This window comes from Thunnus albacares, chromosome 1, assembly GCF_914725855.1.
Source record: "Thunnus albacares chromosome 1, fThuAlb1.1, whole genome shotgun sequence".
In the NCBI taxonomy this organism is placed as follows: Eukaryota; Metazoa; Chordata; class Actinopteri; order Scombriformes; family Scombridae; genus Thunnus; species Thunnus albacares.
In genome coordinates this window covers 7,754,721-7,826,809 of record NC_058106.1, presented here as the reverse complement: position 1 = coordinate 7,826,809, position 72,089 = coordinate 7,754,721, and the positions used below count along the sequence as shown (strand labels likewise).

Sequence of the window (72,089 nt, the reverse complement as noted above, 5' to 3'; positions counted from 1 at the left end):
TGAGAAAAAGCTTGTTACTGGACTTTTAAATTGAGGTTATTATACAAAACAGGTGTGAACAGTCATGTTGAGGTGTAGTTAACAGAGCCCTGTTTTGCTGGTGAAGTCAGAAAGAATGCAAGGTGTCTCATTTGCAAAATGAGTTTGCTGCATCCTCCCTGTCCTTCAAAGTCCCAAAACAGTGAGTCTGGATTAATGTCATAAAGTGTAACCAAAATTGAGATAAACCAGCATAGTTTTGACTTTAATAAACTAGAGGTACACTCAGCACCTAGTGACCAAGACTTGACCTGTGTATCAAAGACAATAAATAAAATAAATACATACATAATTTTGCAGTAAAATGTTGTATCCCACTTGGGTTTTGTCAGAACAGGACTTGAAAAAACACAAAATGCCTGAGAATCTCTGAACTCATAATCCAGCACAGTAATGTCTACTGAAATGATGTGTATGTTTTGTTTGAATTACCTGCCATTGCAAATACAGTAACTGTTGCTCAAGGCAAAGCAGTGTCTTTTGCAAGCTGTTGGCAGCTGGAGAGATTTTCAGCACCGTTAATGGACTGTTAATATGTTGATCTGTTCATATCCACAAGGCATTTTCCTGCCAGAACAAATAGGCATCAAACACCGAGACTGATAGAACCCTCAGTTGACAAACCCTCTGACTAAATTTTTAGCTGTAGCCACTTATTCTCAAAACAAAACAAATAAGAGGGTTTTAATGCTGAAAAGCCCAAAATAAGATGAAACCAACATTATGCACAATGCAGTTAAAACTATTCTTTCTCTCTTCTTGTCTTCACCTTGCTCCCTGTTTCCTCCATGCTACCAGGGAATAAAACATATCAGAGTGTCAATGAAGCTTGTCATGAAAATGTAAATTGGATTTGGGAATTTCATTTCCATTTATAAATTATCTGATGCTTCTAAATAATACTGAATGCTACTGAGAATTAAAGTCAGAAAAAAAAACAAACAGGCAATCGCTGAAGCCAGTATCATACATTATGTAGGGTATTCAGCCCTGAGTGCACATCTGGTGTCAGTAGAGGGGTACCCAACCCATTTTAGCTTCTCTAAATTCAGGGTGTTTCAACACAAGTTGGTGTGCTCTGACACTCCAGGGAACAAAGACAATGAAAATTCATCTTAATCTGAAGAATTCTTGCTGGCAGCTTCCCCACTCCCAGCCCCATGGGGGACAATAATTAATCAAGCTAGCATTAAGTAGGTGGGGTGCAGGGGTAATAGATCAATTGACAAGCTGATGATAAGAATCGATGGAAGAGATAACCTTGGCTGAGGTGCAGAGTCTGGAAGATGGGAGGAGAATGTGGAGGAATAGGAGGGAGAGAGAGAACTGACATGTGATGATTTGGCTCGCACTTATAATTGTTGAAAAACAGAATGTGTTAGCCTTACCCTTTTCTTAAGATAAAACCACTGCCCAGACGAGGAAGAACCGACCTCACTCACACACATACAGGCAAACTCACGCACATTTACTTAAACATGCTCTGAATTAAGTTGCAGAAATGTGATTTTTAGCCACACTAGTGGCATGGCAATATCAGTCAGTTGGTCCACTGCTTTGGTAGATATATCTCAACAACTGCTGGATGGATGGACAAGAAATTTCCTATATATTGTAGGAGAATGAGAGCCAGGTCACTATGACCTGGAGTGAGAGCCAGATCATCATGACCTGTACTGATGCTGAACATGTTAGCCCACCAAACAAACAGGAAACATCTGGAATATTGGGAAAGGGGCGAAGTACACCACACACACACATAGTGCAGAGATGCCCACTCACATTTGGTCAAAGTTTAAGATAAGTGAAATTGAGAAATGCCCCCCCCCCCCCCCCCCCCCCCCCCCCCTTTAGGATTTGTCCCGCCCTTCTTTTAGCCAAAGAGTCTGGTAAACAGGATGAAACCTATCCAGCCAACACGCACACACACACACACACACAGCCTGTCTTCAGTATAAAAAGGGATGTCACATTCTGTAACGTTGGAAGATATCTCTGACTACGTTGTTAGTAGGGCCGCTGTGAATAAAGAGATTCCCCATCTGACACCTGTGTCTTGACCAACTGATTCCTCTTTTATCCACCTCTTTCTGCCACAACTATATCTTGACTTTTTATCTGGGAATGCCAGTGGGTCAAAGTTCTTACTTATTATACCCTATATATATATACACACAGTACCAGTCAAAAGTTTGGACACACCTGTACCTGTGCTGCCCTTAGCGACTTTGTGTCTAATTGTGCCTTTACACCTTCCCATTGATATTGTATGCAATCATGCTGCCTCTAAAATTAGTCTTGCATTCTACTTACATTTAATCTAGATGCTTAATAATCAACAGATGCCGTAAGTTGGTTAGATACCATTGTCTTGTTAGCTTAGGATATCAGTGGGCTAAGGGAGTAAATGCCTCCAGAACTCCTACATCTAGTGTGGAATCCCAGAGGCAGTTGACCTGTGTATTCTTCTAGAAGTCCCCACATCCTGGCTCATTTCCATTCGTCTCGCCTATCTATCATTAAGTTTGCTTGCGCAAGTCACATCTTCAGGGCATCGTTATCAAGGAATCAAAGTCTTGTGGGGGGATTTATACTCAAAGACAGACACATACTCACTGTAACTTTTGTACTAATGCAGCAACCAGAATTAGTCATCTCCCTGAGTGACTGAGAAACCCTTTTGTGGATGTTTCTGCCCAGCACAGTGTCCAAGGAATTATATCCCTAATGGACAATTCTGCACCTGCCAGTTTACAATGCCAACGTTCAGTGCCAAATCAGGAAAACGCGTGCCCTATATGTAGTGAGGAGTACTAAAGTAAGGATATTGAAGTCAGTGAAGTAGACGCTTGTGTACCCGAAAAGGTGCCCTATCTATGGCCTGCTTCAATTGTCTCATGATCACTGACATCCATGTTTAATTTAACCCCCATCCTAACATACAAGGACTACTGACTGGGGTCCCTGGGGACCCCAAGAATAAACTACTGTAAGAAACAACCATCATAGCAAAATGTAACGTATTTCTAATCAAAGCATTATTAGTATTGTGGTTAATGTCATCTGAAAAAAAAAAAACCCAAAAAACCAAACAGATTATTATTAGTTTAAGAAAGTTACAATTAATTTGCATATTGCATAAAATGAAAATATATTTTTCTTCAATGCAAATTGCAGCTTTTATCCCAAGTACAATCTTTCCACAAAACCTTCAAAACGACTTCCTGTTTACGGTGAGAAAATGTATAAAAGGTATAGAAGTTTAACTTTGCAACAGTACATGACACTCGTATGCCAAAAAAGAAAAGGATTCTAAGCAGGTTTGGGATCATTATGCTGCAAATGTTGGCCTTGGGTCAGGTCTTTCTTTCATAACGGACAAAAAACACTAGAGCTAGAAAATTCTTGTTATCCTTTTGTCATCATTCCTCATCTTCCAACTTTGTTTTTCTGACTACATAGTCTATAATTCTAACACTGTTTGGCAGCTTATTTTCTTTTGATTCACTCCAAACATGATCACAAATACTTGAGTTTGTCAGCTCAGTCCTAATAGTGACCGTAGGTCAAACTGGAGACAAAGTGAAGTTGGCAACTGACCATCTAAAAAGATACCCTATATGATAATGATTTGTAACCCTTCTGATCTTCTACTCCTACTCCTATTGATGTACATCTACTGATCTTTCATCTAAAACCAAGATACAGAAAAGAAATGGAATAGAAAATACAAAAAGTAAACATGTTTAAAGTCAACATAGCAGCTTACATTTCACTTATTGTCAAATAAGCTCTTTATGTGCTTGTAGCTTTTCTGTCAGTTCAAAGAGTTTGCAAGCACTATTCTGGCTCTGCTGTTTATCAGAGATTATTTATTTCACACACATTGTGAGAGCATAATAAAAAGGGAGCAATATTTACATATAAGTGTGTGTTGCTCCTCTTAGTACAATACGTCTTTGTTTACACTGAGAAGTCAAGCTGTAAAAGAGAAATAGAAGTGAAATGGATGTGGACCCAGAGACAAGGTTCTTTTTGCCTTTATTAGGATATTGCTGTCTCCCCAGACTTTTGCTTGCTGATGTAAAGGGACTGACCATCCTTGTGAACAGCATACTGGTAACCTGAGGCATAGTGTATCTCCATCAAACCCCAGTAGGATTGCAAAATTATATTTGTGTTTGGTCTGCGCCTACTCTATTTGTCACATAAATTCTGTAATGCTATTTTTATGACTGTTGTCTCAACCAGTGCTGCCTCTCCCTCACCATCCCACTTCTTGTTGTTTGTCAAGAGGCCTACTAAAATGGAACTCTGGATGTCAAGTACAATCCACTTTTTATGACTCAACAATGTTACAAAGATGATGTACTTGCATTTCTGGGTCATTTCAGTTGGTCGCCAGTTTAGTCCAGACTGAAATATCTCAACAATTTATGGATGGATTGCCATGAGTGTTGGAGTGAAATGGAGTGAAATGTCTTGACAAATAATAGATTGATTGTGATGTTTGTTATAGATATGGATATGCCTCTTAGGATGAATTATAATAACTTTTGTGATCCATTAGCTTTCCATATAGTGCCACTATCAGGTCATTACTTTTCCAATACTTTGGTTTGTGACCAAATACCGGCTAAACTAATGACATTCTCATCAGCCTCAGCTCCACTTTCTGTTTAGTGCTAATTAGCAATTAGAGTGCTAACATGCTAAACTAAGATGGTGAAGATGGTACACATTATAACTGCTAAAAATACTGAAGTTTGCATTGTCATTGTTAGCATGTTGGCATGCTGATGTTTGCATTTGACTCAAACCTTGTCGGTGCCCCATGATTTACACATACAAGATCAATGATCAGCAACAACCACTGCTGGGACCACAAGGAAATATAAGAAGGAAGCTAAGGAGGGTCAGAAAGATGCCTCAGATGAAGAAAAATGGGAAATGCTCCATGTGCTAGGAGGACAGTGATGGACTTTATAAGCTGCATGACAAACTGCATCAATTTTGGGTTGACTCATGCAACTCCTACAAACATGCTTTTTAAAGTACTATTAAATAAACATAAACAAGCCCTCAGGGATCAAAATATAAGCATGCAGGAATGTACAGACAGAGCTGACAAGGAAAATGTTGGAGGGTACAGCACTAAGACAGAGAGTAACATACAACAGAATGACTTGGTGGAAGAATGAAGTGGGATGAGTAGTGCACTCAAGTGAGAGATGGGCTGATAAGGCTGATACACTGGACCTATTCTTCATTGAATTTGACACTCATACCTCCTTGTCCTACCCTAACCAAGCTCCAACACGTCAGATGGATCTAAGCAGCTGCCTTCCCTTGCACCTTGCCTTCTGCTCACCAATCACTGGTCCACAGGGCCTATTTACACCTGGATGAAACTGATAGGAATCATGGTTTTGACTCCACATTTGACTTTAAAACCATCCAACCCCTCTCGCTAGGGTACTAGAGTTGTGTCTGACCTGTTCATACTAAACACTGATCATTTGCACATTTTGGTATGCACAATATTTGAATGTGAAAGGTAGGAGCCCATGGTCACTACACAGTTAAAACCTATATCTCTTTGCACATTCTTGTACCCATAGAAATGAGAAATTAGAAACATTACCGATGTAAACAATCTTAGAGTAATCTTAGTAACTTAGATTTAGTTGTTGTCAAGTATATGTGTATGTCTTAAAGGAGTTGTCAATAAATGTGGGAGTAATACTATATTCCAATTCTGTATTTTGAATATTGGTGAATTTTGGTAATGGAACCACCTTTTCAAATAACAATTTGTCCAAATGCATGCAGGGAGATGATCTTAATTCTAATCCAGTTTGAGTAATTTAATATCAAAGTATGATATAATCAGTTTGTAATATACAGCATACACCCCCTCAGCGTGTTTACTGTATAATGACCACTAAGCACAAATTGTATCTAAAGTGTACTTTGTACTCCCATGGGGACAAACAGACCACTTTATATCTATTAGACTGTTATTCACTGTCTGCTGGAGCCAAAAACAGAACTCAGCCTCATGGATCTGTGTAGCAGGTGTTTTCTTGGCCAAGAGTTACTTTATTATAGCAGCAATGCCAGTTTTGGTTTCTTCAAAGCTATCGATGCAGAAATTAAATTGATGCAAACTGTTTATACTGTTATAATGCAGAATAAGTATCTTCCCAAATATATCACAGACAATGATGCACAAGCTAGAGCAGAGTAAGTAGATTAAATAACTTTTACTAGCTCATGAAAGGTAACTCGACCCAAGGTTGTCACTGCATTAACAAGATGCAGCTGTGGTGTCTCGTGTTAAAAGTCACAGAGCTCTAAAGGAGACACAGAGCTGTAGAAAACTATTGGCCTTCAAACACATCTCCTTCACCCATGTTGTAGGATCAGCATACCTGTCAACCCTACCATTTTACCTAAGATTCTCCCGTATTTTACCCTTCTGTCCCACTGGCTTTCTGTTTAAATATTTTACTGTAAATCTCCTGTTTTAACCTTTATAAAAAAATAAAAATAAAAAAAAGGTTGGTTTTAACATTGACGGTAGGCTTAACCACCAGGCGTTTGCTACATTTGCTACATTCCCCTCCGGTAAAGCAGGTGACAGTATTTAGAACATTAGCTGTAACATCTAGTGATGAGAAGTCATTCAATCAAACGGTACCCGCCAATAAAAGAAGACAAAGAAGAAGAAGAAGAAGAAGAAGAATGGATTCAAGGATGGATGAACGTGAGAGGGATGTAGTACGTGCCAAAAAAGCTAAAAGTTAGTGCAAATGTTTCACCAAATGGGAGGAGACTTACTTGTACTTAATGAAGAGCAACGTCAGTCAAAGTCATGCTTTTTGTAAAATATACCACATGGATTTTAGTGTATCACACAGAGGGAAAAGCAATGTGAGCCAGCATGACAAATCTGCCAAGCATAAGCGCACCCCAGAGGCGCACAAACATGCCCTGCCAATGACTGCATATATAACTACAAATCTTTCTGAGGCAGATCAAGTGAAAGCTGAGCTGAAAATGTCAATGCTTTGCGCCAAAAGTAATGTGGCCTTCAGCTTATGCAATGATTTCAACTGTAGTGCAGCAGACATGTTCCCTGACTCTGCCATCGCTTGGAAGTACTCAACGGGAAAAATGAAAGTCACTCATCAAAGGTAAGATATGGCTATGTTAAGGCTAGCCACATAGCTACTTACATATTTTTGTATAGTTAAACAGGAACAAAATGTATTTGAATCTACTTAATATATTCTAACATTTGAGAATTGAGATAATTATGATGATTTGAATAAATTTGATCTTAAAGCTATATAGAGGGGATTTTCCAAGCTTCAGTATTTGGTGGTATGTGTTAGACAATAGACTGTGTTGCTTCAAAATAAATAGGATAATCTAATTGAATCCTTGCTAATATTCCCATGTTGTAGCCTAAAGTTACTTTTGCTTAACAGGTGTCATTGCTGTGGAGCTTGATGAGGATGTAGCAAGTATATGTAAATCTCAGCCTTTTTCATTGTTGTGTGATGAATCGAACAACAGAAAAACCGACAAAGAATTTGGGTAATACTGAAAACTTGTATGAAAAGTAGTCTGTAGCATTGAGGTGAGGGAACTGCACTGTGTCGACCTGGTTTGCATTTAATTGTAACAGCTAGCACATTTTCATTTCAGTTTCATTTGATCAAAATTTACATAGCAGCTTTTGTCAGAGAGATTATTTTGTAATTGTGGACATATTTTTTGTTTTCCTGTTTCCAATAGCAAAAGAGGCATTCCATAGGAGAACTTCACTGCCCTCAACTCTGATATAATGCAAGTGTAATGAAAGGCAGACACAATGCATTTGCCACTTTTTCCAGCTTGCCACTGGTTCTGATATTAAAGCAACCAAACTTCCAGTGGAGAACATTTTGGTTGGGATATACTACATCCACTTTGACAATAGATAAATGTATTATAATATAATAACATACCATTTCTCTCTTGCCTACCCCATCTCTCTCTCCCTCTCTCTCATTTATGCTCTCACACACACACACACACTCTCTCTTTCTCCCTCACACACACCCTCATAACTAATCTCATAATTACACCATGAGCAATCTGAGACCACTTACAAAACTCAAAATTATTCTCTTGTTTTCAGTGCAAAGAGATGTGAGCTCTTCAAGGAATTTGTAGAGTTCACAGACTCTGACAACCTGAAGCTGCTGAGGTACTGCAGTACCAGATGGCTGAGTCTGCTTACATGCATACAAAGAGAACTGAGCCAGCGGGATGCTCTACAGATAGGACTGTAATAGTAAACTCCACTTAGCACATATCGCCATGTTTCCCTCGCATTTTTTCACCATATATTGCCCTTAAGCCTTTACTGAATTTAATGTTGCCTTTCAGGTGGGTGTCATGACTTCTTGGGATAACGTGAGGATAATATATTAATAGTCACATATGATAATGTTTATTAGTTCACTATTATTTTGTTATGACTACCAGTACTGTCTATAGTCAGGGGGAGTACAGATTCACAGGCTTGAAGAGATGTGCAGACTGATCAGGTGATTCTTGGGCTAGCTCATACCAGCCAGGGCAATAATGGATGTGCCTCTCAGGGAGGTGGACTATGGAGAGGGACATCAGTTGGCAGATGAAGACCTCTTCATTGGAACAGAAACAAAGGTATTCATCAGAACAAAGGTATTCATCCTTGTTTCAACCAAGAAATCTTTCAGTTAGTATATTACTCTGTAGTTCAATATAATTCTGATCATCATCTTTTGACAACCTGAGAAAGGTCTTATAGTGTGCCTGAAATGTTTGCTACTATCTAATGCAAATTGTTGCTTTTTTTTTTTTTTTTTTTTTTACAATTACTCTGTTGTAGAACTGTGAGAACCTTCTATGAAGCAGTTCTGCGAAAGGTGTTCACCTCCTTTCCACTCCCAACCCCTGAATGACCTGAAAGTGCTGGACCCTGCATCTTGGCTTGGCATCACTCCAGGGACAGGTAGAGATTAGGGAGAGTTTCCAATTGATGACAACAAAAACAGTTTGCAAGATATACTTCAAGTGTTATGAAGTATGGCTTGGTTTAGATAAATCAACAATGTTCAGTTGGCAACACTGTTTTATTTTACAGTTGGAAAGCTAGGGGCCCTGTTTCCTCAGTTGAGCTTGAGTGAGGAACTCATTGACTACCAGGTAACTGTTAGCAAGCAACTCTGCCAAGAAGACAGAATTGGCAGATTCTGGGGCCTTGTAGGTAAGGACCTAAGGTTCAGTGAGCTGAACAGATGAAGCCTATGAAGGCTTTAATATGCATTCCACACAGCAATGCCAGTTCTGAAAGGGTATTTAGTATAGTGCAAAAGATTGTTACAGAAAACAGAATGGCATTGGACAACAGTAGTTTGTGCTTTACTGTCATGTAAAATCAACCACACTGGTCAAGCACACAAATACACACCTTCTCACAAGATGTTGAAGAATGCAAAGTCTTCGACCTATGTGTATAACAAGTCCCTTGCTGATGCAAGAGACCCTCGCGATGAAGAAAGCGGAATGCCCAATCCATTCTCTCACTCACACTCTCCTACCCATTCTCTCACTCACCCTATCTTTCCCATCCATTTTCGTAATCACCTTCTCTTACCAACTGTCTCATTTACCAGTAGCCACTCTCAAAATCACCACTGAAGCATTATGTAAGTGATGTATACATATCCTCATTCAAGTAATACATTAAAAAAACTTCTAAGTGCTGAATTTATATGCAGTTTTGTGTTTTCATTATATAACGCAGGGATGTTCACAAATTTCACTTTCAACCAGGTATCTGATTCTGACCACCTTATTGTAGTCACTTAGGCACTGATATTTTAAAGCAAGTAGTTACCTAGTGGCGATTTTAGGATTCACTGTATGCACCCTTGTCTGAATGAATGGGTATGTGGACAATGGTAGGGGCGGTGGGATGGCCTGGGGCGGGGCACTGGAAACTTTCCGCTTTCAAATCCCAATGTTGATAGGTATTTAGATCAGTAGGAGAAGAAAAAGGGAGACATGAATAAATTCTTTTGGAAACCACAAACCTCCTAATATGATACAAGTCCACTGGCTACTATGACCCACAAGCTAACAGTCAAGTGTGGGTTTCTATGATCGGAGAGGTTAGCTAGTTACTCTACTTCACACTTGATTGGATACATGTATATATACACCTCCAAAATCAAGATGAGTAATCAAAAATAATGTGATGTTTTACAGGAAAAAGAGAAAAGAGAGGGATTTTGATATAAAAATACTAAAACCATGAAGTTCTCACACAAGTAACATTTGACTTGGCATGATTTCATGCTCAATGTTACACTGTTACACATTTCTGTAGTTTGTACGGTGACTTACTGTATATCACCCAGTATAATACTGCAAACAGAAACTTTGGCGCCCATGCACCATTTTATCATTTAGACCTAAAGTTGTTTATCTTTTTCTCATTTTTGACATCTGGACTGACAAGCTCTGCTTTATGGTTTAGATTAGGAACCAACACAGTAGCGCAACAGGTTTTGCGGGGGAGGGGGCTCTGGAGTGGCACACACAGAAAGTAACGGGATTCAGCCATAGAAGCAACCTGTACTGAAAACGGATACATCTGATGAAACCAAACGGAGGTGTCCATGAAGAATTTTCTCCTTGAGAGTAAAAGAAAGACCAGCAAGCAAGCAAGGTAACAGTTAAAAAGTTTTAAGAACACAAATATACTGATAAAAATCGCGGTTGTCAGGTCTGTGCACTCAAACTTAACCTTGGTTAACATTTGCTCGTCAACATTAATGTTATCAGTAATGTTAACTTTTTCAAAGTAAACTGAGCTGACTTTTCATTTTACAAATGCCATTGTGAGTTCATTGCATTGCAAAATTAAAATGAAACTTACTTTGTAAAGAGCAAAGTTTAGCTTACGTTAACATACGGCTAGTTAATGTGATATTCTCTGGTGAGGAGGTGGTATAAATGTTTGCCAATAGTTGAGAAAATAACATTGTATGTTAACTAAGTTATTACATTAACACTGGCATTCATTTAAACTAATTAAACCATTGATAGCTAGCCACTTTTTTAGTTTTAGCATTAGTTTGTTAGATTTCTTTTATGGAATTTGAAAGGACTAAAGTTGGCTAGTTAACAAACACCAAGTGTTCACCAAGTAATTCAAGTGATGTTATGTATTTTTTCTTACATTAGCTGCAGTGGCTAAGTTTCTAACGTTAAGCAAATCTCATGGGGAAATGACAAATTTTGGTGGTTAATGTTACTTTATATAAGAATGGAAAAGAGAGTGATTACTGTATAAGCAACAGAGAAAAATGGACAACTTTTTCAAAGCTTAAGTATTTGTACAAGGGTGTCTTTCATTAACAGATCCATTATGGACCAAATTCCATTCCATTTTAATTTATTTTAAACATGTTGTAATCCCAGGCTTTTTTTGTGTTTTAAAGGTAAGTGCAACAAAGCCATCCATCAAGACAGACATAACCCTGCCAGCCACGTTGAGACTAATAATGCTTGGTAAGAGAAGACTTACCTATGATTTTGAGGAAGGTTAATGTGTCCCATTTAGAGTATGCCTTTTAAAAGTGTGCAATTTGTATTTGTTGTCTTTTAGGGAACACATTTCTCTCTGCAACAGAGTGGATGGTGAGCATTGAGGGAAAGGTGGCCTTAGTTTTGGAGGAGCACCTGGGTTTTGCAGATGTGTGTGTGTCTGTGTTTTTTTGGATACTTCTATGGTATTCTGTGTTTTCCACATAGAATACCAGGAGCTTGCCTGTGCAACACTGGAACTCATACAACAGTAAGTACCTGTCTTTTTTTTCCTCCACATATTGCTTTTGGTTAAAAGTTTATCTCACATGTTTAGTTGTTAGTTTACCTGTATCACAAAAGTATGCTTTTTCACTTCCTCCGCGTTGTAACTAGCCATGTAGTGGGTTTCATTTTTATCTTCTGGAATTTAAGCTATCCAGCACAAACACCATTTTTGGATGACGATGATATGAGCAGGTGAAATTTTATTTAGCTTCATTGTAATGGAATGGCAGCAGTCTCTTGAGGATCAAAACAAACAGAACACCTGCACTCACAGATCTATAGTCTTATTTATTGTAGACAAAAACAAATGCAATTTAGCTAGAAACATGTTTGTTTTTGTCCACAATAATTATGAAGACCATAGATCTGTGAGTGCAGATCTTCTGTTTGTTTTGATCCTGATCTTTACTTACCAGGCACCTGGTACATTGTTTAAGATTTGGAGCTGTGTGCACTGCTGCTTTTCACCTTAAATCTCAAAACCTCAGCAAGTAAACCTATTGGTATGACTAGATACTACAGAGATTAAAATATGTTTATTTGTGTTCTGGGTGAAATTACTCTCAAGGCCAATGTAGGTGTACAGCACCTATTCAGCCTCAATCACCAAACCATGGTCCACACTGTCACTCAAAAAATGTGATAGTTTAGCATCTGTTTTGACAGTCAAAAATTCTAATAGAAAAAGTTAGTCATTTACACAAAATGTAATTAATACATGACAGACACATAGACAATTAATATATGTATCTAATATTGGTCATGTATTAATTGTGTTTTCCTTTTCCATTTTTTTTTTTTTTTGCATGAAGATTCTTCGTGAGGATAAATCCAGAGGATGGAACCAAATGCGCCACAAAAACCGGAGTGAGTTATAAGACAGGAGAAATGGTGAAGAGGAAGGCAGTCATCAACAACAGTGTCATCCTTGCTTTGCCAGCGAACAGTGTTCGAGTGGAAGAACTTGGATTAGGTGAGACACTTCTCAATAGATTATGTACAGTATACACACAGTTGCCAGTTTCTTAGGGACACCTAACTAAAACTAATGCAGTCTAATCCGTCCTGCCATAAATCCAACCTTCACAAAGGTTACAATGTTCAGATTTTGTTGAAATTGTTTTAGAGGGGAGTTGATTCACTTGTATGAAAATTTTGGAGGGTATAGTTTGTGAACTGCATTATGTTGTACTGACAGTTGTTTATATTATATTTTTCTACTCTGTATATCAATGCTGGTAGGCTAAATAACAAAAACACCTCTCTGTATTATGCAATCAAGTTCAACAGTACCACACAGTACATCCTCCAAAATAATCATAAAGTTGAATCAGCACCTCTCTACAACAGTTTCAACAAAAACTGAACATTGTTATTTCGTGAAAGCATTGCGGAGTGCATGTAATAAACTGGCAACTCAGTGTATAACATAATGTTTTACCAACTCTCTGATCAGGTGTAAACAAAAACTAAAAATTTTAAGTTTCAGAGAGATAGGATTAATTTTGAAGATATTTTATTAAATTCTATCAGAGTAAAAACTTTTTGTATAGTCAAATATTTTATGACCATCTGTCTTTGCCTACAGGGGAGCATTCCACCAGTGAACAAGCTGAGACCACAGACTTTTTGCCAACAAAGGAGCAGATTGCAGGTTGGTTTAGATAACCAAATGTGTAGTGGTGAATGTATGTGGTTGGTATTGAGTTACAAGATCAGTACAGCCCAGAGACTTTTTCTGTGTGTGTACCTTGAGTCATTGGCATTTAACATTGATATTTCAGTCATTTATGAAAGTCCAGACAATATTGAGTATGTTATACCAAAAAACGTACAGTATTTTTTGAAGTTATTGTGTTATTTCTAAATGTTAAAGTGTTTAATGATTCATTTCCTATACATTCAATACTGTATGTTAAACAGTGAACATGGATGTAAATGCACTCTAATTAAATTTAAGTCAGTCATTGTTTCATTTTAAATCCAGTGCAGTGGAATGTAGACAAAAGACAAAGACAATGTTGCACTGTCCCAGCATTTGCAGACTGTGTATTTTTAAGTGTTTGTTTTTCCACCATAAGGATTCCACTCTGTAAAAGTTTGAGTCTTTCCTTATTGGAAAATATACAGATCTATATACTGTCCAGATACTTTGTTCTACAAATTATTTTCTACAACATATTTTTAATATACAACCGTGACACTGAATGCACTTATAACTGATATTAGTTTTATACATATAAGTTCATGTGCTTTGTGTTATTTTAATGTAATTCTGAAAATAACATGATTGGAAATGAGAATGTTTTAAATGAAATGTTTTCACTTTAAGCATTTGCAGTGTTTTAAATAAAGAATTTGATATTTTGTAATAATTTTGTCTGTTTGGATTGAATGTTAGTAGTATTCATGAATTACAATAAGACTTAGCCTTCTACTATGCATCTGTTTCTGCTGCTAGCTCGTTGTGCTTGAACCTTTGCAGGCATAGTCTGTGACTGTTTGAATGTGCAAGTCATTTGTCAAGTATGCTGACACTCTTTTGAGTTTTCTTGTACCCGGATCACAGGTACTGCTTTTAAAGGTCTTACATTTCTTATTATGTTTCTTCAGTAAATGTGTAAATAAATAGGCTTGCACTCAGAGCCAACTTTGATGGTATTGCTAAGGAGTAAACTAAAGGATCAGTTCACTCAAAAGCAAATCCCCTCACACCACATATTCTGCTGTCTAAATATTTTATTACAATGGTAAAAACAGTCAGTACATTCAACAAAAAGCAGTATAGGTAGATCAAAGAAACCATTTAACATTTCTTAGCTTCAGCTGCAAGGCCTCGTCCTCTGGGCCTCCTCTCTGCCTTCGCCCTTATCCTGACAATTATTGTGCAGCTAACACTAAACACTCCAAATTAAAGTTTGCTCGGCCAGGAGCGCACATTCATCAACGAAGCTTGCTGAAACGTGCTGTGCTTTCAAGAGTGAATAATGCCAAAGCAATGACGCTGTAAGTGGATTTTCTGCCTGCTCCCCTGCATGGCACTCACATCAGAGAACCCATTTGAAGTGTTTAGTCTTGGAAACATTAATCCCTGTAATTTTAGGTCTGGTGTGCCTTCTCTGTCAGGTACATTAGGGCAGCATTGGAGAACCAGTAAAACAGTGAAGAAGCCCCGGTGTTGTCCGCCAGTAATTAGAATGCCATGTGTTCATCCTTACGAGGTGAAACAGCTCTTGTTAAATGAAGGCCTGTCACACTTTAATTGTCTCCACTGAGAGAAAAGAAGGAAGAGTTGCAGAGACAGAGAGGTGGGAGAGAGAAAGAAAAGCAGAGACAGAGGAATAATTTATGTTATAATGTTAAGAATGTGGTTAGTTAAAGTAGTGAAGAGAAGGCTGGGTAAGAATTGCTGTGATATCTGACATGCATCATTGTACTAGTCCTTTTGAAATGGATCTCGCCTCTGTTTATTTGCATAACTACCTCCACCAGGGAGGTTGTGTCATCAGTTCAATTTGTTTTGTTTTTTTCCAGTTTATTTATTAGCTAGTCAAACAGTACTTATCAGATTTTAATTGAATTTGGCTGAAACTTAGACCATGGGCTAAATAAGGAACAGATTATTCGTTTTTGGTGTGGATCCATATCAGGTGCCAACCCTGTCTCCTAGAAATTTTGTTTATATACTAATAATTTGCAGAAGCAAGTGTGTTTACCCAGATGGTTTTCTACTGAGGAGATGTTGTTAATTATCTTACATGCCAACTGCTAAAATGTTGTCCCTGAACTTATCAGCATGTTCACTGACAATGTATTTCATTTGTTTTCTGACCATGACTACTCCTGGAATACAATATTCAGTCATAGCTCACTAATAACTAAAGCATCATAAAACTTGTTTATGGTTATGTTTGGGCACTCAGCACTTTGTTTATGAAAGACAGTTGTCTTGGTTAAATACTGAAAAAGTAAAACGTGACTTGAAGCACAAGATATGACAATGTCTTTTTCGAAGTCAGTAGGACATTGTATAGGTACCATGAATGTCTGTACCAAATTTTGTGCCAATCCTTCCAGTAAATGTTTAGGTGTTTCACAGGAGAAGTGAACATTTTAAGATGGATGCTGGTGCTAGTCAGGTGATCTCCAAAGCCATTAGGATTCATCCCCTGGGAACCATAAGTGTCTGGACAAAATTTCATGGCAATCCATTGAATAGTTGTCGAGGTACTTCAGACTGGACCAAAGTGGTGGACCAATCAACACTGCCATCCCCTTTAGCCATGCCGCTACCATGGCTAAAGGTTTTAGCAGATCCTCTTGATTGTTACTATGTGTATTCTGATCTAGATACAGATGCAAATGAAACATTTGTTGAAATGTTGTAGTATAAAAGTAAAGGACTTGGTGTAGTTATGTACTTTCTGAATGATTAGTGACAGTTAGTGATAGACATGGTCATGAACCTCAGTGATAGATAAAATAAAATATGCTTTATTGTCCCAGAGGGGAAATTTTTCTTGACCAAATATGTGCACAAGCAAATAGACACAGGGACTTGCACTGTGCATGGATGCTAATAAAGGTTCTGTTGTGTTCTGTCACCTTCAGCGCTTAGGCACAGTAATGCTGCGTCTACTGCTGAGGTTTTAGAAAGCTGGAAGATTTCCTGTAATTCATCTGTAGTTACTTAAACATTTCCTGATTCAAACATGGCATGTTGTCAGCGTGACCAACAAAATAGACCAATAAATTAAAAGGAGTACTTCATCAATAGCTGTTTTGAATATTGTAATACTGCATGTCTTTTAGAGAGTGTGTCCTTTAGTCATATACAATTGCACTCTGCAGGACTTGGATTGACTCCAGGTCTTGTTTCATCATGGATTAATGATTCCGCTACTGCCTGTGTGAGCACTCACCAAACAAAGCTCTGTTTTCTAGCACAACCCAAGGATCCTTCAGAAGAGAATCAGAGTGCTAATAAAGAGAGGGTTAAGGTCTGCAGAGTGAAGGATTGTAATGGAGCAGCTTGACAGCGTGAATGTCTTCATTTTCCCTATATTGAAGTTTAAAAAATGGAACCCATCCTTGCCACCTGGGTGTACCTTGAGCTGTCTGAAAAGAAGTGATTACCTGCTCAGTGTGCCACCAAGGCCTTGGGGGATTTGATCATCAATTAATCACGAAATCCCAAAAAGGTACTATTCATCAAAACCTAATGGTTCTTTTGCTGATGAATAATTTCACCGAAAAAAAAGACTAATACATGTGACCAAAGAATCACTTCTAGCATTTCACTCCTCAGTGACCACCTCAGCTAATGCTACCACATTAGAAGGACAGTTTCCAGCACAATAATTTCTGAAAATATCAGAATTGGTGGGCTATCCTGTCAAGTCTAACATGAGTAGGTAGAGAACTTTATAGAATCAGATCAGGTGTCAAAACATCCTAATTACTTCTGGCAGCGATGGCATAGCGATAGCGATGTAGAATGATGTAATCTTACACAATTTAGTGTCAACTTTAAGTGCACACTAGATATCAGAAAAGTGAGGAATACTATCATACAGCTACATCACAGAAACATTGGTTTCCTCCTGCTTTAGTCAAAATGTTTCAGCGGTCACTGGAGAACCCTACTCAGACCACATGTCCCCACTGGGTTGAGAGAGTGTTAATTTAGAGCCTATTATTGTACATCTCACACAATAGCCTATTATTGTACATCTCACAACTGCTGCTTAGCAGTGTTCAGCATTTGATAATGGGCTGACATGTAGTCTGTGTGAATATTCTTAATCAAGGACTCTGTCAATGTAATTTGTTGTCACTAACCAACAGGTGTTGCCCTAATTATTGACAATAGTGTAGACAGAGTAATTGTCTTGGCGCTTGGCTGAACTGGTTAACCAGTTGAATGTTTGTCTTATATAAAGTCAAGGTTGCTGCATTGTTCTGTGAGCCCAACAAGTCTCCATACATACATAAAAAAAGTTAACTGTCAGTATCTTCTAAAACAACCTTTATTGTATGAGTGTTTTCTGATCTGTCACCTCTATGGGGTAACTACTTGGTTATGGTTTGGGATTATCGTCCCCAAACCTTAACCAAGTAGTCACCCTATTTATATTGACACAGTGACTTGAGGCAGGGCGGCTGTGGCTCAGGAGGTAGAGCAGGTTGTTCACTAACCGCAGTATTGGCAGTTCAATCCCTGACTATTCCTGTCAATATGTCAAAGTGTTCTTGAGAAAGACACTGAACCCCAAATTGCTCCCGATGGTCAGGCCAGTGCCAACGGTGTGTGTGTGAATGTTTGAATGAGAAGCAAAAATTGTAAAGTGCTTTGTCCATTAAGGTAAAAAGGCGCTATTTAAGTGCAGTCCATTTGAGTGAAACACCCACTAGCCAACCATCCTTCACTGTCCTCTTCTTGACCAGGGTTGGGCTGAGCTGCTTGGCTTTGGTGAATGGCATTTCGATCACGGATAGAAATTAATTTAATGACATTGACTTTGAAACATCATTTAACCGATTCTTTAAAAACGCAAGAGAGAAGGAAAAACAGAAAGCATACATGTGGGTCATTTTTAAGAAAGTTTTTGAACATTGTCGGTTTTCTCGTGAGGGCAGTCTGTCAGCCACTGTGTCAAGGAAGTGATAATCAGAAACTTTTCTTTTGTTTGAGAAGGGTATAAATACATGTATATCTGTGATAATCACTACCATATCTTGATTTCCAACCCATTTTCTTCAAGTCCAAATTGGATTCAGGCCAGAGGTAGATATACACAAAAGAGTTTGTGTTTTATTGGAATGGTATTTCAGGCAAATGCAGCATTAGTTAAAATCCATTGTGATCTTTGTTCATCTGCATGAGTTTGATGGAATGGAGTAGGGATTTCTGGCACAACTGCAATTGCATGAAGAAGGAAAGAAGTCTGAAGGGGTCAAGACTCCAGCAACACTTGTAGTATAAACAATAACTTTATTATGAGACCAACGCATTTCGCTGTGTGGCCTTCATCAGGGTCAGTATACAACACACTACAAAGAACATTTAAATAAGATAAGTGTGAAACAAAACCCCCTCTGAGTTTGATGGAACTGTAGAATTTGGTGATAATGGACTGTGGGTCCATTGTAACCCCTGTGATACACTGGTAAAATAAAATATTATAGCCATTGAAAAGATCAGGTTGAGTTGTAGCAGGAAAGACAATAATTCGTTTAATAATAATTAACATGATCTATCCCGAGTTTGTCTTTAACTACACCTTGACAGTCCTTTGTTGCACAAGCAGTGTGTTGCACACAGCAGTGTGTTCTCTAATCAAAGTATTGCCTTTGAAGGTATTCAAATGAGCACTGATGTATGCATTGAACATTTTTGAAGTCCTTCAAGTCATCTCCTGTGATGTACATCATTCATACATAGTAATCCAAAAATTGATAGCTAATCCTGAACCATACATTGCTTCATTCACTTAATTGCCCATCACCCTCCACTTAACTATTGCTAGGCAGTGCCATGTGCTGTACACATGCACATGCATACACAGCAAAATCAAGGACACTGATGCAAAACAGGTCAGGTGATTGGGTCAATGCCTTTATTTCTAAATTAGACACAAATACACATCCTTTTGATCATTATTTTTGGACTACACGTTTGCAGTGTTATTTTCTTTTGTTATGTTATTTAATAATGTTGTATGCTCAAATTATGCTTTTAAAACTCACCACAACTATCCTAAAGTAGTGCTGGGATGTTCGAGTCTTTGAATTGTCTCAGTACACTCAAGTGGGGACTTCTAAATGTATCCAGTATTTAAAAATATTTCAAGTTTTTCAGTACTGGATGTTGCACACCTCTCAGGCCACTATAATGCAGGACTCTCTAACCAGATGTGTGTATCAAGTGGTAGTAAATACATTTATGCTCCATTATCCTCCAAAAACATTAGGCTGTATGCTTAATAAGGCTGATAATTCATAAAATCAATTTGATTTTATATTTACTTTAAGTGATAATTGTATTGATGCTGTAAATAAAGAAACAAAGCAACTCAAATTGTATCATGACAAAGTAAGACATGATCTGAAGAAAATTAAGAAATTTCAATCAAAATGCAAAACAATTATTAACGGACACTAAACTAGTCTAACTATAATATCAAACGAACTGCAGCTAACAGGCTAGTGAGCACTGAGGAACTGTCTACAAGCTAACTAGCTAACACACTGACAAGCACTGAGTCTAACTTTGGGTGATCATATTTTCAAACCCCCAAACTGGGACCCTTGAGTGTACCATACGTTCATGCACGTGCACATATATGTGCTTATGCATGCAACATAGGCGTTTTCATTAGGATGGGGGAATTATTTCAGCGCTTACACACCTACTGACTAAAACGACTAAAGACTAAAACGTCAAATCCAGGGTTGCCAACTCTCACACTTCTGGCATATGACGCACGCTTTCACCTTTAGTCTCACGCTCTCACACTGCCCAAACAATTCCCACCGCAGTTTCTGATCTATCTTTTAGGAGCACTCGTTTTGTTTTCCGTTTGAACATTGTATCCTTGTATGAGACACGGAAACAGCTGTTACTATTAACAAGGAGCTACCAACAGTCCACCACCCACTCCTGCTATGCAGGTGTTTAAATCAAACAAACCCTTGAAGCTGAAGCTAGCAGGCAGACTGAAGCCGCTTTCATGAGACAGACGAATGAATCAGAGTTCAGAGGATCATATATGACATTAACTGACATGTGCAGCATCAAATAACAATGTCAGACAAAGGACCACAAAGTAGCTAGCAAAAACTTTACGGCAAAAAGTGGAGCTAAAATTTTTTATATTGACATTAGTGTTTTAACCATCCAGTTTATCTTGTGTTGCTGCTTTACTCCACTTTACAGCAATGTTAATTGCTGTAAAGCAACATTAGCTTCATAGTTTGGATAGCTTGACTGCTGTTGCATCCCCACTGTGTTTTTTGTCCACAATTTCTGTAATTAACACCATACAAGTTAAAGTTCTGCTTTATGCTCACTCAGATTTTTAAAGAAAGGCTTTTTATATTTTCAGAGTGAGTGAAGGAATCAGGAGAGAGGAGACAGAAGTGAGGAAAAAATGCAGAAAAACAAGGAGAAAGTAAAGAACTGATTCAAAATTGAAAATACAGCCCTCCTGCTGCAGCTCTCTCCTCCTTTGCTCTCTGTCCTAAGTCCCTCCCACCATACGAGCTTGGGCATATGCACACACTTCACACACAATTTAATACTGCACTCACTCACTCACACACACTCAACTTCCAACAGTAAACAGGACCATCTGAGGGTCCTACCTCCCTGCTTGAATTTGAGTGATATCGCATGTCTTTCATTGTCCACCTCCAGAGCCTCCTCAGTCACCAGTCCATCAGAGAGCTGAAGTCCAAACTGAGTCCCAGAGTGAAGAGCAGCACCAAGGCACAGAAATGGCTCAGTATCCGACCTGAAGCTGCAGTGATGCATAAAAATCTATCACTGCTTTTCACTTCTGGGAGCCAAGTTCACTTCCATTTAAAGTCTTTTGCTCCGGCGTTGTTGATAAGATTATGCACTGTTGATTTTCCCCTGCACTCCAGGCAAATTCTGATGATGGCATTTTGCTTTTCATTCTGGTTTCTGTTGATATCTTAGTCTTTTTTTTCTCTTCTTCTGCGATTCATGCAGTTTCGTTACTTCCTATCCATCGGCATCCAAATGCTCGTCTGGCTTCCAAACTTTCTGTTTTGTCTGCCTAGCCTTGTGGAAGACTCCAGTCTATGGATGTATTATAAGACCTGGATACTGGACTAAAAATGGCATTCATTCAGTCCTATAGGAATTGCTCGGCTGGCACATATGCCAGAAAAAGTTTCTAGCTTCCCGGTTTGCTCCGTATTGTGTGGTCCACTGAATTAACAAACAAACATCTCTTTTACAAAGGTGGTCTATGGGGAAAAATGCTTTTTGGGCCGTAGGGGGATTTTTCGCTGCAATACTGCAAGTGACCACTGAGAAAAATTGGCTGTAAGGCTGAGTGGCAGAGCCTTATCCAGCTCTGATTATACATCCATGCTCCGGTCATGCGCAGTGAGTGCACAGGCAGAGTGTGCGCAGGTGAAAACTGGGACAATTTGGTAGTAAATGTTGAAAACTGGGACATTTTAGTGTTTTACAGATATTGGGACTCAGGGCACCCAGCTTGAAACCAGGGCAATCCCAGACAAATTGAGACATCTGGTCACCGTAATCTACTTGCCTACAGGCCAAAAGGCTAACAGGCTAACTAGCACCGAGTGTGTCTATAGGCTAACAAGCTAACAGGTTAACAAGCACAGAGTCTACTGTCTACAGGCAAACAAGCTCACAAGCACAGAGTCTAACTGTCTACAGGCTAACAGGCTAACAAGCAAAGAGTCTACCATCTACTGTCTAACTCTGGTACATGAACGGGCAGTAGATAAGCATGTGCAGGATGTCGAGGGCAGTGAGTATGTACAAGCTGGTATCAGTATTGGCAGTCAAGTTGAGTCTAATATATGGGTATATGCATTTGGTACACTAAAAGGTTGCACTCAGGTTATAAATTCAGTAGTCATTTTCAATCACAGGAAGTTAATAATACCACTACTGTAACACCTATGAGTAAATGTGGAGCAGCAGGGAGGAAAGAGTGCTCCACAAAGGGAGACAGGAGGCCCCTGGGAAGACTGTGGGAGGACCAGTATTTCCCTGTGCAAATGCTGCAGACCTGGAGGGAACACCGCTGCTGAAGATTAGCTAATCAAGTGAGTGGCAGAAAGAACCGGGGTGCAAGTCTTTTTTGATTAGTGGTTCTAAACTGAGAGAACTCACCTGGAAGATGACAATGGCAGCCATGACATGAGCTGGTGGAATTAACTGAAATGCTAAGAGAGAAGTTGCAGAGCTTCCTTTCCTACCTGCTTTAGCTACAAGGAAACACAGGACCAATTCTTATGAAAGGAAAATAGATTTTTCTGCCCTGCAATTCCTTGTTCCAACTCAAAATCCTTCAAGTTTTTAATATGCAATGTTTGTGTCACAATGTGCAAATTCTCCTCAGTTTGTGGTTGTCTCTCCCTGTCTTTATGAATTCTCTTTCACCTCTTTACCTCTTGATGTTTCATCAAGGTGAAAAAAAAGAACTCTTTATGGACGGGAAAAGAAGAGAATTTATGTGACAATTCCTACCACTAGAGAGGCACTCAAGAGAAAGAGAAAAGAGTGGCCCATCTGGCTGCTGCTTCTGCCCTCCACCGTAAAACTCTGGTCAGGGAGAGGTTTTTTCCCCACCACATCACTGTCTTTGAGTGTGCCTCTGCCACAAATGCAATTGCCTACTTAACATGCTGTTTCCATGATTGCATAAATTGAGAGAGAGCCCCTCAAAAAGAGAAATTTGTGTTTGGATCTTGAATTGAGTAAAGAAAATGACCTGAAATACTTTAAGGACACCTCTTCTAATGATTTGCACTGTAAGTTGCCAATCTGGAGTGCACTTACCTTGTTAGAGCCTGACGCTGGTCCCCATGCTGGTGGTCATGTACAGCACATCCCTTACATCAGAGACTGCAGATGGAACACACATACCAGTCCTGCTGCTGTCTGATGGCAACAGGGATATAAATAACTGAAAGTGAGGGCTGCATATATCCTGTAAGCAGCAGGACTGGATTGTTGGATTGTATTGATGACATTATCAGTGTCTTTGCATTTCCAGTAAGAGATGGTCTGAGCAAGAGGAGATGCAGGTACAATTTTTGCCAAAATGAATACCAACATTGTACTGCATCCCGAATTTCCATAACACAACCCAAGTTGTGCCACTCTAACCTGATCAGCATGAAATACTTTCATTTTAAGTGCAAAAAACAAATAAAAAACAAAACAAAACAATGACACGCAAATGCAATGAAAATTGGCTTGCAGCCAACATGGCATTGAGTCTGGATTTGTGCCTCTACCAGCTTTGCACTCGCACAAAATAGCCCCTTGTATTTTTCAAATATTGCAAATATTGCAGACAAGACTAAGAGTCTATAGCTATGCTAGCAGCTCAGTGAGGCTGCACTCAGGCACAGTGGTGCTTTGAGCAAAATGCTAATGTTAACAACATGCTCACAATTACAATACTAACATGCTGATGTTTAGCATGTTGAATGTAGTTTTGCATGTTAGCATGCTGTCATTTGCTAATTTGCTAGAGAAAACTAAATACAGCTAAAGCTAATGGACATGTTTTTAGTTTTGCAGGTATTTGGTCATAAACCAAAGTAGTGGACAAATTAAAATTGTTACCTGCTGGTGCCACTAGATGTTACCATGCAGCCTGTGGGGGACATGAATGTGTGAACTAAATTTCATGGCAATCCATCCAATAATTGTTGAGACGTTTCCCATAAAACCACAAACATGATCCTCATGGTATCACCAAAGTCAGTAGGATCCATCATCTCGGAACCATGAATGTGTACCACATTTTGTGCCAGTCGATTTAGTAGATGTTGAAATATTTCACTGGGTAAGTGAAAACTTATGTGGCCTGATATTGGTACTTGATGTAAATCAAGGACTTGAGTCTGGATTTCTGCTTCCACCAACTTTGCACTTGCATGTAAAATAGCCCTGTCTACTTAACAAAATAATTCCCATTTTGTAGCTCATCACCAGTGAAAACATTTTTGATAAACTCAACTGGACAGAGGTTATTATTTCTGGTCATAATGATATATCTGGTGCATGGGATCTTTAGACAGTAGTTTTTGTTTGTGATGAATTATTTCCAATATCATTCACAACTATTCAGTGATGTGTCTCAGTGTCCACAGGTGTGCAAGTAAATTACATACTCCCATTCTAATTCTCTCTATTCTACTCTATCCATCTATTACTATTTCGTAATCAGTCTCTAAATCAACATGTAACAATCTGAGCAGACAAGCAATTAAGCTAAGGAATTGTGGTGGAGACATGACTGCTGTAGAAAATAGTACAGGAAACAGAGGAGGTGGGCTTTGTTAGATTGAAATGGGGGAATGGGAAATCACAAGTGACCTGATGTGTTTGAAAAGTTTGAGCGCACAGTGAAGAAACAAAGTTTCTAGTATGGCAACAGTGGGAAGAAATCTGGTGTGTGCACAGCCAGCCATTTCTGCCACCTGAAAATGGGCATTTTTGTCCAAGGACAAAAATACTCCTTAAAGGCTGAGAATTTCCATGACAAGTATGTAAGTATCCACAGCAATGCTCTACAAAGTAATGAACATTAAAGGGGGCCTATTATGCTTTTCCCTAGCTTCAGTCATATATATATAATGTTACAGTGTCGGATGTTCATATTAAACGTGGCCAAAGTGTAAAATAATGAGGTAAACATATGTAGAAGTAATCCCTGTGAGCAAAAAGAACCAGCTTCAGACTGCTCTGAATGCTTGGTTTCCGATGTTTTTTTCTACTTTTAGCCTAAGCTGACATCGGCTCGTGACGGATTTCTTTATATGGTCATCTGCTCCATGCACAGTGCCTGGGTTCACTGCTCTACTCTGCTTACATCATAGCATTTTTCCATTGTTTTGGGAGTAGTCACGCTGAGCCATAACTTGAGTCGAGCTGGCACACTGTGAGTGTTTTTCCATTACACAACAATGTAAAATAAGCGGTTTACCTGTTGGAGGCATGCTGGTCATCTGCAACTCTTTATCAATCATCATCACTGTGACTGTTTCTACTTGTACTATTCCTCCCTGCATTATTTCTAACTTATCCACTGAACGAATAGCTAGCTATCTTGTTGTGCCGCTAAAGAAGTTCTGCTAATTCAGTGAGGAAAGCATTTCATCTCCTGTAAATTCTTGACAATGAAAGTCTTGCGTTATTTAGTCATTTAAAAGCTTTTAATTTGAAGCAGTGAAGCATCAGCAGTAACTTAACATGACTCTGATATGGCTGCCCCTCTTAGGCTTCAGGAAAGCTGGCCAATCAGAACAGAGTGGGCTAATTGGCAGGGGAGCCTCAAAGAGACAGGAGCTAAAACTGCCTGTTAAGAGACAGAGGCTGAACTGAGGGGCTACACAAATGCCAATATGATTGAACTGTGAATCATGCAAACCTACTCTGGTGGAGTCCAAGAATAAAAATATAGAACTAGAAATGAGCATAGGTTTCCAAATAAATGTTCCAGAGGACAGTGCAAGGAAAATATAGGTGTTTTTTTATTTGCTTCTAACCTCTGGTATATGCATATACCTCACTCCAAATAAGCATCATTTGCAGTCATTTATTTCTCAAATAGTGCTGTTCGGGGGTTAGGCATTTGCTGAAAGCACTGCTGCTGAACTTAGATGTGAATGCAAACTTCCACTTAAAAGTCAGGACCTTCTGCTCTGACATCCCTCATTACTGAAGAAAATATTTTTAACTGATTTAACTGTATTATAGACACAGATCATTTGCCCTCACTTGCCCCCTCTCTTAAAGCTTTGTTCATTGCCTCAGGGTACTTTGAAAAGACTAATATCAAAGTGCTGATTGCACAACCTCTTTCATAGCTGAAAAAATGCTGCTAATTGTTATTAAACCTAATATATAAGCTCTTTGTTGAAGCGATTGCAGTGGTGAGTTCACTACTAAATCTTTACCTTTTTCTTGAAACATTCATAATATTTTGTCTTTTTAAGATACCACATCTGTGCTCATGACCCCCATCAGTCATTCAGGTGTATTGGACACCAAAGTTTCTTTCTAACAAGATGCAAGACTTGAAATGTCCTTTTCCACAGCTAAATCCATTTTCATGAAGTGTGCAGTGGGAATGTGTATTGTGATGCAACAGCAGGCTGGAGAAAACAATACAGCAATTGTCTCCCTCCTGCTTGTCCCGTGTGATCATATTCATTCTTCGGCCCAGACTTATCACAGCTCTCCTCAGCCGGTGGCCCCTGGGCTTAAAGCCGCTGGAGCTTATAGGCCCGCAGCCTCCTCAGTCTACCTGATTCCTCCTCTCATGCCCCTAAAGACCAGTGTCCTCCATTTGTCATTGGTAAACATGCAGAAAATCTGGTCTGTGTGCTTCACATGACAAAAAGGGAGGGAGGGGAGAGCTATGGAGGGAAACAAAGAGGACACAAAAATCAGCATATTTCCAAGAGATGTGAGTTTGTACAAAACCAGGCACACCTCTGACAAGCAGACTGTGCCTTTTAATTTGTTAGCTATAGGTGTGCATGTTGTATATTTTATTGTATGTCATACTATGTTCAGCAATTTAGTCCCACTGTTTGATTTATTGGATTCACATGGCTAAAAGAATAACCTATCACGTAGCGAGGAGAGGTGGAGTGATATTTATGACACGGCTTTACTCACAGTCATTATAAATCCATTGACCACCGTTGTGTCACATACCCTTCGTGGAGTCCCAGCCAATGCATTCTAAAAACAATTTTTAAATACCCATGCTCAATGGGAATGTTGATGAATGGTCTGTCTCACGCTTTGGGAGGGTGATGTGGGGGGGGGAGAGCTAGGTGTAGAAGAGCGGGAGAGAGTCCTGATGAAATTACAGAATGGATTGATTGATCTCTGTGGATGCATGTTGCAATGGTGGCATGCAGTTAAAACTGATGCATCTAGATTAGTGTCAGAGGAGCCGCTGAAGGACAATGAAAGCCATCGCCAGGAGACGTGACCTTCTCAGCATATGAAACCCCCCAGCGCACCAGACCGCGCTTCATGGCAGTAAACCAAGAGCTGGAGGAAATGTTGTCACTGCCAGGAGGAGAAAAACAAAAGGACAATATGAGGCAGGAATGAAATTGCAGATGTTTCAATTCATATTCATTAGCATGGCTTTCCATTACAGAGGGGAAATGAATGGTTACAAGACAACTGGAAACGCAGAAAAGAACTCGGGCGTTATGGTACAGGCTGTGCAGCAACATGCACAAATCACACATGCACACGCAGCTGGATTAAATTTTTCTGCTTTCCAGGAGGCAATACATTCACAGTCATGTTAAAATTGATATTCTCTGGCACAGTGGACTTCCCAGTTGTGGGTCAGCGGGTGGTGAATGTTTGGAATACTCAAACCCTCCAGGACAAAGAGAAGAAACAATGTTAATAATAGGCTGCTTCGTAAATAATGTAGTACAAATAAAATATGTAACAATCAAGCAAAACCTTTTTCTCATAAAAATAACTGTGCTACTCTATTAACATGTGCATGTTGATAAATGATGTGAAACTATGAAATGGTTCCTCTGTGCTGGGAAAATCCTCTGGCTTCACAGGAAGTGATATGCTTTATATTTAAAATATCGTGAGCAGTGTTTAAACATTAAACATTTGTAGAAACAACCCATCTCAAACTGCACTCTGTAACAACATTTGTTTTTGGGCCAGTGCCTACAGTTGCAATGTACATCAGCAGGAGCAGATGAATTAGTGAGTGGACTTTGATTTTCTGCTCTGTCTGTGCTGAAGTGGATGTCTGTGCTTATTCTTGCTCAACAATTTGCCAATGCAAGCCTTCAAATATTATGTTTAGATCATGTTTAATCCTTCTTGCATTTTTCAGGAAAAAAATGAAAGATAAAAACGATTCAAATCATGAATCGTCTCCAAGCTTTCATATTTTTTTGCCATATTGCCCCACTCCACATATCTCCCACAAATTTAGTTTGTGTGTATTTCTGCACAAGTGATCAGGTCCATACACACAGAATAAAGGTGTGGGGGTTTGTGTGGGAGGGTGGTTAGATTTATACACCATGTTTGTTCCATTTTTGTCAGTAGTTTGCAGTGACATTTTCACTCTTTCAGTCTTTTCCAAACTAACTAAAAGTTTTGTTTGCTTGACCTATGTATACCATACTTGTGCTACCATTTCAGATATTTATCAAATAACCAAATGAAAAACTGTGACAGTGAAACTGCAGTGGATACACACAATATCAGTCCTAAAACAAATACAGTAGAAACATTAACCTGCACAGTTAACATTTTCCCCCAAACATAATTTGCTACTGCAAACAAATGTGTTACCATGTAACACAGTTTGGAGGGGATAAGGTTGTGAGGGTTGTGAAATTGATGGAATATCATCCTTAATAAAAGTGCATCTATATCTAATCTTGGCAGGTTCATATTGTCAAGTTGCACACCACACCATAACTGTGCTGCTACTGTATAACATGGACATGCTCTTTCATGATTCTGTAGCTTATTGCCTATTTTCTATTCCCTTACTCGCATATCCTTTCTTATTAACCTGCGTATTTCTAGCAAATGCCCCACTGCCCCCTATCGCATACATTTTGCACTCTCTGAAAGCAAATATACCTGTGAAGGAAATTGGCTTGACAAAAAGCGAGCAAGATCTTAAAATGATTTTGCCTTTGGAAGTTATAGATTTTTATAAACTGGTGTGTGTGCTGCCTGGAGATATTCGTGAAAATTTTGGCTATTCCCTTACAGATAGACTTAATAGTCTTATTATAGAAAAATATGCAGTAACGTCTGTAAACAAACATATGCTCAGCCTGTATGTGAGTTTTGAATTCACTCTCTTCAAGACATGACTAGATAATATCTATTAGACGTATGTTGATTTTGTTGATTGACTTTATCATTGCAAACCACAATCAATAGTATTATCTCAGCTTTAAAACAACCATCCTGCAAACAAGGAGAATTAAGAGCATCCCTAAAGGGCCTTGTAATATAACTTATATATAAGCTACGTTGGCTATTTACAGGATTTACCTTCTACCATGTAGCCTGACACTGACTTTTTTTATTGGAGGAGTTGCTCATTTAAATGATTATAGCATCCACCTATGATGTAGGAAACCTTAGATCACCTGCATTAATGGAACCTGCTTTGGATGTTACTTTGATGATTCACAAGCTCCATCACACAGCCAAGGACAACTTTCCAAGACATCAGATATCTATCCTGGTGTAACAGCCAGACACAACCCCTGATAGCTCAGAAAATGTAATATTCATTAATGCATTCATTTGGCTGCTGTGAAATGCTCTCAAGCCCCATGGTTCTGTATGCTTAAGAGAGACTAGTGATTAGTTAGACTGGGGACAATCTGCTGATTCAGTGCTTTGCATAGGCTTTTCATTGCCTTGTAGTGAAATCCATGGCCACTCCTCTATTCTTCATAGTCTGTTGCTGCCACTTGCCTCACACAATTTGAACAGCCAATTAGTTTCAGTATCAGTGAAACTGGCTCATGAAAGCCACAAATACAGCATGACTAATTATGAGTTGTGGTATTGTGCCATTTATTGCAATGATGTATAATCATGTTTGATAATTTGTTAAGTATCCTTTTTGGTGAATATTAGAAGTTATTTAACTTTAAATTCATGTGAGCAAGGTAATATTATCAAGAATCTCTCAGAAGTATGTTGCATTTGAATATCTTCCTCGTGTGATCCTTTGATCCACTGTATCTCATCAACTTTACAAAAAAAAAAAAGAAAAATACAAGCATTTGGACAACCCTTAGCTTACAATCAAAGCAGTCCTTCTGAGAAAACCCATATGACAAAAGATAAGGGCCTGCGGACTACACAGCCTCCCTTTAATTCTCAGGGCTTAACTATCCGCTCTGTTTGAAGCGCGATATTTGACGTACACCTGATAATCCCTCATTCAACATTAGCCGACAGTTTTTGAGAGTGCTCTCTCCGCCCTCCTCTTGCTTCCCTTGAACATTTCTTTGCTCATTTTCGCTGAGATCCCAGGGCTGATGTCTGCCACTGATAAAGCCTGATCCTCAGTAATTACACAGGGTAAGGGAATTGGATCTGTCTCTGGCTCCAAACTGTGATTTCTACTTCGCCTCGTCCCCCATGCTGTGCCTTTTCTGGTGATGAGACTCATTACAATGCCTGATGCAGATCTGCTTTTGTCCTAAGCAACACTGTAATCACCCAGTTTGCTCTTACATTTCAACTTCCATTCATGTGTCAGGGCTGCATTTCATCAGCACTAACTAGTTTGAGGCTGTGACTCTCACCTCAAAAGGATACACTGATGGGCAAAAGCTGAGGCACCAGGTGAAAAATCAGGAGATCACCAAAGTCAATAGGATCCATTCTTTGGGGACCATCAATGTTTGTGCAAAACTCTGGGTCAGTCCATCTAGTAGATTTTGATGTATTCACTGGATAAGAGCTGGTAGCACTAAATGAAAAGTTGTTATCACCAAAGTCATTGGGACTTATCCTCTGGGCACCATGGATATCTGTACCAAACTTAATGGCAATCCATCCAATAATCATTGTGATATTTATGTAACCAACTGAAATGAAACCCTCAAGGTAGCAGTAGGGGGCAGGTAGGATGACAACAAAGTCATCAGGATTCATTATCATCATTCACTATCATCATTAGAGAAAACAAATTAAATATGTTGACAGTGAATGTTTTACAAAAACTTTCTGTATGAACACTTTGCAGATATGTTCATTAAAAACATTTTCTAATTATGTTGATTAAAATCAAAATTTGGTAGACATTACATTCATTCCTAAATGTATTTACTCTTTCAAATTAGTAGTATATAAATGTTATTTTCAGGTTTGGATGAAGACAGTGGAGGACAAAATTGGATAAAGAGAAAGCTCGATGGAAATCAGAAAAAAGAAGTGCATCTGGCAGAGTGTTAAAGAGATGGATACTAGTAGAGACAAATCTTAGTCTAATGGTATAACAGCTACACACACAACATTCTCTACACTCTTTTCTACAAACATTCAAGAATCTAGAGTCAGAAAATGCATTTTTAAAGAAAATAATGTGGTTATTGGGGAAAAAACAACCAAATCATGAACAGTTTCTTACTGTAATTGTTAGAGGAAACAACCTTCTTATTCATATTAAGAAAACAACTATAAATTGCAGACATATACTGTAAATAATGTGTCTCCAATCTTAATGGTCCAGTAATAAGATTAGCTCAGTTTTACATTTAAAAACACATAACCCTTAACATCTAGCACAAAAGAGGATGAGACAAGTGACAGCTTTGGGGAAGTGAACATTTATTCAAAGGCCTTTAAATACACCAAGTACATTGAAATATGTGTTCGAAAAAATAATTCTCATGGTCCATGCCCTTTCAAAGGTCAATCTAAACCTGTTAATTATAATATCTTGAGCCTGAACAGCAACTGCTTTGCAAACTACTGTTTAAAAAAATATAAAAGCACAAATAAACAGATTGCAGGAAACATAATTTGTAATGCCTTCAAATGTCATCTGTTATAATTGGCAGAAGGTTGGCATCAGGCTTCCAGACTCACAGCTCACTGAGTGAGAAAGATACAAGAATGAAAATCAAGCAAAGCGAGATAGAGAGAGAAAGAGAAATGATATAATTGAATGGGAGAGAGAAATATTATACACAAGAAGGACAACTAACTTCCCTTTATGAAGTGATGTAAAGTTCTTCAGAAGAGTGGTGACGAGGATTCACTGTGAGCTTGTTTGTTTTCTTGGCATTACTTTCCCTGGCTGGCCTCTATTCCCCTCTCAGGATTAATCACAATGAAGTACCTGAAAACAACATGTAACAAATCACCTATTATGTCCCAGGTTTTAGTACAGCTTGGCAACAAACTACAGTATATTTGCAGCAACCTACAGCTTAGCAACACACTTGTGTTGAGCTAAGGTAACCAATATAATCACTCTGTCTTTCGGGGCTCAGCAGCAAACATATCTTAATCAACTTTCCTACATATTTAAATAAACTTCAATTGTTATGTGCTTTGGATAGTAGGCTATTATCAATTATGAAATACAAGTGGGATAAACAAGGTGTAGGTATAGACCAGGTGGGACTAACATTAGCATTCACTGATGTGTAGTTCAAGAACAGTCATCCAAATATAATCTTTAAACTAGACTTACAAGCAGCAGTGAAAATAATGTTTAAATACTTGTAATTCAAACTTCCACCAGCTGAAGAACACTAAATGCTCTCTTGTGCCTGCCAGGTGCTTGCTAGTATTATACCAATTTTAGTTAGCAAAAATTAAACATGGTCACTAATTGGATAACCAGATAAACAAATGTAGTTTTATTTTCTCAGTATGATGTTACAGACCTTTTGATTTGATTCCACAAAGGAAGATGAACAGTAATTATATGATGTCATGTCGTCAGGTTGCATGTGGCTTCTGCCCCTTTTGCAGCGGCAAAAATTAAAATAGTATTTTACCGTAAAATCTTACAGTAGCCTACTGTTAATGTCCGTTCTTGGTTCTGGCTCCAAAAAGCATCAAAATTTACAGTATTTTACCATATTCAGAAAGAACAGTACCTTACTGTTAGAATTTGGCTGTATTTTTACAGCAATTTATTACAGTGTATTCTCTGGCTATAACTGCAACCACAACACCAAACACACAACAGCGTGGTGGAATGTCCCGAAACAAGCCTTATTTACACCAGCAACGAATCTCTGGAGAGGAGATGAGCCACTGAGATATTATTTGACATCCACTGCAGCACTGGATCCAAAGTCATTATAATTGGAAAAGCAGGAGAACGTTTGTCAGAAAGTGCACTCATGAGGGAGGTACTCGTACCCATTGTGTCAATCTTTTACCATGGTGATGCCGGTACAAATTTGTCTGTGTATTGAAAGGTTTATTTGTACATGAATTATACATTAATTCCCCTTTTCCTAAGTCACACAGGCATTGACAGTGTGCAGCAGTATGACAAGCAGTATGACAGTGCAGTATGAGAAGTCATACCGTAATTGCCTCAACGATATCCTAGCTATTGTTTATACAGTTTGATCCATTTTGTAGATGTGAAATTGTATGTTCGACTCATATTGTTTGGACATACATTCACCTTTTCCCTCTATAATTTCATATACCCATACAGACAGTTGGCATTTGAAAGTACCATCCATTATTGTTAATCAGTGATTTAAGTGATTTGCATTGACACATGTAATGTTCACTGCAGAAAAGCTGCAATTTCTACATCAAAACAGCTTCAAAGCCTGAGGGTTTTTCTTAGGAGCGTCTCAAATGACAAACCAACCGAACATGGATACCATCTACTTCATTACCTCCCTTTATGACAGACCCATTAGCCCCTTCTTATGTAATGTCAGCGTTGAATGTGAGACTATAAAAGACACCAAGAAAACACAGGAGAGAAGAGAAAGAAAGGAAACATTGACTTTAATCTGCTCAACTGAGCTGCTGTGATTTGGGTGTTGAAACCCCTGCCAGATGACCTGGGGTTTCTGTTGGGTGACTGGCGCAGTGCTACAGCTTTTTCTTTTATGCTAAACCCCTCTGTGGGGACGCCGTTGATTGTGGGATTAGCACACAGGTCTCCTCCCCTGTTCATTGCTTTCACCTCAGCCCTGTTTCATGACAAGACAGCTCTGGACCTCAGATCTCTCCTTTAGACATTGTTAGGGAATAATCAATGCAATGGCCTAATCTCTAGGATTGTGTGCACTTGTCAATGAGTGGGCTAGCTGTGAATAAGAGTTTCTTTGTGCAAAACATAGGAAATCTCTCAGGGTGTTAACACACTTTAAGTGCTTTAGTACAAACAGGTGAGAAGTTTTGTGACCTTACATGCTAATAAACAAACTTCACATGGACTCATAATCCATTTATCTCAGCATGTTAGCCCACTGGAAAGACTTTCTAACATTAACGTCTCCTGCCTGAAATCCAAAACACAGTTACTGGATCAAAAAATGTTTTAGAGTTTTAGGTGTTTTAGGTCAAAACTGAGATCAGATTGTCACACTTACTACAATCTGTCAGAGTGAAAGCTAACTGGTGAGCTAAACCTAAAACTAAATTTACTTACTGATGTTGCCCCATAGTGACTATTATCTGCAATTGAAAAATATACATTTTAATAACCTGACATCTTAGTAATTCAGTTTGTTGTTTAATATAACTGAATGGGCCAATCAATCCAATCATGATTGAGAAAAAAAATGCCAGCAAAATTCCTGCTTAAGGTATCTATGTTAGCACAGTAGCAACTACCATCTCAGCTTTTGACTCATGTAGAATTCATGTGAATTCTTGGTGCAAGTAACTACTTTTAAAGCATATATTTTAAATGTGTTAAATTGTAAATTATTTTCTTATATTGATTTCAATATAAATATTAATAATAGACTAACAGTGCCAGGCACTTGGCATACATTTAATGAAGTATGGACTTAAATAATTAAAATAAAGTTTGTTGTTGCAGTTTGTTTTTCTTCAACAAATTGGTGAAAATGCAATGCTTTTGGTGGGTAAAATTAGATGTTTTACCTGCAATATTTTCAAAAGATTTCTGCCTTTTTTCTTCAGATATTTTAGCAAAATTTAACAAGTCTTCATCTTCAGGGGTTATTCCCACAATTTTTAAATCAGCTGTTGTTCAATATCTACTGAAAAATCAAACCTTGACACCAACAATCTAAAGAAGTTTAGACCCATATCTAAATTACCCTTTCTTGCCAAAGTACTGGAGAAAGTAGTATATTTATAACTCGTATCCTTTATGAATGATCATTCACTCTTTGAAAAGTTTCAGTCCAGTGTTCGAATTCATCATGGTACAGAAACTGCACTTCTAAAAGATTTAAATGGCATTAGGATAAATAGAGATGCTGGCTTTGTGCTGTTTTGGTGTTGTTAGACCTCTCATGGCATGTCATGGCATATTAATTGATCGACTAGAAAACTGTGTAGGCATGACTAGGGCTGCTCTAGACTGGTTTAAGTTTTACCTGAGTGACAGAACCTTCTCTGTATCAGTTGGGAACGTCCTCCTCTAGCTATGCAAATATCACCTGCGGCATGTTACCATTGGGTCTAGTTATCTGCAACTCCAATGTGTCTTTCCATTTTTATGCTGACGATACACAAATCTATTTCTGCGTAAATCCATCAGACCTCAACTCAATTACCTCACTCACAGCCTGTCTTAAGACAAAAGGTCCCAGATTTCCAGTAGCTTCCTAATACTGAACAATGATAAAACTGAAATAATGGTGTTTGCACCCAAAGCACACAGGGATTGTGGTAGTCAGACATTAGTTTCCCAGGGTTTGCAGTGCACCCATGAGGCCAGAAATCAGGGAGTAACTTTTGATTGGGAATCAGAGAAGCTACTTCAGCGTTCTCTTTTAAAACTAATTATAATAAAATGGCTTTTAATTAGCGTTTATCTTTTTGTTTTATGCCTATATTAATTTATTTTTTTATGTTTTTATTTCTTGATTGCATTGAACTTATTCTACTTTTCAATTGCACTGTGCATTTTCTGTTTTTATGTCTATGAAGCACTTTGTAAATGTATTTTGAAAAGTGCTAGGCTATATAAATAAAGTTTATTATTATTATAAAATAATCTGACTAAAGAGCAAAAAATTAAGGCATTACAACCTTTCTTTCTGTTACACAGTTTGCAGGCCAGCCTAAAAACTTTTAACCCATTAAAAAAAAAGTCACTTGTTCTATAGTAACTCCTCTCTTGACTTTGTAGGGCAGTGTATATGACACCTAGAGGTCATACTTATTTGCTTATTTGCTTAAAACAGTCTTTGGCACCATAAACCATAACAATATGTCCTCTTGAAGGCATGCTGCCATTCACGTAAACAAAGATTCTTAGAGCCAATTCTGGAGATGTGCATACTTCATGCAGCTATAACAAGTTTTACCAACAGATAACCTGGCCTCCCAAGTTTGTGAACAGATAATGAATGACCTTGTGTAATGCAAATTGGTAACTCCTTTATTAAGCCTAATCTAATTAAGATCCCCCTTCACACATTATTAAGGGAAGCCAATAAACAAATGCGGGGTATAAGAGATTTGGCATGGGAGCATAATCATAAACACGTCTTTAATTTCATAGCAACACCGCAGTGTTGATTGCCGCCATGCTGCTGGCCATATGTCCTTGAAAATAGATAGTAACTGAATCATTGTGTACTTATTAGTTTTATTACATTACACATGTGAAATACATGATATACAAGTGGTTTCAGCAATGTAGTAAGTTTTAAAATAGAATAGTATGGTATAGTAGTTCACTGATAAGGTAGCAATATTGTTCATTACTTAACTGAAAATTAAACAGGAAAATCGAGTGCACCCCCCCCAACAAAAGATGAGAGATACGCAGTAGCTCCTTTCTTCTCCTTGACACTGTTTCTCTGCCACCCCCTCCCTCCTCCCCTTCTCCCACCTTAACTTCGGAGGAGGGCCTCCCCCATGATGCCTCCAGATTGCACTCGTAACAATGTGACTGGGCCCCGATGAGGGGATCCACATTTTCATATCTGAGGCCAATGATAGATGAGGCAATCTGAAAAAGTTGTGCTGAGAGATACATCAGGAGGCAGACAGGCCCAGATAAAGGAAAAAGAAGACTAGGCCCCTATTGTCACCCATCCGCCGCTCCATGGATATATAGTGGCTCTCCCTGGACCAATAACTCACATACATATTCAAAAAGTACAACAGCAGTGTGCCACCCCGGGGACAGATGCTAAAGCAGCTAAACCGAAAAGCCTTCCAGGATTCTGTTGGCTCTGCTTCCCTCTGCCAACCTCCCAACACTGGACTACAGGCTTAATGACTGGCCCTCCTTAGGCTTACCCATACCTGAATTATAGCGTGTTGATGGTTATGTGGCTGTTTATCCAGTAATGCGTTGCTAAAAACACGCTGTTTTATGAGGAATTTGACACTGTCATCAACTTACATCCTGCAGTGCAATTTAAATCCTGAATGCTAGTGATGAATATGAATAATTTATAGCCCAAAGAAACTGACATTTAATGAAGCTATTGGTGATTTGACCTAACAAATTAATCAATGTCTAATCTAATTTATTAAACACACTGCAGGGTCAAAACCCTTTCACCCATTTATCTTTGTCAGAAACTGTAAGTGCAAAGAAAAAAAAGAAACTGTTAAGCCCTTTAATGTTGTCTCTAGTGGTGTAGGAAGAAGGAAGGAAGCTTCTCTGACGATGTAGTTAGCAAAGCTACAACTTACTGTACACTGGTAAAAATTAAAGCACAGCAAGGCTACCACTGAGAGACATAATTTACTAACTTCAAACAAGACTAGGCTAGCCCAGCTCAACTGGACTGACTTATTTTTTTTCCTGCTAAAAGTTTGTTAGGTTAACATTTTAAGAATGCGCTGTGCCCTAAAACATGTGGTTCGTCAAAAAGTGTGGTTTAGAATTTGGTGATATATACTGTAGAGCAGTGGTTGCCAGCCTAGGGGTCTGGACCCCTAAAAGGATTCACAATTTGAATCTGAAGGCTTGCGAGGCAATTAACAGGAGAGGAACCAGGAAAACATGAACAAGCAAACCAGAAAAAACATTTCTGCTATACAAAATTATGTTTTTATTTCTATTGGATTACTGCTCATCAATGGTGATGAGGGGTCACAAATAGATATTGTTTCGTTTGAAGGGGTCACAGGCAGGTAATGTGATAAGGTAAGACCCAAAATGTGTTTGCCATACCACTGGCATTATGACAAAAATGGCCATAAAACTATGAAGAAAAGATCCTGAGCATCTCAGACATTCATAAAGTGTTCTTTGAGGTCATAATTTAAACTTTTAGGTACAATTTTTACAGTAGTTGAAAACACCAAAAGCCATATCAAGCTATTATTGTCATGCCATTGTGTGTGTGGGGTAGTCATCCATGCTTAGTCACTGATGCTCATGCATTATGGGCACCTAAGAGGGAAACATGACAGAAGCTTAATGGTTGTAACTCCACATCAGATTGTAAACTATCTTCAGTTCCTGCAGCTTAATTTGCTTAATTTGCAGCCTAATTTTCTTCTGCCTTTTGTTTCTCTTTCTCTACTCTCTCAATACCTTTCCTGTACACTTGGATATGGTGAAAAGTTGTGAAAATCAAGTCAATAATAACATACAGTCACAATAACATATGAAGTCATAATAAGTATACAGTGAAATATATAAGGAAACCAATTACTCATTTCCAGAGGGACCCACTGCAATGTCAGACAGACTATATCAGGACAATTTGTCATGCATTATTGCCTCCAGTTCACAGTATGCCTCATGTGCATGTGCATTTCAACAACGGGATGTAAGTCATTACAGTAAATTCAGTGTTTTCAACCAGCAGGCTTAGTGGTCTAAAAAAGTCACTAATTATTCTGAAGCCACAGTAGTTCATGAACAAACACTTTAAATCTCCAACCCGACGTGTTAAACAATATGACTGCAAGCACACTTTGCTTCACAACAATTTATCACGGGCAATATGAAGGACAGAAATGGCCAAAAAGTAAACTTCTGAACACAAGTGCTCATTTGCACATAAAATGTCACTTTCAGAGTAGCTTAGAAATGGAGCCCTACAGTACACTTCTTAATGCATACAATTTTTTTGAACTGCTCAGTTAACTAATTTTAGCAAGTTCGCTGATAAATTCTTTACAGCACCTCTTAATGTGAAATGTACAGTGGAAGACTCCCAAGACTACCAGCACATGTCACAGAGGAGCAGGCTTTTCAAATCAATACGCACACTGAACTGCATTAGCATGCAATGATAATGTAACTTTGACAAAAATGATGTTGACTGTGATGGATTGCTTATCTTAAGCGTCTGCAACTTGATTTTAGTATGGCACTGAACAGTGTCGTGCACAGACGTTTTGAGCCCTCAGTTGTCAGCTCCCAAATGCTTATCCTGGGGCCAGATGTATAAACAATGTTATGTTAATGTTAACAGACATTTTTCAAATTTTAGATGACTCTTAAAGACCATTATCAAACTGTACATCAGTGGGCATTCATGGCAGTCTCACGAAGAAAAACTATGATATGGTATGCTATGGTTAAATGAAGAACAGTACCGTAAAGTAAGTTAAGTATGAAAAGACAAGTCACAAACAAGGAGAAAAAGCTTGAATAAATGAGTAACCTGCTTCCATACAGGGCATGCAGGGTCATCAAATAGTTTGATGAGTATAAAAGAGCTCTTGACACTTTTTCCATGTTTAACTTTCTCTACTGTGATTCAAGCACTTCGTTCTTAAAGTAACCTCTGTCTTGTTGCACAAACGCAAGAAAAACTCATCTTTTGTATGAACTCATCCTTGAGTAGTGCAATAGATGAAAATGCTCTCCCTGACCTGTCTGAGTGCTCCGTTTGAATGCTGTTAATTGGCACCTCTGAGCACATTTATTTCCTTTAAAATATACTGCGTGTGGAGTATCGATGTGGCTAGTAAATGCCTCCTGAGTTGCTGCCTTGACAGACAGGGGCTGACAGCAAAGAAAAAGCCATCAAATTAGAAAATGAAAAAGCCATCCACCTTAAACGCTTTGGTTCTTCCCCAGTACCTTTTATAGTAATTACAAAATATACAATTGAGTTGCAGCCATCAAACGATTTTTCTGCCAGTACTATCATGGAATGATATTCCAATTTTATGCTCCAGTACTCTGAAAGACAGCAACAAATAAAAAGAGAGCTTATAATATACTCTATATGATTATGATATTGTTTTGAGTGTCCACTTAAATCTCTGTGAAAGGAAATAACAGGAATAATTATGTTATATTTAAACAGAATCATTCTCAGCATGTTGCATGATGAAAGCATAATTATTGTGTCAGAAAAGCGTATTTACAATGATACACAGTAACTGCAACGTATAATTCACCATGAATGCATTAAAAAAGAACTCTGGTTTTGTGCCAAAACAGCAGTGTCTCTTTAGCTCTGACACTGCTGTAATGACAGTTTAAATATACAAGAGAAAATATCAGACAGCTGCCCTGCACAAGACCTCAACTATTCAACTGCGATGTTATCTGGAGCTGCACTTTTACTGGCTTATTCCTTTAAAACATAGCTTTATAGTTGTGTCCATCAGAGGCAGAGCTTCGTTAACTCTTAGTATGTCCTAAAAACTTATTGAAGTCACACTGGCCACAAAAAGACTAAAAGTGTTGGCTAATCTTTTACTACTTTAATTTAAACTGCTGTTGTGTAAAACTTTGCCTTGCGTTCCTGAGTTTTCTTTGTGCCTTTCCTTGCTTCATATTTTAAACAATTAGTTTTTTTTTCTCCCTGGGACACAAGGTTTCTTGCTTAGAGTTAGACTAAAAGATTGATACCACTTTCATACCTTTCTGTTAAATATGAAGCTACAGGCAGGACGACATTAGCTTAGCGCAAAGACTGGAACCAGGGGGAAACAGTTAGCCAGGCTGCCAGGCTGAGTCCCAGGGTAAAAAAAAAAAAAAAAATCTGCCTACCTACTGCTACTAGCAGGCAACCAGCGGAGACTGCAGGAATTCATTGCACCTGGCTGAGAAATAGTCTGGCACATGACCAACCTTTTTTTTTTATCCTTGGACAGAGCCAGGCTAGTTTCAAGCTAAGGTAATTGTCTCCTGTCTATATAGCTAATGGATAGATGTGAGAGAGATATCTATCTTTTTGTCTAACTGTCAACAAGAAAAGTACATTTCCAAAATATTTCTCTTAGCCTTTGATCTTCTAACACCTCATTTCATTTACAAGCGTACTGGTGGATCTCTCTCAAGTGAGAGAATAAACATTAGGTGAATCATTTGGCATTTAACATTTGGGCAATCAGACAAAGGTTCAGATAAATGAAATATGACCTGGAATGGGAGTGAAATGGCACAGTAGCTAGTAACACCTGACACACACCTTAGTATTCCGTGTATATAAAAATGCAGCCTATCATTTTACTGCTGAAACAAAAGTTCCACAATGTTTTTGCAATGATCACATGATGCCAATTGAACACAAATGACTCAATCTGTGGTCAATTGAGGTTAAAGTGATACATTAGCCGATGTACACCAAGTGGACAAATTATTAAATACCCTTTGCCAGACAGGTGAAATGAACCTGCTAAAAGCCATATTCCTCACCAATTCCCCTTATTAAATCTATTTTTGTCACAAAAGAGGAGATGTAGATGGAGAGCAGCAGACAGTTACAGGAAGAATTTTAAGCTCTGGGACAAATCAGATGTGAAGTGTGCAAAACAGTCTTCAGCTGAAGATACACGGTAGCAGTCGTGCATATCTGTTCCTGCATTCACTGTACGTTGAAACCATTTAAATTATAATATATTCAAAGAAATACCACAAAACTATTCCAGACGCTCCATTTAAATAAAGATTTAGTTGGACAATATTTACATTTTTGCCATAGTTCAACAAGGCAAGACATTTGCTGTCTGTACAATTTAGTTCTTGACTCAAACTCATTTTTAATGAGTCAGCTTTGTGTTTTTAATATGCTACACCATCTACTGGCAGGGGGTTTGATCATTACACTAACCTTTAAAGTCAATGAAGTATTTCATGCTGATAAGAAGTTAGCTACAGTGAAACTTAACATGTTAAGTTGTGGATGGCATTTGAGTCAAGCCTCACTATCTTAACATATCATTAGTGCCTTTTTAGGATATTACTGCATTCAGCCTCCTCACTCTTTTACAATATTCTTGTTCATAATCAGAATTCAATAGCAGTTCTGGTGATGTCTTAACTTCCAACATTATGTACAATAATGGAGTATACGATGCCGTTATTCTTTTTGAGCTTTGCCCAGTGACTTGTATAATTCACTCCAATGGCCGTTGCAATAGCCAATATTTTTATATTAAAAATGGCTCAAATAACTATGTTTAATTTGAAAGGGTTTGCTTGCAGTGATGAACCAATAGAGAACTGGCACTGGACTCTGCAGTTTTTCTCAGCTACACAGAGTTTTTGAGCATCAATGTTTTAGCTTTAGTTTTAAGGCTTGAAACTTCACTGTTTTAATTCACTCTCAACACTTTCCAGCAGTAGTAGCTGCCGCTATTTCAGTGAGAATCTAAAAACCCACTGTACACTACCCACCCAGCACCAAATGGCACACAGACAAAGTTAGGGACAAGCGAACATAGTGGAGCACTAACGGTTAGATATTTCCCTCAGGAGTTGGTGGATACCAAAAGCAGAGTTAATGTGGTACTTATCATAAATATGACGCTAAATTAATGCAAATATTGTTTCATGTCTGCTAGATGTATAATAGGCAACTGTTTGCTATAACAACTTCATATGGTGATAATATGTTAGTGTTGTGTTCACAGCTTGTTTCCCTTGCACCCCATGTGGCCAAGAATTTGTTATTGCAGGTTTAAAAAATGTACTTTTGCTTTTTAATTGTGGGGCACAATTATGAAGTCGCTTTGAGTGCTGTTGGATTTAATTTAGCCTGGCAGGTTTGTCATTGTTGTGAGCTGAAACCCTGACTGAGTTTGTATTGCTTTTACATTTTGCCTTATCATTAGCTAGAGTAATTTGGTTATTCCTTGGTATTTTAAATAGATAAATTAAATAAATGAAGTATTTTTCTTGCTTCCTACACCTTGTGTCCTTGAGCTTTTATGCTCAGTCCCTCATTGACACAGTTGTTTTGACATGCAGAGCTCTTAATTGTACTTTCTATGACTGTTTAAAAACTCCAGTCTCTCTTTGTTCTATTATTGTAAGTAAATATTTCAGCTCCAGTGTCACGTCTTACATTTATGAAGCAGCAGCGCTCCAGGTTGTGTCAACATTAGATTAAAAATGTATACAAATACAGAACTAATTCTGTGAAAACAGAATAACTATTCCTGTATGACTCTAATTAAATACAAATTTGAACGTGTTTAATTTCTCTCTTGCTTCAGAAGCAGAGAGGCATCCTGGAGCACACCTCAGGTTCAAATGAGGGGGAAAAAAGGCACAGGGAGGAAACAGTACAGGGGAGAGGTGTGAACCTTTAGCTCCAGTTGCAGCCCAGTCTGAGAGGCTGCCAATGTGAAAAGGACTGGCTGTGAATTCCCTACTGAGATGGGCTTGGTCCAGAGGGAATGCAAGCCAATCTCCAGCCTGTTCTCCTACCTGGGAACAGCTGCAGCCTCCATCTGCCAGCTCTTCATGGTGGCTACCTGAGGGAAGCACGCTCCACCCCTCCATTTCAGGAGAGAAGCTTCTTTGTTATGACAGAGAGGAATTTCAGGGTTTGGTAAAATCAGTAGGACTCCATCCCTGGTTGTCTGTAAATATGCATGCATGTCTTTTATGGTGAAGTGCACACTGACACATACAGTATACACACACACCCCAGTCAGGACACTTTTCAGCCTACTCAAGAAATGATCTTAATTAGGGTAAGGTCATAATTGGAGTAAGCAGAACCCAGATTTTAGCCAAATCTTCCCAGTTAATGGGGCATGTCAACACCTTAGCCAGCCTTCAAGCTTCTTCAAACAGCTTGTGTTGGTCAACAGATGCAGTAAACCGGATGTCATGTTTACAAAGCAAAACACCATGGTTCAGAACAGTGAAGTCCCTGAATCCAATGTGTTTTTTTCAACCCTGTACTAAAAATACTGCTTTAGGCTTAAAGATAGCCCGATTGTTTGACCTCTACTAGAGCTATGGAGCAGTTTTTCAACCAGTGGGTCCCCATTAAGTTTGTCCCGTGGACGTGCATAAAGATGCACATGCATGTGGGTGATGTGTTACACAGTCCTGCTAAATGGTTTCACACTTCTCCAATGATCTACAGGAGGCTGTAATGCACCAAGAAACACAGCAATGCACTAACAAAAGGCAGAAAGATGATGATTGCAAGCAGGTAAACATGATGCAGACAATGGAAACTTTTGTTAACCTCAAGGACACACAATGCATTTTGGTGAGGAAAATGCAGTGTAAACATAACTTGTTTGTTTGCAAGTGCAGCTCCACAGGGCCCCTTTAAACTGGATTTATACCTGATGCAGGTATTCATGCAGCTAACAGGAGGCAATGCCATGGATACCTATGGTGTATCTTTTGATTTATAAATCAGCATGTGATCACCTGTTGATACCACCACCATAACACTAAACGTGTCTATCACACTTGTTTGGGCCATCGGGGATCATGCTTTAATTATATTTCCCACAGTAACTGTGTTTACAATGTTTCAAGCTTTTGTTTGTACTGATATATGACTGTTCATCTGTACAGTATGACATTCCTTATGCACCATCATTGACCACCAGCTTGGACCATTGCCTTCCTGTCTCCATCCTCCCTAAAGGATGCCTGTTAGAATGAAGTCTTGAGCTGTTGTCTTTAGCATGTTCTTTTATTCCATGTGTGAAAACTGCTATATCAAGTTAATCAGTTATCCAGTACTGCCCCTCAACCTAGTATCTTGTGTACTTGTTTGCCAATCTTGATTTTCCATGACTGTACTTCTGCTGTCAGTGTCCCAGATTTTGTAATATATTGATAGTACAAAATCTGCTAATTTACTGTATTTGTCAAAGGATATTAACACTAGTAAATAAAGGCTATAAATGGCAGAGAAATTTAGTAAGTTTGACAGTATGATTATATGAAGTATTATGTGTGGAAGAATTATGAATGACTGAAATTTGATTTGTCAGAAAATTCCAGTACAACTTTTTCTTATGTATCTTATTGGTTCAACAACAGCAGTTACCTGACGGCCCTTGAAAGGCCACTAGAAAGCGACACTAGGGCTGTGAGAGGCCACGGTCCCAACAGGCTCAGTGTTTTCAAACACAATTGCCAGAGAGTCATATCTTGTTGATGATGATACTGTCACTGTCAAAAGCACCACAGACTAGTTTTAGCCAGCAGTCAGGAGTCCAGAAAGAGACATCAGTTTCTTCATGGAAGAATGCATTTCCCTGGAATAAATACACAAGCTACAATCAAAAGTGGACAACACAAGGTCATTTTCAATGCATCGATAACTACAAAAAAACTCCTATAACTGTATGAACAGCCATGACACACATCCACACCCTAACCCATCAGTTTATGAATTTTGTCTTTCATATGTGTAATTTATGTTTAAGCTGTATAGTGTTTGGATTCTTTAAGTATTAAATGTGACCTATTGCTCAAATAAACTTGTTTTTTGTTTCATTGCAGCTAACAAAACTCATCAATCATTTCACAATGGAGCCATTTCAAAGGACAAGCTAAGATGTAGCCACTAACCCTTCATCTGAACTACTGTAGTGCTTTTGCACACATCCACACTGACACACCAAACAATTTTTTTTTTTCAAATAGCAAGGTTATTCTAAATATCCCGTGTCTAAAATGTCATAATGCTTTGTAGTCCCTTTGTCTCTGAATATCAATTGCCTACTCCCCTCAGACAAAGAAAATGCGACTCATGTCTTTGACTAGATTGCCATTCATCAGGGGCTGTGGTGACATTACTTACCTAATTGAGTCGCCGCTAATTGCAATGAATTACCCTTGTGTTTGATACATTAGTGCAGCCTCGGTGCACACAGACGTTTCTGCATTCTGTTATGCTGACCACCCCAGTGGGATTGAAGTACAAAGTTAAGTGTGTTTTCACTGCATTGGTGTTACATTCAGATTTGGCAATTAGTGTCTGCCACACACAGGATTCTGTTTTACTCTTTGGCAACATGCAATGGAATATTTGCCTATTCTCTGCACTGCAGCCAAGAAGTGAACCTGTGTTTGTTGAATTGATGACCCAAAGTCATTTATTCCAATGGAGTGATGGACAGTAACCTATTTGCACCCCCTTACAATGGATCCACTAGCCATTGGATAATTGGCCAGTCGATCGGCCAGTTCTAAATTCTGTGTTTACTGTCAGTACAATAAGGCCCCTTTCACAATGGACACAAAAAACCACTAACACCCACTAACATCTGGTTTTTGTCTTCGGTGGGAAAGGGTACAATCTGTATTCATTCCCAGGTCAAATGACTCTCCAACTCTGATCAGCAGTGATGTAATCATGACACCCGGGTGGACATGCTAATTGTTGCCCCTTTTCCAGCTGCTCTTTCATCTGTTTCTATCTGTGGATGTCTGTAAACATATGGTCTCATCAATATTTTCACGGACTGTCTCTCTATAATAAAGTAATATGTACTTTGTTATTACACAGAGACCATAGGTAAACATCCATATGTATTAGCATGCTAGGCTAACAGTCCATCAGCTGTGTGACTTACTACCTGCACCTTGACGTCTTTCAGAGCAGACAAATGTCACACGGCAGAATATTCTTGATTTGATGTGTTTGTTTTGCATGCATATTTATTAGTTGCTGTGTTTGAATTATTCATGGTATTTTGGATTATTTTGCTTTAATTGGTTTTGGGATTGTTTTGAACTGTCTTGGATTGTACAGTTTTTTTTCTGCTGTAGTGTACCAACTACCGGACTAAAAGTGCAATCAATTGGACACTTGACCTGAACGAAGAGTAGGACTGACAGCTGGAACAGCCAATCCTCAGTCGGGGCCAGGACATTGAAGAACCAATCAGTAACTAGGAAGTGGAGCTACAGGTGGGAGGGGGGTGTTTGTAAGGCCGGGAGGATGCCAGTTGAGACCCAATGGATACTGGTTGAGAAGGAGCTGATCCAATACTTGTATCTAAGGGCCCGATTCTACAGTTGCGGGGTGAGGCTGGAGCCTCAGCCTGAGCAAGTGAGTAACCAAAGTTTTTATGATATAACAGATGTACTAGTGTCAGCCTAACTGGGAGTTCCTTGGCTACAACAAGTTCAGTAAATAGTAGTGCCTGCTCAGCACATCCCCCTGCCTGGCTCCAATCTCCATTCCCTCTGCCCAGCCTCACGCCCAGCCGAAGCTCCAGGTTCCCAGCTACCAGCCCAGACCCTGGCCCAAGCCTCCCAGCGACAACTTTGCACATAAAATTATCTTCCAACACTGCTTGCTGCCTCCTGTCTCGGTGTCCTGCTCTTAGGTTTGCTAGCCTAGACATAGCAATTTTAGATATTGCATCCCTTCAATTTTAGGACACTGTATCCTGGGAGTTTTTAAGCTTGTATTGCTTGGCTCTACAATGGTTTGGCTCCCTCCGCTTTTAAGGCATATTGTCCTGGTGCACGGTTTTATTGTTCAGCTTTAAGATAATTTAACGACTCTAGATCTTAAGGCATATTATCCTGGTGAACAGTGTTTTATTGTCTAGCTTTAAAATAATTTAATTTTCTCAGCTTTTAAGGTATTTTACCCTTGATACTGTGTTAGTGCTGAACTGTGGGGAAAAATAATTGCTGTTTTCCAATACTCTGCTCTGGTCTCTGTCCTTGGGTCACTAGATACTGCTCTCCCTCGTTGAACCTATAATGAAAGCTAGATATTGAGTCAAAACCTTGAGAGTTCCAATGCTCTTAGGTGTTGTAGGACAGCAACCTACAGCAGTGATTTGGCTACACAAACACCGTAAACACACCTCTCACCTGCCCAGCATGGTGCTGTTAAACCAGAATTACTGTGGTTACACATTATTTTTATACAGTCTATGGGCTACACACAGCATGGCACGACTATGCTAACAATGCTAGCCATGCTAACTAGCTGTTAGCCCACTTTACCCACAGTTTACCCACGTTTAAAAAACCTGCATATATGCACTAATTTTAGCGTAAAAAGGGTATAACATGCAGTGGATGAAGGGAGCCCAACTAACAACAAAATATTTTGGCTTTATTTAGAAAAAATTCCATCCAGTTTTGTCAAGCAAAAAATCCCTTTCCAAGGTTAAGGATTACATCAATACAAATGCTCTGCCAAAATAATGGTGCACCTGGTGTAATACATTGTTAATGCATACAATAAAATAGTTATACAAGGACATTATTGCATCAATGGCCTTAGACCATTTTGACTGAGTATTTATAATAATACATAATGCATAATAATACTCCCCTGGTTGAGAAAGACACTTGTTCAATATCTGAATGACTCACTTGCATGGTGCAGACGGCATCATGGGAGGTTATATGAAATTGCATTCACAGTGTTCTGAATTTCACTTGTCATTTTACAGACAGTATACCTTCCCACAACAGCAAGTTAATAAGCTCTCGTTTTACCAGAAATTTGGTGGTGGAAGTATTCAGACTTTGTTGCACTATATTGAAAACATACACACATGTACCATATCATTTGTCAACGTGGCACCCTTGGCACCCAAAAGGGGATATAATTTCTACAGTAAGTGATATTTGTTAATTGATATGGTAAGTCATTGATTTGCTCATAACAGTGAGGACATTTATTGCTTAAAACAATAGGGTTTCAAGGACTTCAATAGCATTTTAAGAGGCTTTTTTTTTGCTGGCCACATTTGTCTTGTGTATCATAGCCTCCAGTGTGAAATGCAGTCATCATCTTGTATCATTGTTCTTTGAAATCCATATAATTGGCTCATACAGTATGTGCTTCATTCAACATTACAGGCTATGTAGCAAATTCTTTCAGTGGGGAAAAGTATGATATTGTTCTGTGTTAGGAACCTATATAGTTTTAATACAGTTAACTTTTGGTTGCCAACACAGAACCAAATGAAAAACTAGTTAATAAATACACAAGAGTGCAATGAAGACAATTAAAGAAGACTCACAGTATAAGCACAATTTTGACTTTGCGACACCCAGTCCTCATTCCCCAAGACACCCAGGGTAGATGACTCCTAGCTAGCTTCCCACTAACAGCAGGGTCTCATTGATTGCTAGTCCTTTAATACCACAAACAGCAGGGGGACGGTTGTGAAGAACAACATGATAATAATGACAACAATAATGAAACTATGACCAACCCACCGGGGGAAGGAAAGCAACCTCCTGCCACACCTACAGTACAAGCTGAGATGCAGGAAGACTCCTCCAGGAAGAGGACGGAGTCCCAGAAGGCAAACAACAAGAGATGCCACACCATCAGACAGGTTGTAAACAAATCCATGGTTAAACTCTTATCAAAACTGAATTATTTAGAAGTTAAAGGTCAGCTCATTTGACATGTCTGTCACAAAGGTCCATTCCTCTGGGAAATTGCAGAAGTGTACACACGGGCAGTAAGTTGAACCACAAAAATCAATATTTTTATAATAACAATGAATCAGATGACTACATGTAATGTGAAAGTGGTCCCTCACAGTGACAAACACACAGAGAATTACCATCCCCTCCACTCTACAGAACTTTTCAGTGTTTTCACCTCATTGTTTTTGGCAGATTCATTTTCACCGCTCTCATCAGCTATGTTTCCGGGTGCGGTAAGCAACTGTTTCACTGAAAAAGCTCAGATAAAACCATTGTACACTACCTGCCCAGCACCAAACGGCAGACAGATAAAATTAGCAGCTAGCTGGTGAACATAGTGGAACATTTAGCAACCAAAGAGTTGGTAGAGGCTAAAACAGAGCTTAAAAGAGAGTAAATATTGGATTTACACTCACCAGGTGGCCTGATTCCAAGGCAGCTGGCAAATGTTTGCTAAAACATTTACTATAACAAAATGTAAAATTACAGTATGTCAGTGTTTTGTTAGCAGCTTGCTGTGCTGTACAGAGCCCGAGTGGTCACATCATATTTTTTTTTTCCAGTTTGTGTGTAGGCTTGGTGAGTAACGGAATACGTGGAACGACGTTACATAATTAGGTAAAAAGGTAACTGTATTCCTTTAAGGTTACAGAAAAAAAACGTAATCAGATTATCAATACATTTAATGAGAAGAGGGATTGTTAGCAGATTATTAGGATTACAATTTAAAAATACATTTTAAAATAAAGAAGGATATACCACCATGCACTATAAAAGTTCCAGATGTAAGCAGAGCAGGAACAAGAGGGCAAAATAACTCACTGATACATGATGGTGTGAGTAAAGGATGATACCACATGGCACACACAGGTGCGCACAGTGGGCACACATACACACACTTCACACACAGTGAACTTATATTGACAGAGTAGGCAGGGACAGTCGTTCTGCACTGTGGCAGTCCCAAAGACTGGTACAAATAAGTTAAAAGAGGGCTTGAGTATGTGACCGCTTGTAGAGCACACAGCAGCTCTCCACCATGAAGACTGTGTGTGTGCGTAATGTGCCCAGAGCTGACAGTGTGTCACTGGTCGCTGAGCGCGTTCAATACTGAATGAGTTAGAGAAAACTCAGATGTATCACGCAGATAGAACCGAATAAAAGGACAAGGTGAAGCCCATGATGCTGCCACATATGTCTGCCACTGCCATTCCGCTGAGAAGAGCTGTGGAGAAGGACAAAGCCAATACGTGGCGGGGGTTCCCCCCTGCTGCAACATACAGAACGCTTGTGTGATAGCTTCACACAGTGAAGTCCAGGCACTGTTTCGTCAGAGGCTTTCCCTGAGAATGTTCTCTGTAATGCACATCATGAGTTGTGTACTTTCATTGTAGGTCTATAAGCTACTGCCTGAATTTGCTTAATGAAAAACTAGTTTTTCTTTAAAAGTACGCTGAGTAGAGGACACATTTTGATGCTAAAGATTTCTTTTCCAAGGTTACATTGTTCTGTTCTCTTACAGAACACACTTAAGTAAAAGTCATCTTATGGATATTTCTTTTCTCTTGTCTTCATTTGCATCTTTGGTTTTGAGGTAATCCAAAAGTTACGGACAGTAATCAAGTTACGTTACTTTAATATTGTGATACTTGGATTAGGTTACTGACTACATTTTTTAACAAGTAATTAGTAATTGTATTAGAATACATTTATAAAGTAACCCTCCCAACCCTGTTTGTGTACTTGTTTTACTAAATCATAATTTCATAAAACCAGGAGGACAAGAAGGAGGAATTTCAACAAGACAGTTTTTAGCTACATTTGTTTGGTATTTTTTCATGTAATTATGGATAGGGATTCAATAATTAAGTTTAATTTCAGTTTGGGATGCATTATGGAGACATATTGTGAACCTTGCTAGTCAAGGCACTGTTATTAGTAATGTTATTAGTCATTGTTATTAAGGCAGACATTAAGGTCATATCAATGCGGAGATTTGGCAGAGATAACTGACCTCATAATAAATCAATTGCAAGGCCCTGGATGATTTCATAGCTACTGATGGATGTACACAAAATGCACAACTCGACCCTGAAAACTCCCACCATCGCCGGAGACGATGTCTCAGACACAGGCAGTACTTTTCTGAAGGACCTAACTTTAAATGGCACTTAGACTCCTATGACAAGTTTAAGTTGAATGTCATATACATTAATGGATGTACAGATGGATTTTCACGGAGGATAATGGGAAGAGCTGACATGGGAAGAGAATGTAGAATATAGAGACAGAAAGAAGTAAGATAACAGGAGCAAGCAAAGCAAAGAATAAAGAGCTGGGGGAGGGGGAGAACCAGTTAAGCCATATCATGAAATTCAACCGCAGTTTACTTAACTTTCGTATCATTACTATAATGACCCTCATGACATATGTCAATGTATCACTTGGCAAGACAACAGTCTTAAGCATGGTAAATATTGATATTTCCTCTCTGGGCTTTTTTCTCTTTCTCCAATATCTCTTTTTAGGAGAAGTTAAATGATATAAGCAACATCTGGAATGCCCATCGCATTTGTCCCCTCACAAACACAAATGTGCCCTCTGGAATACCTGGCATCATGTATCTGGCACCTCACTTGTGGGAATCTGAAGACCTGCCTGTTCCTGTGAATGAGACTGACTTATCTACCTGCAAAGAAGGCTGCAACTTCCTAAATTCAATTCCATGTGACACTGATATTTTTGATTTATGTTCAATCTTAATTGAGGAGAGAGGTTTGGGGTTTCCAACAAGTGGGTTACAGGCACTTGAGTTGTATACCACTTTGAGGGATGATGTTTGTCCCCTAATTGACTAGGTGTCTGGGAGGGCATGTGTGCTCGTTACTCTACGTACTCGTCTTTAGTTTTTTTAATGTTGAATATTTCCAAGAAGTGCCTTAACAATGCAATGTCTTATAATGTTGTGTTCCAATGCTGCAAAGCCATGATTGACTCAATATAGCTATCAGTTATTTTATTTTCTATTTGAACATTTGTACATTTGATCGCTGTTGATTCATGTAGTATCTATTTACCTATTATTTACCTGTATTGTGTGACAGTTATAATTATTTGCACATCTGCACATTTTGCACATTCATAAATTAAACATATCCAACATTTTACACATATTTACACATTTGTACATCTTACACATCCCTGCACACCCTGTATACTAACACTGTACATTTTTTTTTACATTTTATTGCTTTATTGCATTTTATTGTTTGCTTCTATCTTTAGTGTTTATTTACTCTATTCTGCTTTTATATAAGCTACTATATTCTGCTGCTATCCTGTATCTGTTGGTGCTGTAGCACCTAAATTTCCCACGGGGGATGAATAAAGCTTTATCTTATCTTAATTAGTGAATGAATGAGCTTTATTTATATAACGCTTTTTGTGGCAAAAACACCTCAAATACATTTAAAGCAAGATTAAAAACAAGCATATAGTAAGTGTCATGACACTTCTACTTATTTTGACGTGTTTGTGAAACAAAGTGGAAGTTATTATTATAAGCATATGACTGTGATTAGTGATGGGAGTGTCTTTTTTTTATTGCAGCTTTTCAAATGGAAAATTAAGAGGTCATATTCCAAAGAGTGTCTGAAATCAGAGACAGCACAGTCTTATACATATATTAATAACTCCTGTCTGTGTTAGATTTAGCAGGATGACAATAGATTTAAAACATCTGACTGTTAGAGGATTGGTGTTTGTCCTGTGGAGCCATCAGTCGCTTGTCAAACATCATCAGCAGCTGAACCGACTCCTTCACTCCTTCACCTCTCTGCCTAACTAAAATGTGGAGACGAATTGTAACTCCTGCTCACAAATTAACCAGAAAGGTGGGAGCAAATTGTATCTTGTGCCCATGAATTAATCAAAACATGGGAATAAATTTTATCTCATGTGCATGCAATAGCATTTTGACTGCGTGATGTAGTAAAACGTGGCCTGGTTATATTTTTTTTCTCTCTATGACCACTCAGGGGCTCCATAGTGCTGCCCCAAGGTTGAAGAAAAAAATCAATTAATGCAGGATTAACTGCTTTCACTTTGATGCACTGTCAACATGTGTTAGATAAATGTATGTTGAGGTTGCAGTTAAAGTTTTTTGTAACCTTTGCTAACACACTTGCTGTTATTATTGTAACAAGTGCTATTCTGGGCTGTTGCAAGGATTTTAAGTTTTTAAGTTCATATCGCTATGATTTTTCAAAACTTTTCTAATATTTATTTGAGATAAAAACAGGAGTGCTGTGACTTTAACCATCAGTGCAAATGTCACAAATTTCTAAAATCTTATTACATGATATTAATCAACCTTGCATTTCACCAGACAGACATAACAAGATCTCCACTTGACTTATGTAACTCAGACTGCTAAAGAATCATATCAGCTTCAGTTGAACTTGTGAATACATTTCTATGCAGAGCAAGAACTGCAACCAGGGACAATTACAGCAACCAAAAACTGTTTCAACATACATGAAGGCATGTGAATATCATTTTCAGATAGAGTTGAATATATATGAACCTTGTGATGAGTTGGAGCTGAGGCTTTTCAAATGACAAACCCTAAGCAGAGACCAAAACAGACTAAATGAAGAGGGTTCAGAGTCATCCTTCACTAACTACACCAGCCTCCCTCAGCTTCTATCTAAGCCTTGGCCAGTGGAGGCCAGGGAGCTGCACTTGCCGTTGAAACAGTCTTCTAATTTACGTCTGCCAGCACAAGGAAATTGAAGTCAAAGGTTCACTGCATCTTGTGGCACAAAAACTGATCTGCTCAGTTCCAATGTGTAAAGGAAATAGGGCAAATTAACCTGGACATTTAAAAATGGGACACAGTGGTTTTAAAAATTTCATGAAACACAGTGAAGTTGCTGGTGAAGTGGCTGCAAGTGGGGACAATAGATGAAACCCAGTGATTTCTCAAGTGTCCTGTACTCTGGTATGTTTATTTGTTTCTATATGCTTTCTTGGTGTCAGCTGTCACCCTCCAGCTTTTCCTAATCCCCTGAGAGCTTATTCACTGCAGGTATACTGAGTTTAATTCAGACTCTCTGAGATGATACTTCTCCACAGAACAGTAAGTTGTCATTTGATCTGCTTTGTTTGTATTACACTGTTTACTTTCTAGACTGAATACAGATAGTGGAAAGCACTTACAGTAATACCAGAACAGATAGTGCTTTTGATTGATTCTTCAGTGTTAGAATTAGTAAATGTTAAAATCATACAGAAATTAAATATAAAAACACGATTTGAAGAAAATCAAAAAAACTTGCATAGATTTTTTTTGTTTGTAACAAAATAGGGCTGCAGTTAATCTGCAGATTATTTTCTTTGTTAATAAATGAATTGTTTTGTCAGAAATAATGCCCATCACATTTTTTCAAATCCAAAGTTCAGTCGTTTTCAAATGTCTTATTTTGTCCGACCAACTGTTGAAAATCTAAAGATAATTAGAAAATGTTTGAAGGTTTTGCTTGGAAAGTGACTCAGTTATTGTCCTCTGACAGTCCTGCTACTATAATCCAGATTATAGAAGAGCGGAGTGGATACAATTTTGATATGCTCATCTGAGTCGGCTCATTATTATTATCATTATTATATTCAATATTGTGAGCTCACAGCAAGATTTACACATTTACATAATGTTATTTGGTAGATGCTTTCATCCAAATCGACTTATAAGCAAGGCGAGACAATCACGTGTTAGAGGACAGTGACTCTGAAAGAGCCGTGGTACAAATTTTCAAGTAGCTGACCAGGTACAAGTGCAGTGAGAAAGAGAGAGAGAAAATTTAAATACTAGCCTATATATACATAATTATAAAATTAAACTTTATAAACAGGAACGAGTGCTACCTGAGTTTGTTTGCCCTGTATTTCGCCTCTCAGGCTACATACAGGATGCCCTAACTTCTTGGTGGAGGTTGTCGTTTGCAGTGTTTCCAGTTTTGACTGACAAATCAAACCATGGCTTAAAAGTAGCTAAATCTTTGTTTGTTCATTTGTTTTTTCATCCATTGATAATAATAGGAAAAGTTTAGCTGTAATAAATAGAAATGTCATTGTGTTTGTTGGTCATCAGTCATGAGTCACTGCGTGTAAAGTCAGTGTCCTGCCTTGTGTGCCTCTCAGTGGAGGGCAGGGGCCAACTTATTGGAGTATAGCTGAATGTTTTGTCGGAGGAAACCTAAATGGTACAAAAAGTATCTGAAATAAAAAAAATTATCCACCCACTTACATGAAATGTAGCTGAATTGGTTGGAAATTTCCCAATCTGGCAACACTAAGCCTGAGAGGAAGACTACAGGCAATAAGGCTGTTGCTCCTGTTGCTAGGGCTGTAGCTGAAAAACTACTTCCACTTTCTCTGCATGTTTTTCAGGTAAAAAAAAACCCCATTAACATTAACTGCCACTCAAGCTGACTTTTATCAGCATTTATGATAAATATACTTTTATATCCCTCTGTCTTTTAAGATGTGTGCTTAGGCCTTTACCTAGCTTCATTTTCCCTCCCATCTGTCTGCCTTTTTAGCTTGGCCAGTGGCCCAAAGTGTCTTGTAATCCTTGATCTCTGAGGTTCAGTGAATTACCACACACCTAAAAACAGCCGACTCAATAACCGGGAGATTATCAGGACTTCTGACGATGTCAGCAGCAGCAGCAACAGCAGCTGCAGCAGCTTGGGGATGGAGGCCAATCACTGAATGCAGAGAACTTCACAGCTTGAACACTTACCAAAGGCCCCTTCCATTAAATCAAACCATTCATATAGAGCAGCTGGGGACATGAAGATGCTCTGGAAGGTAGTGTTAAGGAAGCAAGCAGCAGCAAAGTCAAACCTGCTCAAAACTAAAATACAGTTCAACTCTGTGCTGCAAAGTTATGTGTGTTTACAATCTATCTTTCTTCTTTAACCACCCAGGAGATGATTGGCAGGTGCTCTCCTTCATTGAAACAGCAGTCTGAACCCTTCCTGCACCTGACTGGGTGAACTCACGACTGTGCTGTGCTAGTCTGGGGTTTCGCTTCAGGGTTTCAGACTGGAAAAACATGACTGCTGTTGTGAAACGCTGTCAAATTTCACCAGTTGTTTTCTAAACAGATTTGAGGTGAGAACTAGAGCATGCATGTGCTGAATCATCCTGAATTTTAGATCTTTAATAATTCATTCACAACAAGATGCTGGAAACATTCATTAAAATTAAAAAAAAAAAATCTCTGCATTCCTGATTGGTCCAGCTTTTGTTGCCAGGCTCAAATCGATTCACAGTGAATGATTTCTAGGCAAATATCTAAGCTTGCAAAAACTGAGCTTGCAAGATGTAGACTTTTTGCGAGGCTAGATGTTTATACAGAGCTGGAATCAGAGGCAGTGAACCAGAAAAAGAAATAAGTCTTTTACCCAAGCCAGCCTCACTGGGGTGAAACAGACAGTAGGTCTGTTCACACTGAAAAGTCCTGCTGAAATTAGTTTATGAAGCAGGTGTATTGTTGCTTTGACTGTAAAGTGCAGCTGAAAATGGCAGCGGGGTACAGAGTGATCCCTGTTAAAATAACTACTGTGCACGCATCATTTACAACAGCCCTGTGCTCTGCTTGTGTGTGTTTGTAAGTATGATACAATCTGTTCCATGTAATCTGAGCATCTGAGTAGTTTGAGCAGCATCTAAGCAGCAACTGAGCAGCAACCACTTGAGATGTAGTTACTAGATTTACAAGGCAAAATAACACTTTTAAAACTAAATTTCATGCCTTTCCACATTAGCAGAATCTTGACTTTGTGCGGCACATAAATCTCCAGCCTGCTCTCTTATTTGCCTGCACAGACCAGTGAGGTCTGCCCAGTAGGAGACAAATGCTCTAGTACATACTCTGGCTAAACGGTGCTTTATCAACCACAGTACAAAACTATGATTTTTTTTGGCAAATAGTTTTAGTAGACCTTATGGTTTTAGAGTATCTTTAGTTTTTAATTACCAATGGTGAGCGCAGTCTTGCTCTCATTTCTCATTCCGTGCCTAACCTTGAAGCTGCACTAATCAATATTTCATATAAAAAAATTGAAAAAAAATGACTAGGTGTCTAGTGAGGAACCCACAGAGAATTATCACCTGACCTTGAAGTTCCCCTCAGCTCTATGCAGCATTTTAGCATCTTTTGGCTCAATGTTTTGGTTTTACGCTCCACAGCTGCTCTGTTCTGATTCACTCCCACCACTCATTAACCCTGTTTAATTGAAAAAGTTAGACCAGTTGTATGTCACCTGCCCAGCACCAAACAACAGACACACAACAAAAGTGACTATCTGGTGACAAAATTGGAGCATTAAGCAGCTGAAGTTTCACAATTTCTTTCTAAGGAGTTGGTAAAGACCAAAACAGAGCTTAAAGCAGAGTGAATATTGGAGTTGCACTTATCTGGTGGGAAAAAAACCCCCCAAAAAACAACTTGATTCCAAATGAATGCTAATGTAACTCTGTGTCTGCTGCATGTGAAAATAACAGTTCACTAACAAATTCACCATGTCAACTTTACAAGGTGATAATATGTTGATGTTGCGTTTGCAGCTTGTTGTGCTGCCTCCGAGCAGCCAAAATCAATGAATGCAGGTTTAACTTATCAGTTATTTACCTGACCCCAAACATCTCGAAACCCCAAACTTGATTTCAAAATGTGACCATCTTGAAACATGACAATTTAGATTTCCATTTTTAACACAGCATGCATAAACCAAGCCTCCAGCTTGTTTGGACAAGTCATGGGGTCTCTGCTCATTAACTTGGTGGGAATTTCATAACGTGGAGGATGCAGCGACCTGTTGTAAAATACAAATGCAGAATGGTGAAGAAATCAGTGTTTGTTTTTCCAGAGTCGGACAAAGAGATAACAGAAGTTTTCCCCTGTCAAATAATGACATTTGTTCATGGCTCAGGTTTGAAGAAGTGGGTCTGTAAAACAATGAGATCCTTATAACAAGAAGATTGACTTAATGACAATATATTTTTCTTTGTACAGTAAACAAAATTCTCTGTTGTTATGACTTTTTTTCTCATACATACCAACCTTGTTCTAATAAGAAACCAATCATTTAAAATATCTCATCTTGTTATAATGGCAACCTTTTCTTGTCACATCATAACATAATGTCTAGTATGTTAATGTGACCAGAAATTATTGTTTATGACGTAATAAAAAAAGAAGTCCAAAGCCTTTATGAAATAAAATCACAACGACTTGTTTACACAAATTCATTTTTATTTCATGTTTATCAAGTTTCAGTTGTTAGTGAGCATGATAGATGACTTTAAAGCTTTAAGCGATACTTTAGAATCTATCTTTTAAACATTAAACATCATTTTCTTCTGCTCTTTGTGGAAAACAGCAGCTATGGTTGCTCAATAAATGCAAAATACCAGTCATCTCACAGACTACCTTCCAGTGGGAAATACTTGCTTTTCTGCATTCAGTGCACAAGGACAATCATTATAAATAAAATTAATCGAGCCAGTGAACAGAATAAGACTAGTCACAAGAGAAAATACAGCTTGTAAAGCAGTAGTTTTTGTTGCAAAACAGTTTCTTGATGATTGTCAGTCAGTGTGTCTGTGTCAGTTTTTTTAAACGGCACCATCCATGTCTCAATCTTACTTTTCATGTTTGTGTGTTCGTTCCTCAACGAGCGGTTTGACAGTATCGTCTCTTCTTTTTTCCCTTAGAGGGTCCTGCTTCTGCACGCTTGAAGAATCACCTTACGCAGTGAAAACAGTAACCTGGGTGAACTTGTCTGTCAGTCAGAAAAATAGACTCTTAGGAGATATTACGCTTCTATACCTGGCTGCTCATTGACTCGGAGCTGTCAGTCCGGATCCAGCTGCTTTGCATTTCATTCCAATTTATCACAGAAGCACTCACCCATCCTCTCACATGAATTGACTGTTCCTCTCTTAACTCAGGGAGACAAGGAGATGATTATATCTGTGTATTTACTGCGAGATTAAAACGATTTGCTTGATCAAATTATTAAATGTGCCTACGATTTCACTGGGAGCATGCACTACTTTATTATGCTACGGTGAAAAAGGTTGAGTGAGGAACATGTATCTACGAGCAGGGCTCTGTATGATGGTTGGGTCATCTGTGTTTGATGTTTTTTTGTTGTTTTGTTTAGTGACGTTACAGTTGTTTCTTGGCACGTTTCTGCCAGCAACTCTCAATCAGTGGTTGATCTCAAGGATTCAAAGCCTAATTTGTCACATACACAAGTAATATGTGTAATGAAATGTAATGTGGCGTGCTCCCGAGGTTGTGCTAAAGGACTAATGTGAAAATGAGAAAATATAAAGGATGAAAATTCAAGATAAAGTTAAATTAAATTAGGAAATTAAACATTTAAATTAAAAATTATAATATATGTGTGAAAAAAAGTCAAATGTACATATGTCACAAGTGTAAATATTCAAACACTAACCTGAGGGATGACATTTAGCCCTGTCTTAATCATGGACAATCTTTACGTTAAATGCCAGATTCATTTACCAGCACACTGGGCAAACAATGATGTGCAGGCCCAGCCAGAAAGTGATAAAACATTTCCAGCCATTTGTCAGTCTGTTCAAGATGTTTCATTGGTTTGTTTTCTTTTTCTTTGTGTTTTATGGCTTACACGCATTACACATTTGCATTATCGTGTCCTGTAGTCGACAGGAGTGTACCCGTTAATTAAAACTTTGCTCCATAGCGCCACTATTGGTCAAAAACTCCCCAGCATACATTTAACTACATGACATTCAGTAGGTGCTTACCTTTACCAATTCTATGCTGTCAGCTCTCTATTTGGGCTTTAGTGTTATTTATTTATTTTTAATCTGGGAATTTGTGCTTTTTCATCAACCTTGGTGGAATCGATACATCATGGTTGATTTACAGATTCCAACATGGTCATACCTGGTATCATAAATTTGACTATTTTTAAGAAAGAACTAGGGCTGGTTATGACCTTTTTTCCATTAAAAAAATGCTGCTCAGTACATCAGTGTTAGATAAAAGGCTAAAGAAAATATAGTCTAAAGTTAGAAAAAATTGCTGATTTAAATGAGGAGATATCCAGTCTCAAAGAGTCAAAAAATAAGAAAACAAGGTTAAGAAAGAATGTGACCAAGCATTCAATACCAGCTTTCCACACATGACCCTTTTTGATACTCATTACTATAGAAATAAGGAGGATCAATATCTAGCCCTATAAAAGGTTTCAGCATTACTCCTCCACACTACCAGGAAAGCAATTCTGGAGAATTTTGAAACATCATTTAGAACTTCACTTTGGGAGGGATATTTCACAGAAAGTACAATTGACGAGTTGGCTGAATAAATAAGATATAGGGGGTGTATTGGGGGAACTTGGACTCATGGCCTCAGTATGACCTGGCTATGGCTCTGTTCTACATTTCCTTTTCTATCATTTCTTGTTAGGTTGCCACAACTGCAAATCAACAATTAACACTGTATTTTTTCAGTAAGTTAGTAAGTCAGTAAGTTTTCCATTCTGCCTCAGTAAACAGCAGTAGAAGCACATCAAGTTTCAGACAGATTACAGCAAAACTTATTTTGTTTGATTTGGTCCATTCTGGAGGCTTAGCCTTTTCTTACACAAAGTTGGATGGTGTTACTGGAATCTTTACAGAAATTATATACTTTTTTGAAAAGGAGAAACCTCACCCACTCACTTGTGGAAATCCATGCATAACTGCTAGCAGACATACAACAGATGGAGCGAAGCAGAAACAACATAAATCCAGCTCTGTTGGTGGTGGTAAATATTTAGTTCAGTGATTCTCTTTGGCACAGAAGCACTGCTGCTAAGTCACTTTGGTGTTTTAAGCAAACAAAAATTCTCTCACTCCAACTTTGCAGTTATACAGTATCTTGAACTGAAAGTGATCTTTGTATAAACAGGAGACTGACTGTACAGGATAAGTAAAAGTGAAAAGAGAAGGAACAAACAGCAAACAAAGATAAATGTGTATGGTTTCTCTCTGTCCATGTCTAACTAATGGAATTATAAAATGCCACTACCTTGTTGTGTTTTTTCATTTTTACTTTGTCCTGTGTTGGTTTTTATTTTCTTTATGAAATGCATTACTTATCATATATCAGAGAATTTTCCTGGTAAAGAGCAACAAGTATTTAGAACAGCAAATGTACAGTATTACCTGTCATGAACTGGCCACCAGGTTGAATTATTACTACATGGTATCAGTTAGCAGGGAGAAGAAGGGAGTGACATTAACTTGCATGAAAATCATGTTAATTGTTTTCACTTTAAAGGTGCCCTTTGGAGTTTCTTTAAATGAGACATATTATGCTTTTCTGGTTTTCTGTTATTACTGTTATGATGACACATGCTAAATATGGTAAAAGTTCCAAAACCTGTAGAAATGCTCACTGTAAGTCCAAATTCAATCTGCCCTGAATGCTTTGTTTGCAAAGTCTTTTTCTACCTTGCCAACGAGCTGATGTCAGCACATGCCCATAAACAGCTGTCCATTCAGTAGCCTTGGTTGTTAAAGTTGTTGCTAAGGGTTTCCATGTGTTGGTTGTGTTGTTCACTCATATTTTGGATCGGATTTCGGCTCAAACACATATGGATGAACAGAGTGGGCCCATCGGAAGGGGATCGTAAAGACAAAGGAGCTAAAACGGCCTGTTTCAAAAAGAGGCTGAACTACGGGGCTGTGTAAAGGGTCAGTATGAGATAAAAAAGGAATTTTTTGAACTATAAATCATGCAAAGATATTCCAGTAGAGGCTCAGAATATAAATATAGACCTGGAAATATACATAATATGTCCCCTTTAAACCAACAAAAGTTATGATTGCATTCAGTGTTACCCACCAAAATACAACACAATTGTGTTAGATGCCTTACCTTCCTCATAAAATATTTCCAAATCTGATTTTTAAAAATATGGTAAATCCTGCATTGTTTATAGTCATGTTTACTTAGTAGCAGTCTTCTTTTTCACTGCCTTTGATGGCATACTTACATTTCTTTGTGCATGATTGCCACCAACTGTTGATCAGCAGACTAGCATGAAACAGCTGTAGACTGTGACTCACGTTGCCCATGTGCGTCCTGGTGTGTGTGTATGATACAAACAAAACCTGGACCCACTCATGAAAACATTTCTCCATGGTGCTAATGTTCACAAAACTTCACTTCACAGATAAGGTTGCATAATGTCACACAAACGTACAGTAGAACAGTGACACAGATGTGTGGACATTATTGCAGTACATTAGATATGAGGCAGCCAACACATCAGTGCCCATCATTTATGTACAAATTGGGGTGTATTATATTAACTTTGGTGTTCATTCAAACAGACTCTTAATTACTATATCTCAGTCAACTATAGTTAATTGTCTTTCCATGATTAACATTTTCCTGCCTTGATTTCAGCCCAGCCTTAATTACTTTTGGCAAATAACAGATACTATGAGATAATAAGAAAGACATTTTCTGAAGATGAAAACCAGGCTTTTTGCTGCTGCCTCACTAACTGGACAGTAGCATAGTTCCCATACTGGATCCCAGGAAGTGTTCCTGATAGTAAAAAGGCTGTGTGTGGTCAGATCAATAGGTAGGCTCTTAAGGGACTAATATTACCTAACTGTGAAAATCGAGTAATATTACCAGCTCTGATAGTAGGAAAGCTCTATTGATTGTGTGGTCAATATCAAAGAGCAAATATCAAAGGCTGCACATGAAGCTCCTCAATGATGGACTATCCTGTTTTTACCAACCATTTAAAAGCATAGAAAATTCGATAGCAATCAAAGTCTAGTATCAATTTCCGGCAGTTGATGTGTTTTGTTGCACAAATGTGTCCTTGGTTATGTATAAGGTTTCTGCTGCACTTAATGTAAAAATATAATCATGGACATCTATTTTTGAACTATCTAAGACTTCATATTACATTGAAGGACTATATCATGTTGGTATCACTTCATCTGTCAATTTTTACACTCCTTTATTGGATGTTTGACCGTGTTTGGCCTATACTAACAGCAGGCTGATGTTTAAATTTCAGAACTCACCAAAAGATGTTTTTTTAAAAATTTTTCATTCCTGCAGGAGAAGTGCCCACACCATAGCACTGACTGACAGACTCCAGCATAAATGAACTATGTTTAGAAGCCTGTAGGCAGGAGCGATAAGAGAGGAGGGGGCACTTGAATTCATAGACTATAAACATGCAGTCACTTAGAATACAGGCACAGTCTACTCTATTATCCATCCTGTCCTGTTTCACATCACTGGCTTTTTATTTTTCATATAATCTGATTAAGAAACATAATTGTGAGTGGAATTTTAGTGTCCATTTATTCATGGACATTGCATGTTTTCTACAATAAAATGTACAGTAAAAGTTTGCTGTACTAACCAAATTTTGTTATTGATGCAACTGGTTCTCAGTGGTCCTTTTCTGGCAAAATGTCATTTTATGTAACTGTTAGAATTGAGAAATCACTTGATCCCTCTCAGTAAATGGCTCCCTGCTGCTACTAGAGTGAATTTTTTGCTCCCTTGAGAGTTTAACGGGACTTCATTCATTCCACTGTCAGCTGTAAGTCTATATAGGAAATGGCCCATTGTGAAGACACAATGGTCCTTCAAGGTGCTGTGACTTCTACATCAAGAGTCAGTTTTTCTGGGTCTTCTGTATTTTTCAAGTTTCTTAAAGGGCAAATACACATGCAACAGAAGAGTGGGGAGGTAAGTGGTTGGGGGGCGTTTGTGTGGGGCATGACCTCATGGCTACATGGTGTTCGAGGACATGGTGGACACTGACTCACTATAATCCCTCCAAAAAGCATGTGTGGTCGTGGTACTGGTACTCCGAGGCAACCAGTCATAGTGTGCTTCCTACGAGAGACTCTACCACGGTTTGTTTGTCTGTGGAAAGTACCAGTACATAGTCACAGCCTTGCCTACTGTTTGATGAAATATTTCTGCTGGCATCTGTAAACACATTGTTAACATTACCAACTATGTTTAGAGCCAGGCTATATTAACTTAGAACTAGAGGTCTCCAATCACAGCCATGATCTTGGCAAGGTAACAGTACTAAACACCAGATAAGTTATTGGTCATAAGGGTTATTGGTCAATGTTGTTGCAGTCCATACTGGCTACAAAAAGATCCCTTCCTAAAATAATTTCAATGTATGTCATAGGGGAGAAAATTCAGTGTTCACACTGTGTAAAAATGTATTTTAAAGTTCAGCTCAATGTAATATGAGGCCTCTGTGGTCTGGGTTAGACAAATAAACTGGATATCTTCTGAAGTTACAATGATTTTAAAATGAAATTCCCACTTTGTGTTTCCTTGACAGTTTCCTTGCTAAGCCACGGCAGAAGCACAGTAACACAAAGGAATATACCCACTTGGTTTGTCAAACACAGATTGCTGTTGAACACCAGAATGCATTTTTACACAGAATGAGGGCCATGGATTTTTTTCCCCCCCATCTCTTACTTTGAAATTGCTTTAGGAAGGGATCTCCTCACAGTCAGTATGGACAGAAGGAATGATTATGTAGATCAAAAAACCCTTTCATGAACATGTGGGCATGTAAGCACTGTTTTAAGACATACTTGAGGGCGGCTGTGGCTCAGGTGGTAGCGCGGGTCGTCCACTAATCGGATGATCGGCGGTTCAATTCCTGGCTCCTCCAGTCCGCATGTCGATGTGTCCTTGGGCAAGATACTTAACCCCAAATTGCTCCTGATGGCTGTGCCATCAGTGTGTGAATGATTAGATTTCCTCTGATGGGCAGGTTGGGACCTTGCATGGAGCCCCTGTACCAATTCAGCGTATGAATGTGTGCGAATGGGTGAATGTGATTCGTAGCGTAAAAGCGCTTTGAGTGGTGAGAAGACTAGAAAGGCGCTATACAAGTGCAGTCCATTTACCATTTGAAAAATATGAACCTAAACTGTGGGCCACAACTCCTACATCAACTGAAGGTCTGATCACGTTCAGAGTGAAATTTCAAATAGAGAGCGGATCATGATATTGCAAAACCATTGGCCTCGCCCTCACCAATGTGCCTTTATACTGAACATATCATTTTATTCCACTGGCCTGTCTGCTGTCCTTGTACACACAAAAGTTTCGAACTAAACATTTTGTAGCCTCATATTTTTAAAGAAAATACTTCCACTAGCAGATACTACTGACACTATGACATAAATTGCTGACAAAATTACTATAAAAAACAAGCTTTTTGAGGGGGCACAGATTAAGGTATTTGTATTTTCCTTTATTAGATTTCAGTATATTAAGTTACAGTTGGAGTGGGTTTGTTTTTGTCTGAATTTTTTCTCCAGGCACAGATTCAAGCCTAATTTGAGTCATATGGTTTAATATTTGATTTTCTGAGTAGTTTAATGTGCCCTGAATATGCATCCAGCATTTCAATGCAATGTAAAAATGTCTTGCACAATGAAAGTTAAATACCTTACCATGACTTGTAATAACATGAATTTTTAAAAAGCCACAATTTAAAATTCCAAGAGGTTGAATTTGTTTTCAAAGGCAGTCATATTCACCTCAGCATCTACTGTACATCCTGTATTGTGTATACACTGCATACTATTGAATTATCCTTGCTTACATGTTGCAATAGCTTAGAAACACTGGCTGTAATAAAGGTACATATACCCATATCCATGCTTTTCACACCACACATGCTGCATTTTCTGCTCAGTAAATTATCTGAACTTTAAGGACACGCTGCTGGAATTGTCCATGAAAAAATGTGCAGAGACAAAGCCACATAAGTACTTCTGTTTTGAGTCTGTCAATTGGTTGAGAAGGTTTCGATTTTTTTTTTCTCTCTCAAAATGACAGCAGTGTCCAGTCACCTGTGAATCCAACAGTCCATTTACACATAGAGTGGCTGATTTCATGCCACCCTGGCCTTGCAGTGCACAGGCATGTTTAGACGCTCTCAAGGGTTAGATGATATGTTGTTTCCTGGCCCACAAGGGGTTGGAAATGACAGTGCATTGCTGCTTTTAAAAGATATATGGATAACCTTTGACATATCCCAGGATCAGCTTTTTCCATTCCATTGTATAACCCTTGATGTTTTACTTTGACACGTATATCTCCTTGCAATAGTTGCTCAAAGACATGTTTTGGCAGCAATAAGCATATTTATTTCTGTGGAGGTGCAACCTTAAGATCTGAGTTATCCTTGGATGTTCACTCTTGGGTACAGCTTTTGCTTTTCAATCTTGCTTGGAAATGTTCAGTAAACAAAAGGGTTTTACAGTCCAGGTCCAGCAAGCTCACCACAGAGAGAGCCACAGTAATGTAGAAGTAATTGTAAGTCATCATACTACACCAGTTGACATAAAAACAAATGCATTAAATATGGTATCTCATTAGTAACTTTTTGAAAACAAAAATTATAACCTTGGCTTCATATTAGCTGAACAACTGTTCATCCAAACGCATGTAACTAAAAATAAAATAGCTGTGTAACATTCAGTGTGTATTTAATATGGTTGCCAATGGGTCATCCTGCAGCCAAAGCAAGACAGAGCCAAAGTAAAGAAGTGTAGACTTTCCAAAATACTGAGGAAGGTCACTGCAGTTAAAGTGTAACTCTGGTTTATTACTACTAGGGTTGTATTTTCAGAATTTTGCCCGTTATTTACATCAGTTATGATAACATTGTACTTACCAAAGGAATTGCTAAGATCTGGAAGCATGGTGACCTTGCTACAACAAAGTGCTCACGTGACCAACCAGGTTTTAAACAAATTGACAGTTTAGCCAGATTATTTAATCCACTTCAGACAGGACAAATATCTGAAGCAAATTTCTGAGGCCTGCAGCAGTGTAGCAGCGAGGACAGAACTCAGCATTATTGTATGCAGACTGAACCTACCTACAGTATAGATGATCTGCCTCTCGTAGATATACATGATTGGTGGGTGTATAGAACATGTGACCATAAAATGACTTCTGTGCCTGCCTGTACTACTGTGAGGCTCCATTTTATTGGGAGATAAAAACCAAAAGTTTGTGCATCCTAAATGTCAGTAATGATGCCTCATCGTAAAGGAAAACATGCTCACACAACTACAGTGAGTACAGTAGGTCAAAGTTTAAACAGGAAGTTGGTCTGTAAACTGCGATGGGTGTTTACAGCAGACAGTTTGGATCATCAATTCAGTGTTCACCTTCATTTTCTTCTCCGAATAAGTTTTCACTGAGTTGGAGTTTTGTTAATACTGCCCTGGTATCCTACCAGTGAACACACATACCACATAACCCCAACAGCAGTTGCACTTTCAGCTATCAAATGAAAACAAAATATGCCATAAAATAATTTCAGAATAAGAATTAACGAAAATATCCTTTAAAACTGATGAGGCAGAGCACTGAAGTTGCGCCTATATTATCTGATTAGATATTTTTTTCTGAAATGTTTTTGGAAATTTCTATCTCTATTTAAAGACATCTTACTCTACTATTCAGGTGCACATGTTTTTGTCTGGTCTGAATATGAGTTTGGATGAAGCAATTTTTGACCTGATTCTGAAAATGATCAGAATAATAGACAGTCATTATTGGCACAAAAGTGTGACTTCAGTATAAAAAACAAAACAAACAAAAAAAAAAGAAACAGTTCCAACCCATAAAAACAAAATGCAAGAAAACTGTATGACAAAATGATATATTACAAAAGGTCACAAAGAAACCACAGGGTTTTTGAAATAATCTCAGAGGTCACGACCCACAGTCACTACTTCTGATTTGGGGTATCGATCATCTCTCCAAAGCTCTATGTGCTTTTGATGGCAATCTCTATGAAATAAAGTTTTGCTGTCTTGTTGCCTATTTCCTCCCAGGATAAAAGTGACCCAATTTCACAATGTAATAATACCTCAATTACCTTACAATAGAGAGCTAACATGTCAGCGCTACCAAGCCATTACTGATAGAAATGACATCTCAGAATGTCATCTTTCACTCCGCTATTTATTGCTCTCTGAAGATGGTGAGCATTTTCCAGTTTCTGCTTTCTTTCTTTAAAGGTGATAAAACTTGTGTCTTTGTTTCTCTGGATGAATAAAGGCCAACGCTTCTGAAGCCTTTACAAGCCATTCCACTTTCACTGTGCAGACATCAATCATGTGTTGAGTATTCCTCAGTTGTCAGATGATAAAATGAGAGAGGACATTTGAAAATTATGTATCTACAGACTGATACTGTCCAACAACCACTGAATAGATGATGCATTACTTACTAAGATTACAAGCTCTAATATAGTCTAACATGATGAAAATATTGAGCTTCCTGGCTCTGGAAACAGAGTGCGGAGCTGCGTCCATGTGCTGTCAGCAGAACCACACTCAGCCTCAGAGATAAAAACCCTAATCGGACCATAATTAGGCACGGCCTTTTCATTGAAGCCATAGGAAAGAAGCATCACCAGCTAATGTCAATAACTGTGTCACTGCGTCCAAGGTTCTGTCTTGCCAAATTACATAACATTAATAATGTGTAATTACAGGGGAAAGATTGAAGTGTCACTGTGCCGAAAGGAGAATTTAAATGCTTCCCAGCAAGAGGGGATGTAATCCTGAGACATGCTCTCGATGAGGGATGGCTTCATCTGCCTTCACTTGCCTACATTACAGAGCTGTTAAGCAACTCCTGAGATTGTTAATATTTTTATATTAACCATGAATCACATGGCTACTTGCATATGAAAGGTGTCACTTGTAGTGACAAACTCAGATAGATCTATCACCGACTCTGCAGCTCTACAGAGTTTTTTTTAGCACCTTTCAGCTGATTGTTTCTGTTTTACGGCCTTGCAACTGTACTGTTCAGATTCAGTTTCACTGGTCTCTAAAACCTCATTTTCAGCCCAAATGATAGACAGAAAAAAATGTAAACATAGTGGAGCATTTAGCAGTTAAAGAGGCAGATATTTCCCTCAGGAGTTAGTGGAGACCCAAAACTGAGCTAAAATGAGAGTAAATATTATACTTACATTCATCTGAGTGCCAGAAACACCATTTCAACTAAATACTAAATATTCATGTATTTTCCCTGGTCTAATCAGGGAAGGGCCTTGAGTTCTTAAAATCAACTAACTTAATGTACAATAAATAATACTTAGATGTTACTCTGTTTCTCTTTTATTTTTATATACTTTGGTATTTGTCTTGGGTTCCTTTATTCACTGCTAATGAACTGTATTACACTTATTAGGCTCACTTTCATTTAACCCTTGTATTCAAGATGTACTGTAATCTACCTGATGAATTAGACTACTGCAATGAAATAGGTGTATCACTCCTTTAAACAAAACTGCCACTAATATCCACTGTTAAATACCTCTAGTTAAAGAAATAACCAAACATCACACTGGAATTAGTTTAAGAAATAATGAACTTCTCTTTTTTACTTTTGCAAATTTCCCATATAAAAACAATGAAATAATATTTAGCCTCTTTCAATAACTGAGTTATGGCGATGACTCTCTTCAAATGTAAAACAAGGCACTCAAAGTGAAATTTAGATTAACTCTGGGTTTAAATTTATACCAAAGTTTATGGGCCCACATTCACCAAGCACACACGCCACATACAAGCCAACAGGTATTAAAATAAATAAAATAACCCCGTTGCAGGCCTGATGCTTGTGAACGGAGAGGCCCAAAGCTATTTGGCCGCTTCACTCAAAGAGCAACAAAATAAAATGTGGTACCTTGGTCATGAAGTCTGACTCCAATCAGCAGTTTATACCAGCCTCGGTCTCCGGGAAGGAACAGGATGCAGTTTATACCAGCCTCGGTCTCCGGGAAGGAACAGGATGCAGTTTATACCAGCCTCGGTCTCCGGGAAGGAACAGGGTGCAGTTTATACCAGCCTCGGTCTCCGGGAAGGAACAGGATACACGCTGAAGTCTCAAGATAGCGGGTCCGGCCCATGTAGTGAAAAGTATCTCTGAGCGATGACTTAATAGCTCATAGCACTGTCCGATAAATCCTCAGGGTTTCCACGTCGAAAACGATTAACTAAAGCCTTTAGCATAAGCTGGGTTAGCTACACAGTGGCTATAAATCCATTCACTGTGCTAATGAATGCTAGTAAATCACTCGTGTGTTAGTTATAGTGGCTATGAGTCCATTCACTTTGCTAATGAATGCTAACAAACACACGTTCGGCTAATGAGCTAATAACAAACAAACTTGAACAACTGTACAACAAACTTCGAGTAGAAGTGTCTTCAGTTGCTCGTAGAAAATATGTAGCATGAGTATCCTGGCATAAACTGTCGGGTAGATAATCTCAGACACAAACTACACATTTGTTTGTAAACACTGCGCACACATCGCTACTCAGTCCGTCACGTTTACACAATTTCACCCACACTCTACTTCCTCTCGCTGCCCGTCTCTTCATCAAGCGGCAACCTCTGGGGCTGTAAAATGAAGCCAATGCCGAAGTGCCAAAAATGGCAGTTCCTTGAATGGCCACTTGAGGCTGGCTCCAAAAGCGAGTCAATCCCATAGACTATAAAAATGTTAAAATGCCCAACTTTACAGCAGAAATAAACGTGTCTACAGCCTGGTACAAAAAACGGTTTTGATCTCTATAGCTAATTTCTCAGTTCATGACAACTGTCCGGGGGTTAATGTTTTTATAACTCACCCGTTTAAGTTTTATTAAGCCGTAACGTTATGAATAATGAAGGACATGGCTGCTTTGAGTGACAGGTCCGCCAGCCGCTAGGTTGTTTGTTTCAGCCAATGGCCAATCTTTTCCCATTTTTGATTGGCTGGGAGTTAGGCAGCGTCACGCACTGCCAAGATGGCGACGGCCGGAGTGGCGCGCTTTGAGCTTCAAAACCGCTCTTCAGAAACCAACGGGTGACGTCACGGTAACTACATCCATATTTTTATACAG

The 72,089-nt window shown here is 38.6% G+C and overlaps 3 long non-coding RNA genes across 4 annotated transcripts; 2 read left to right on the top strand and 1 right to left on the bottom strand.

Moving 5' to 3' along the window:
• Positions 1 to 8,090: 8,090 nt before the first annotated feature.
• On the top strand, positions 8,091 to 10,125 carry LOC122988114. 2 transcript variants are annotated; one of them, XR_006404712.1, is made up of 4 exons: positions 8,091 to 8,508; positions 8,593 to 8,763; positions 8,969 to 9,091; positions 9,224 to 10,125. It is a non-coding gene; the product is annotated as an uncharacterized LOC122988114 (long non-coding RNA). The 2 variants fall into 2 exon arrangements; XR_006404711.1 differs by having other exon boundaries at positions 8,091 to 8,763.
• Positions 10,126 to 10,393: 268 nt separating this feature from the next.
• On the top strand, positions 10,394 to 14,286 carry LOC122988106. The gene is made up of 6 exons (XR_006404709.1): positions 10,394 to 10,813; positions 11,589 to 11,658; positions 11,756 to 11,787; positions 11,902 to 11,944; positions 12,774 to 12,934; positions 13,550 to 14,286. It is a non-coding gene; the product is annotated as an uncharacterized LOC122988106 (long non-coding RNA).
• A 17,792-nt stretch (positions 14,287 to 32,078) lies between these two features.
• LOC122991997 lies at positions 32,079 to 71,644 on the bottom strand. The gene is made up of 2 exons (XR_006405966.1): positions 70,888 to 71,644; positions 32,079 to 32,609 (listed from the first exon to the last, which is right to left on the bottom strand). It is a non-coding gene; the product is annotated as an uncharacterized LOC122991997 (long non-coding RNA).
• Positions 71,645 to 72,089: the final 445 nt, after the last annotated feature.